We start from the raw sequence: 55504 nt of genomic DNA on the forward strand, positions 1-55504 counted from the left end.
TTGTCAAGCATCTGTCTTACCTTTTGACATTTAGCGCATAAAAATAAATGCAGCTCATTTTAAGCCATATTGGTAAGGTACCTTTAAAAGCATCCTTCTTTTTACTGTAACCCAGCTTTAATCATGACTGTCAATTTGTGGCATGTATTTTATTTAAAATTACTGGGATGGTTTTTGTTTTCTCTAGAAAAGATGGCAATTGTAGCATAGTAGTGCATCTCTCTCTCTCTCTCTCTCTCTCTCACTCTCTCACACACACACACACACGGTTTTATGTGTGTGTGTATGTATAAAAAAATAAAGGAACACGAACATATAATTATGGGAAATGATTTTTTTTTTTAAAGGCTCAAAGTCTGTAAGTTTTTCCCAGTCACTTAACTTTCCAGGATTGTTCTGTTTATTCTCCTGGTGGTGATATCATTGTCCATGTGGTATGCTGAAATTGTGAACTCCATTCAAGCTTACGCATTTGGTAATATGAGTCTACCATTGTTGAAGCAGGGAGTCCTGGTAACCTTGCCAGTGTTTCATTAAACACTGCCATAGCTGGGTTACAGTACCTGGTCTCAAACAGAAGCCCTGCACAGTTGAGTAATCTTTCAAGACCAAGGGTCAAAGAGTTACATATGTACCAACACGCTTCATGTTCGGTTCCAGTTTGCCCTTTATTACCTTATTATCTTAAGGGGTTTGTCCTGGGTACTATTCAATATTTTCATTCAGGGCTTGGACAATGAAGTGGAGAATATGCTTTATAAAATTTGCAGATGACACCAAGCTGGGAGGGGTTGCAAGCACTTTGGAGGACAGGTTTAGAATTCAAAACTGCCTTGACAAATCGGAGAATTGGTCTAAAATCAACACGATGGAATTCAACTATGACAAGTGCAAAGGTGCAAAGTACTACAGTTGGGAAGGAAAAATCAAATGCACAAACACAAAATGGGGAATAACTGGCTAGGCAGTAGTACCGCTGAAAGGAGCTGGGGGTTGTTATGGAGCACAGGTTGAATATGAGCCCCACGTTGTGATGCAGTTGCAAAAAAGACTCTCATCATTCTGGCATGTGTTAAAGGAGGGCCCTGTGTAAGACAGGGGAGGTTGCTGTCCCCCTCTCCTTGGCACAGGTGAGCCTTAGCTGGAGGGCCGTGTCCAGTTGTGTGTGCACACTTTAGGAAAGATGTGGACAAACTGGACAGAGCCCAGAGGAGAGCAACAAAAACGATACAAAGTTTAGAAAACCTGACCGGGGAGGAGATTTAAAAAAACGGGCATGTTTAGTCTTGAGAAAAGAAGACTGAAGCAGGACCCAATAACAGGCTTCATATATGTTAAGGGCTGATATAAAGAAAACAGGGATCAATTGTTCTCCACATCCACTGAAGGTAGGACAAGAAGTGATGGGCTTAATCTGCAGCAAGCAAGATTTAAATGAGATATTACGAAAATCTTTCTAACTGTAAGGATAGTTATGCTCTGGAATAGGCTTCCAAGGGAGCTCACGGCACCCCGTCATCAGCGATTTTTAAGAACAGGTTGGACAAACAAGTGTCAGGAATGATCTAGGTTTATGTGGTCCTGCCTCAGCGCATGGGTCTGGACTAGATGACCTCTTGAGGTCCCTTCACACTCTACATTTCTATGATATCTGGGCCTTGTGACATCTCCACATTATATAGATTAGCTCAGCTTCTGGTCTTTCACAGTTCTAACAGGCTTTCTCCCATTTGACTACTCTGACCCACAATTTTCAGAAATAAATTTTAATACCTTTACTAACAGAATAATCAGTCTGAAGTATGTAACACTGCAGTAGTGCGATTCATTCCACACATAAGTGGGGACTCGCCCATTACCCTGGTATGCGCTGAAGAATCATCAAGCTGAGTTGAGCTACTCTGTCACCTTATAATGCTCCCAACATGAAGAGAGAGAAGGTGAGACACAACGCTCATCAGCATTCCCTGAACTGATCACAAGTTGGGACAGATCCATCCTTCATCAGCCGTGGCCTGCTCCTGAATGGAAGATACTTCATTATTATTCAATAATATTTATCTTCCTGCAACACCCAGAGACTCCAATAGAATCAGGTCCCCAATGCACTAAGGGAAACAAACCCTGTGAAGTGTTCCAGAAGGGTAGCCGTGTTAGTCTGTACACAGCAAAAACAACGAGAGTTCTGTGGCACTTTAAAGACTGACCAATTTAATTTCAGCAGGCAGAAGCTTTCATAAGCCTCAGCTCACTTCCTCAGATGCAGTAGGTAGAAATGATATAGCAAATGGGTAACATAGAGGAGGCATCATATACATATACAAGTGCATAGAGAACAATGGGGTAGGTGGATAAAAGCCGGGTACTTGAGGTCTAATGACAGCCATTGAGTAGGAGGTGAGAATGGGTGAGCAAAGCAATTACTTCTTGTAATGAGAGAGCCATTCCAAATCTCTGTTTAAACCCAGTTTAAATGTGTCAAGTTTGCAGATAATTTCTAACTCAGCAGTTCCTCTTTGAAGTCTGTTTTTGGAGGTTTCTTTTGGAGAAGTACAGCAACCCTGTGAAAACAGTCAAAGACGTGGTTCCTGCTCCAAACTGCTTACACTCTAAAAGCTTAATTTCTTCCTCACTGCCATTGTTTGATCAATTTACAGCCTGAAGCATGAAGAGGAATGGCCTTCATAATTTTATTCTCCTTAGTTTAAAATACAGGTGCTATTATGCACCTGTATATCTAGCCAGAGTACAGAGCTCTGGAGGTTATTTATTTATTTATTTATTTTCCACCCTTTAATAGACGTTTCCCATTGCTGCCTCAAAATAATTTTTTGTGTCCCCATCTGGTCCTTCGAAACTGAACTCAACATTGCAGGTGAGGGCCTAAGCTCCATTTTATCATCTCCTATGACTGCAGAAGACATCACACTTAGAAGTTAAAAGAAAAGAAAAACCAAGATTTCTTGGTCTATGGTTTGCTTTATTGGGACTGCTGCAATCTGTGATGGAAGTTGTTTGTTTATAAACTACTGATGTCCTTGTTTCAATTATTAAAATATTTTTGCTGGGTGTGATGGATTATTGAAAACTGATAACAACTGAAACAGCTGAACTTTGTCAAAGTTGAGACCAAGAACTTAGCAAGACTCAGAATGGAACTGGACATTCATGGGACTGCACATTCATGCAGATAACAAGAATATCCAGCGCTAACAAAGATTCTGAAAGGGATATTAATCTTTGTTCTTAAACCAATCTCTAAGAGATTAGGCTGAGATCTATGTGGGGGTCTGATTATCCCACATCTGCTACTGCAGGGTTCTTACGCCTTCCTCTGAAGCATCAGGGGTTGGCCACTGTCAGAGAGACAGGATTCTGGATGAGATGGCCCTTGGGTCTGATCCAGTGTGGCAATTCCTATGCTCCCATGCTGTAAGCACCTGAAAAATAAAGGTATGATGGAAAGTGTTGGATAACCATAACTCTAGGCATTAACCCACCTATGATATCCGTGCAGGGTTGACGTGCCATGTATATCACATGACCTGCATCACGTCTCCTTGCCTCCCTGTTCCAATGTCCTACATCTAGCTGGGCTGCAGGGAGGCAAGCCTCAGGAGAGGCCTGCACTTCCTCCCAGCCGGCACGTGCTGCTGTCATGTGTGGAATCAGACAACCAGGTGGCTTCTCAGCTTTCCCCTCTGTGCTCCGGGCTGGCATGAGGCTGCCTTGCAGTCCCAGGCCCAGCAGCGGGGAGGGCAGGTGGCAGCTGCTAGGGGGCTGGAGGGAGCAGTGGGAGGGCAGGAGGTGGGGCAGAATGGAGCGGGAGTGTGACCAGATGTCCCGGTTTTATAGGGACAGTCCTGATATTTGGGCCTTTTTCTTATATAGGCGCCTATTACCACACTGAGCCCCTGTCCCAGTTTTTCACACTTGCTAGCTGGTCACCCTAGGGAGGGGATGTGCTGCAGGGGCAGAAGAGGCTGGAGTGGGGGACATGGGACAAAATGGGGGCAGATGCTGAAGGACAGAGCAGAATTGGGGAAAGAGGCAGCACAAGGGAGACAGACCCAAACTCTTGCTGCCTCACCTATCTCACCCCAGGGTGATGCCCCCGGCTCTACCTCCCATCAGTGCCCTGCTGTCCCAGCACTCTGGCCTCTCCTGATTCCAGCTTGCTCCCACTTATTTCTGGGGATGGGGTGGAAGGAAAGGCTCCTGCCCCTTGCCTTCAGTTTGGCTGCAGGGGAAGACATGGGTGACTTTTTCGCTGCTGAGAAATGTCATGCATGGAGCTGAGCCGAGCCTGGCCCCTTGGTTTATGTGGTTACCTCTCGCTGTGTGCTGAGTGTGCTGCTTATGCGTGTGTTGTGGCACCTACACACACGTGACAAGAAGGTGCTGCTCTTTGGTGCATTCAGGGTATCACAGAACATTGCATGTATTTTAAAACAATGCACTGAGCTAACACATGAAATGCAGGGTGAGCGTTCAGTTTGCTGTGTTGTATTGCAGCTAGTCCCAGGGCATCAGAGAGAGGCCGAGTCGGTCAGGTCATATATTTTATTGGCCCAGCTCCTGTTGGCAAAGGAGAGAGGCTTTTGCGTTTACACAGAGCTTTTCTTCAGGACCTGCTCCAAAGCTTTGCTGTCTTAGTAACAGAAGCTGGGTCAGTGAAAGATACTCATCCCCCTCCACATGCTCTGGTGAATACACAAATGGAACAGTGATAGATAATAAGGGCTGTAGCAGCCCTTGCTTCAGAGCTCCCTGGTGGTCTAGTGGTTAGGATTCGGCGCTCTCACCGCCGCGGCCCGGGTTCGATTCCCGGTCAGGGAACACAATTTTGTTTTAGAAGGTCTCCTTCCCCCCTCCAGCCTTCCTAATTAGAACACCCGCTAATTAGTGCTGGGGAGGGGGCCGGAAAAACACTGATTTGCCGCCTTTCACAATGCAGCTTTATCCTGCCCGGTGCAGAGCATCAGAGAAGCGGCTCCTGCCTGTATTACCAAGTGGGGATGATGCTCCCGCCCCCCCCTTCCCCCCCGGCAGCAGTGGCAGGGGCCGGAGGCCCAGTGACTGTTCCGTGACGACCCACGGCCTGGATGCCGCTGGGGATGAGCGGGGCGCACGCCGCTCTCCAGCACAGGGGGCGGCTAGGCGAGCTGCAGCCGGGGCGATGCAGCCTTGTGAACATCCCCCCCCCCCCCGCCCCGATGCAAACCCGCCCAGCAGCAATCGCAGCCCGGCTGCGCGAAGCGGAGGGTGTAGGCGCCTGCCCCCCCTTTTATCACGGCTAGGCCAGGTCTGATGCACGCCCCTCCCCTCCCCCCCCAGCTGGTCCATGCCCAGCTGCGTTCCCCGGCCCCAGCCCGCAGTGACGCGCGCGCGCCGCCCGCCTGGCAGACCCGAGACCGCCCCTTTCCCGGGAGGGAGGGTGACAGGCAGCGCGCGCGCGCACGGGAGGGGAGGGGAAGCTCCTGCGCGCCCCGCCCCCTTCCTTCGGACTCAGGCGCGCGCTCGCCCGCGGCCGCCACAGGGCGGGCTCGTCCCCGCGGCGGAACTGGGGCGGGGCGGGTGAGCGCGCACGCAGCCTCCCTCTGCGCGGCTGCGTCCTCCCCCCTCCCCCTCCCCTCCCCGCTCCGTGTCGCCGACGCTGCCGGCCGGGTCCGTCTCGCTCGCCGTGTCGTTGAGCTGTGCGCGCGCGCGTGTGTGTGCGGCGGTTGCTGCTGAGGAGACGCCGCCGCCGGATTGAGCCCGGGCCGGCCTGTGAGGAGGAGCCGCCCCCCCCCCTCATCCCGCTGCCAGGCAGAGTCGAGCGCCGACCCCCCCCACCCCCCACCTCCGGCGCCACCCCTTCCCTGGCGCTGCCCGCCGCGGAGGGAGCCAGGTGAGTGCCGCGAACTGGGGGGGGGGTCAGTCCGTTCCTCCCCCCTCCCGGGGTCTGTGGCGCCCTGGAGCCTCGTACGCGCCCAGGGCCGGCTGGACGGCGGGAGGCCAGGATGCAGCGGCGGCTGCTGAGGGGGAGGGTCTGACGCTGCAGCACAGCCGGGCGGGGGCGGGGGGGGGGGCGAGAGTCGGGGATCCCCTTAGGAAGTGGATTCTTCCTCGTCCCGTCCCCCCCCCCCCCGGCTTCCCGCCCCCCCGCTTTGGCTCATGAAACAGAGACTATTGGAGCATTAGCTGCTGTCTGGGGGGGGGGGGCATGAGCTGTTGGGGGGCTGTGTGTGGGGGGGGGGGCGCTCAGTTGGTCCCATATTGCCCGGCACTGCAGAGCCTGTTCGCAATAACGTGTTTAAAAATCACAGACCGTGTGTTTTCCCTGGCCAGCCTCTACCCCCCAGCTTCCCCTTCCCTCCTCTGCCACTTGCAGACCTGCTGCCAGGGGGCACCTAGGGTGGTTTTTGTTCCCTCTCCTCTGTCTTTGGACTTCAAGAGAGCAATAAAAAAAAAAAAAGAAATCCTCCAAGACGATATAAATAACAGCTTTGCATTTGGGGCTGGTGTTAACTATGATTCATAATGACAGCGTCGGGGGGAAGGGGGGGGTTCGGATGTTTTCTCCCCCCGTGTTGCAGCATGGGATTTTTATAGTTAGTGGCTGCTCAGACTATTACATGCTGGAGTTTGTTAAATGATGCGTTAAGAACGAAAGGGGAATCCTTGTCTTTGAAACAGGAATTGGGAGGAAAAGGAGAAATGATTTATTTTGTGCTGTTTTGTTGTGGTGATGCTTGAATGAAGAATATTTGTCGTATTAATTGATTCCAGTGGTATTCTGTCTGGATGTAGTGATGTGGATGAATTGGACAGGATAGTGAGTTTACTAACATACTTCCATTGTTTTGAATATGCTTTATCTGGATCTCACAATTGTATGCGCACTAACACAAGGCAGTTGACTTATTATTGGAGGATATTACACTGTTGAAGCCATTTCTCCCTCAGAGAAAGGTGAAAGCCATCCATGCCTGATGCTGGCGCTGTGTGACACAGAAGGAGATTTTTAGCTTTTGTATCTTGCTTGTATTTAGTTCAGTGTAGCATCAATTTGCAGTTAAAGTGTGTGGAAGGCCATTTCTGTGGGTTTGTCTGTATGTATTTAATGCTGTCTCTTAGGCTGCAAGCTGTGTAATAAAATGCGTATGCAAGGGTGAATGACAAATTCAGTAGATCTTCTTGGACAAGTATAAAGATGAACCTGAATTTACAGTAGATGTCTGTCTCTTCAGTCCATGGTGTTTTATTACTACAGTTTCTCTTGGGGAGATGAAAAACTGAAATTATATGGTATCTGACATTATTTTAATCTGCTACCATTGAAACAAAAACTTATAGGTTAGAGCCAATTTAATTGTTGGTTTTGGCAACTTTTTAGCCGTCTCATTGGGTATATTAAGCTATAATAGGCAATTAGGCATGCAAATCTAAAAAGAGCCAAGGATTTTTTATTTCATGTGAGGTGCACTGAGACAGGTCAAATTGTCAGTTGTTCATAAGAAACATTTGTTTTAGATTTGTTAAGTAATGAAGAAATTCAGTTAAATTAGAACAATGCTCAAGTTTTAAGGTATCCAGTATTCAAATTGCCCAGGGTCATTGTGTACATATTTTTTGTTGTTAGAAGTGGAATGGTCTTAGTCTGAGTAGTTAGTGGTGTGGGATAGATACCAAGCTAATTTAATGCTGATGAGTGGGCTCTGTAATACTTCTAACTGCTGTTTTTTGTTAATGCAAAGCTGGATCTGGGAAGAAACTTATCTAATACCCAGAAAGCAGAATTAAAAACTTTAAATTCCCCCTGAGGAATAGGGAATTTAAAGAAAGCAGTGGAGGGGAAACTTGTTATCTGTGTCCATGCTGTACCTGTTCTATGGGTAAATAGATGTTTGGGTTCCAAGATTGTTGATCTAGCACTTTTCTATAAGCACTAAGTAAATAAATATCCTGCCATTCCTTGCATATTTCATCTTACTTAATGTTTAATGTAATGTAAGTACAATCTGAGCAAAAGACTGTTTATGGTAGTGTGGATGAAGAGAAAACTACATGTCGTAGGTGTCATTTTAGTCTGACACCATTTATTTTCTGCTATGTGTTTTTGATACATCATATTGGTAAGTCATAGATAGTAGTTCTAAGTACCTTGATACACCCACAGAGATGTGACCTAAATGCATGGTGTAGGTGCACTCTGTTGTTTAATAAATGTATTTTATCAATATGTGTCTGAAAGAAACAGCAAGAGACAAAACACACTTTGTCATTAACACATGCCTTGGCTGTGCAGGTGTCGGAAGACCTTTCAAAAGAGTATGACTAATCAGTGCATCTCCTGCAGTCTTTCATAGTTAAAACACCAAGAAACCTATATTTTGATAAGTTAATGTACTTGAGCTACAAAAATAAAGTACAATAATTGAGGTAATTTCACTGAGTTTGTAAATGAAATGGTGAGACTGTGTCATACCAGAGCTGTCACTGGGGATTCATCACCACTTATGAAGTCACCCAAAGATGATTAGCAGCCAGTCAGATACTTGCTTTGGACAACTGATAATTAGAGCCACAATGAAATAACGTTGGCCCTGTTCAATAAGTTTTCTTCCTGCATCTGTGTGTAAGGCATCTGTAAAGTCATCAGTGGGAACTGTTGGGTGCTCAGTCTTTTGGAAAATCAGGCAGGTACCAAAAATATGGTTTTGGGAATTCTATCTTTAGATTTCTAGTTTTGAAAATTTTGACCTAGTTGAATTATTGCAGTTTAACCTGTTGGGCAGATAGTATTTTTGCTTACTGATGATTGTACCACTGGTCATCATTCTTGCTTTCTTTGTAAGCTTCCAACATAGTTAACAAAAACCATAGCATCATAGTAACGTAGGGCTGGAAGGGACCTTGAGAGGTCATCTAGTCCAGACCTGTGTGCTGAGGCGGACCAAATAAACCTAGACCATCCCTGACAGTTGTTTGTCCAACATTTTCTTAAAACCCTCCAGTGATAAGGAATCCACAACCTCCCTTGCACGCCTATTCCAGTGCACAACTGTCCTTATAGTTAGAAAATGTTTCCTGATATCTAACTTAAATCTCCCTTACTGTGTATTAAGCCATTACTTCTTGTCCTAACTTCAGTGGACATGGGGACCATTTGAACCCTGTTCTCTTTATAGCATCCCTTAACATATCTGAAGACTTAACAGGTTCTCCCTCATAAGAACGACCATATTTGGTCAGACCAATGGTCCATCTAGCACAGTATCCTGTTTTGCAACAGAGGCCAATGCCAGGTTCTTCAGAGGGAATGAATAGAATAGATAATCATCAAGTTATCCATCCCATTACCTGTTTCCACCTTCTCCTCAGTCATCTTTTATCAAGATTGAACATGCCCAATTTTTTAAAATTTTCCTCATAGGTCAGGTTTTGTAAACTTTTATCATTTTTGTTTCTCTTCTGGATTTTCCAGTTTGTTCACATCTTTCCAAAAGAGTGGCACCCAGAAAGGGACACAGTACTCCAGCTGAGGCTTCACCTATGCTGAATTGAGTGGGACAGTTATCTCCTTGTCTTACATACTGCACCCTGGTTAATAAACCCCAGGATGATGTTAACTTTTTTTGCAACTGCGTGACATGACTCATGTTTGATTTGTGATCCAGTATAACTCCCATATCCTTTTCACCAATACTACTGCCTAGCTAGTTATTCCCCATTTTATATTTGTGTATTTGATTTTTCCTGTCTGAATGTTGTACTTTGCACTTTTCTTGATTGAATTTCATCTTGTTAATTTTAGACCAATTCCCCAATTTGTCAAGGTAGTTTTGAATTCTAATCCTGTCCTCCAAAGTGCTTGTGACCCCTCCCAGCTTGGTGTCATTTTGCAAATTTTGTAAGCATACTCTTCACTCCATTGTCCAAGCCATTAATGAAAATATTGAATAGTACTGGACCCCTGTAGGATCCCACTAGATATATCCTTGATTTGACAGTGAACCATTGATAACTTCTCTTTGAGTATGATGGTCTTTCAACCAGTTATGCACCCATTTTATAGTGATTTCATCTAGGCCACATTTCTCAAGTTTGCTTTTGAGAAAGTAACGTGAGATTGTGTCAAAAGCCATACTAAATCAAGAACTATCATGTTTACAGCTCCCTTCCCTTCCACCCCCCACTAGCTGGTAACCATAACAAAGAAGGAAATTAGGTGGTTTGGCGAGATTTGTTCTTGATAAGTTATGTTGGATATTCCTTATAACTCTAGATACTTAAAAATTGTAAAAAAAAAACAAAAAACACTTGGATATTTTATTAAACTGATATTTTTGTGTTTTGTGTTTACAGTAAGTATTAATATGTGATTCTAAGTAGATTTTAATCAGCAAATTATGCTGCAGGTTAAGTGTAAAACTTGCAAATAGTCATTATGAATTTAGAAGACAGAGAATTTTCTATAGAAAACCAGGTATAATTTAGGAACAGTAAATGGTGGAGTAAAAATTTCCTTTGTTTTGTTTAACCATTAATACTTTACAGGGTTGCACCATTATGTTTTTGGGGTCAGTATAAAGGCAGGTGCAGATAAGGCTAAAGGATCATACGTCTATCCAGAAACTGAAACACATGGACCTCTCTATGTTAGTCAGTGTTCCTCTGGGAGCTGTCCAACACAGAATAATGAAAGAACAGTTGGGTTTCTTTTCCTAGATCCCCACTGAAGTTTAGTACATACTTACTGGGAAATTTGGCGGCAGTCGATGGGAGTTATGCAAGCTTACATAGAATAGCTTGTGTAATTCACATCGACTTACTAAATCTTCTGCTATGTGCCGTCTCCACTATGCTGCGCTGATGGGAAATGCGTTCCCATCAAAGCAGTACTACGTCTTTTGCGGAGGTGGTTTAATTGAATCGGCTTCCAGATCGATTGAGCAGGTCTTCACTGCTGCTCAAGTGATCCAGATAGATCGATCTGACGGTGGCAAATTTGCTGCCATCAGTGTGTACATACTCTAATTGTCTTCATCCTCTCCACCTTCATCTGTCTCCTCTGCAGCTGGCTGAATAGGTGGGTGAGTAGCATTAGGAAGGGGTATCTATTTGTAGGGGACAGTTGCTACTGTCTCCCTCCTGGGTGCTCTAGCTTTGCTGGTCTGAGGAATGAAGGTTTCAAAAACCGGTTGAGTCTTTTGTTTGGCAAGATGTTTTCACTAACTGAACCCAAACATATAAACTTTAACAGAAAGAAGGCTCAAAGGATCAAGGTTCATCAGTATTGATCTTGTATAGTCACAGGAGATAGCTATATATCTACCTGTGCCTAACACTAGACTGGTCATGTTAGTAATGTGTAGGTGGTTGGATGAGAACCTGCTCAGTGCTGATGAGGAAGATGAAGTTCTTCATTCCTGCCAACGTACTCTGGTGGAAGAATGCCTTTCTCACCCCAAATGTGTCAATGGACTTAACTATGAACATTTTAAAAAGAATCACCGTAATTAATATTGCTTATTTCTTAATTCTCCAAATGAAGTGTTTTAGTTGTCTGGCCACCTGCAGTGGCTATTAAAAATCTCTTATAAATAAACTGTCTGAGTACCTTGTTCTGGTGAGATGCAGAAAGCTTATATGGGATATCTATCTGCAAAATGAAACATTTTGAGAACAAAGCAGGCTAGGAGGGATGTGGTCTTTCAGAGGGTCTCTACTTCATTGATTCACAGCATAGAGAAGGTTGATGAATCTTTGTGGTAAGGGTCAGGATTTTAGGAATTTAATTTGCAATTTGATCTAGCATTCGAACTAGTAAGAATAGCAATGAATGATAGTAGGTAGCCAATAACATAAACACTAGACATATTGTATTGCTTTTTTTATTTTACCAAACTTCAGAGTAGATGACCAGCATGGTATGAGATGGTCACCAATATCACTCTTCTTTCCAGAGCAATGTAATAATTCTTGCTAATTTATTCAGTGTATTTTTCTGCTGATGTTTTGCTACTGCTTTGTTACAAAAATATGAAAATCAGACTTGGACTTGGCCAACCAACATGTTTTCCTTTATCTTAGCTGGTGGCAAGGGATTTGAGTCTGACTATACTTTGAGATTGTTGGGTTACTATGTTTAATTTAGGAATTCTCTTTGGTTTTTGAGACTTCCATAAAATATGTGAAGAGCTCTGATTAGAAGGGATATTCTTTTCATTACCTTGTGAGATATTTTATACTTCATTTGCATGAAGGAAAACTAGATAAACTGCTGTACCCTGGGTGTAGCTACATCCCAAATAAATACCAGGGATTGATTGTGTGCTTTTAATGAAGTGATGATAGTAATTTCCATTACTATTTTTGGCACTATGTCTAGAATCTTTGAAAATTTAATATAATTTTTTTTTTTGTGAGCTGTCCATTTTTCTCACTTCAGTATCTCTGAATCAGCTTTTCTCTTGGATTAGAGTGAATGAGGCTGCTTGTGAATGTTTAAATTTCCCATAGTGGCAAGTCCTCCTGGTCAGTTACTGCTAATTGTACTTACCAAAAATAAATTTTAAATTAAAATGCACATTTCTGAAGCCCCTGCTGGTTTCTACAATAATACTGAAACATCTGTGTTTCCAGTATGGTGGATTGTCCAATATCTCATTATAGTTCTGTTTTCTTTTAGGTTTCATGCTTGGAAGAAACAATTTTAAACATTATGTATTCTGAATTAGTGTTAAGTGTGTGCTGGAAAGTGTGAATATACAGAATGCTTGCTATCAAAATGCCTATATTGAGTCGTGTAAAGAAAATTTGCAGGTTAATTGTCATTTCAATCCGTTGCCCCATCAGTTGTTGGAATCTGGTCAAGATAGAATGTGGAAAACCTCATAATTCAATGTTCCCTGGATATGACCATGTATTTCAAAGCGTTTAGAAGTGCTGAAAATATTTTCTGTTCACTAAGTATGTGAAAGTAGTAAATTGTAATAAAGTTGCATTGAAGAACTGCTTTGATAACATATTGCAGATAATTTCACTTCCTGTTTACTGTGATCATTACAAACTAGCATTCAACCTGATCTCTAATGCGTCTGTTTTAAGAACAATAAGACTAATTGTATTTCCCACAATGTATATAGTATGTTTTGCTCTTGAAGCTGATCTTAAGCCTTCATCTTAAAGGATCCCTAACAACTTGAAAACCTAGTCATTTCAAAAGTGTATAGTAATTTCAGGTAGTACTCGTGTGTGAGTTTCCCTGCTAACTTTTATTTAGAGTTACACTTCTCAATTGTCTCAAAATGGTGTTTTCTCATTTTTTTTAAAAATAAAAATCCCACACAAACGGGGGAAGTGATATAGGCCCATAGCAAGTAAAGAACTTAAGCAAAATGCTGTATTTGAAGCAAGTGAGAAGTCACATTGAGGTCAATTGGACTACTTGCACACTTTAACTGCAAATTTATATGCTTTACTGGATTGGAGCGATAGTGAAACACTGCAAAGTGATATCCAATGCACAAAGGAAACAAATTTTAAAAAAGTGTGTTTTGCTTCTTTCATTTATAATATCCTTAAATAATTTATTTAGCAGTAATAGGTAATTTTCAGACCATAGTTCGATTTTGAGTAGTGTCTTTTAAAATATTTCTTGCTATGAACAAAATTCCATGTGGCATAGCTTCAGTACTTAATTGTAGATACTCACTATGGCAGCAGGAGAGGTTCTCCCATTGGTGTAGTTAATCCATCTCCCCAAGAGACAGAAGATAGGTAAGTGGAAGAATTCTTCTGTTGACCTAATGTGTCTACACCAGGAGTTAAGTTGTCTTAACTGTGTTGCTTAGGAGTGTGGATTTTTCACAACCCTGAGCGGGGTAGCTGGGTCTACTTAACTGCTGAGTGTAGACCTGACCTAAGTGTTGTTCTTTTAATAATCCAAGATGGCAGCACAAGAGGAACAGATATCTGTAAATTTTGCTTTTACTTTGATGATGATCTGTTGATACCTGAGTGGAACCTGTATTTTTGGTGAGCTTTTGAGATTAAAAAGTCAACTACTGAGAGCTGGTTGACATTGAAAATTTACATTGGTATAACTGCCTCACTCAGGGAGTGAAAAATCCACACCCTGAGAGAGATAGCTATGCCACCCTAATCCCTGGTGTAGACAGTGCTAGGTGAGTGGCAGAATTCTTCCAATGATTCAGCTGTCACTTCTTGGGGAAGTGATGGGAGAACCTCTCCCATTGCTGAAGTGAGTGTTTGCACTGAAAAGTTACCGTGGTGCAGCTGCAGTGTTTTAAGTATAGTTCTAACTTGAGTCTGTATGCCTGGGTGGGTCTAATACAAAGACTTGCCATGTATAATTTCCTCAAATGGGATTAGGAAGACATCGATAGGAAAATGTCTGAGTTTCTTGGTTTTCAGTTGCCCAAGCCTCACTTTGAAAAGCTAGGTGCCACTCCCTGTGTAGGGCCATTATGTCAAATCTTCACTGGATGAGTGAGCTACCTATATGATTTAGTTCTGGTACTTTTTAAAGTTTATTGCATATTACAGAAACAAAACCCCTAGGTTTCCTCTCGGTGCTTCAAAATATTAAACTGTACTACTTTATTTTATTTTGTCCTACCATAGGACACTGCAAGCATGAATCAGATATGAATGGAATTGAAAGAGATTATCAGATGTAAGAATGAGCATTCTGAGATGTGTTTTGCACCTATCATAGGAAAATATACAGAAAACAAAAGTCCAAGGGCAAGTCTACAAGTTTTAAGTGTAGACTTAAAACTTACCTTGGCACAGCTATATTGGTACAGCTGTGGCACTGTAAAAGCACTTGTGTAGCCACGTTATGTTGACGGAAGAGAACTCTCCCGCCGATATAATAAAATTGCTTAAATGAGTGGCGGAGCTATGTTGGCGGGAGAGTGTTTCCTGCTGACAGAATGCTGTCCACACAAGTGCTTATGCTGGCAAAACTTATGTCGCTCGGGCTGTTTTTTTTTTTTTACACTCTTGAGCAACAAAAATTTTGCTGGCATAAGTGCTAGTGTCGACAAAGCCTAAATAAACTTCACAGTAAAAATAAAATTTATGATGAAGTGCATATTATTTGCAAGATGTTTGGGTTTTTTTGTATAATCACTAACAAAAGCATAGTCTATTTTATTTTTTTTAAAAGTCTTTAATTTTTGCTGTATTTGCAATAAAATATTCCACTTTACTCTCCATCTCTGGTATTTTAACATGAAGCCAAATGCTATTTTCTGTCTTAACAGGATTTTCTTTCACTGTTAATTAATATTTTGTAACAATATTTCTCCAGGCTTTGAAATATTAAACTTTTGACCCATCATCTGTAATATATTTGAGCTTTTGTGCAGATTGGAACACTCATCAAACACTTTTTTGCTTTCAGATCAGCTAATAATGGCATAAGAAGGAATTGGGGATGCTTCTTGTAAAACTAAGCTCTAGGTAAAAATAAAAAGTTGATGTGCATTTTTGCTTTTTAGCATTGAATCAGCTGTTTGCAGGAAAAAATGCTGAAATACAAAAATTGCCAAGCGCAGTAAATAGAGAGAAGAATGTATGTAACTATCTAGAAATGTGCCAGGTACAGGATATTCATACCTCTAGTACTTAATAGCCTCAAATGCTTACAGTGAGATGCTTATAAATAAAAATCACAGCTATCATTACTTCATAGATTCCAAGGCTAAAAGTATCCATTGTGATCATCTTGTCTGACTCCCTGCATAAAATAGGCCAAAGAATTTCCCCAAAATAATTCTTATCTTTCCAAAAAAAATCATATTACTTAAGGTACTGTGAAGACTTAAAGCAAATCTTTATAAGGCTATGAAAAAAAGCAAGTTAGAGAATTTTAGTCCCCCATAGTTAGGGAGTCAGTGTAATTTTGATTGTAATTTTCACAGTTCTGATGGCAACATGGAAGAAGTGCAGTCAGCGGACAAATTGAAACGTAATATTTTGCTCACATATTGTATTGGAGAGAGACAATCTAATTCCTGTATGGTAGGCATATGGTAATCAAGGGATCTGAGAGGAAAACAAAAATAGCTAAATGTTCATGTGTCTGCAAAAGGCTTTTGTGGTCAATGTAAAATCATTATCAACATTGCCTTCAGGCATCCTTGCCCTTTGCAAATTGTAAGAAAACATCCCCTCCCTAAATACTAACAAACTAGATATCTGATTTCACTTCCTTATACCTGACCTGTCTTTAATGTACATCTTGTGTTGTCATAGGCATTGAGTTATTTTGGTGCTTAATCTGGCCTTGTTAAAACAGATCTTTGGTAAACTGCACTTGGTGATAGCTTCTGTTTGAAAAGACTCATTTTATTTTCATCAGTTTATGTCAGAAACTACCAGTTAGCCAGTGGTTCTTTTAATTACTTTATTAAAATTAACACCAGGTAACAAGTATACAGCTTTTATTTAAAAAAAAGAGAACTTTAACCATTTTCTTCAGCCCAAAGTAGTCCATTTGACCTACTTTGCTTTATTCCCTCTGTTTTACCCCATAGAGATCCTGATTTCCATCCTCTTGTGGGGAAGAGCTCCTGTTATATTTGTAAGTACCATTTTACTACAACACTTAGTTCATGGTTTTAACATACAAAACCTGAGTAGGCAGGTGGATTTTTGTTAACCGTTGTTTGAAGATTAATATATTTACCATTGTAAAATCATAAACTATAGTTGCATTGAGGGAGTCCAGTAACAACATAAACTGTGAGCAAAGTTAACTTGTTTTGTTCCTGTCACCATATCTCTGAGAGAGAATTGTAACATTAATTTGTGTAAATTTGAAATGACAAAAATCCAACTTCTCCCCATCCCTTAATCTCTTATAGCCATCTTCTCATGTGCACCACCCTAACCCAGCTTCCTGTGTCCTCTCTTATTTTAAACCACATTCCTGTCTTTATGTTCTTATCTTGGCACCCTTTACTATAGTACCTAAGTTGTCCCTTTTGAGTGTTTTTTTTTAACAATCCTACGACCGATTTCACTCTTACTTCTTTGCTGTCATGCGGCAGAATTTGGTTTTTTTTAATAAAAAAGTAAAGGTGTGTAAAGATACTATTGTAAGAGGGGAAGTGGGGGAAAGTGGGTTGTGCATGGCATTTTTCCCTCAATATGTCTGGTCTGTCTCATTTTCCCTCTTTCCCTGGTTTGACAGTTTTAAGGGTAGAAACTTCCTCATCTCAAATTAGGCAGGCAGAAGCATGTGAAATGTTTGTAGACTTATATACTGTGTTTTTTTTTTTATTAAAGTGTTTCTCTTCTCTTTCTGCTCTGCTCTTTTTTTTAGACTATTTCTTTCTCTTTTCCTTCTCTTTTTCATCCTATTTTTTCTTTTCTTCCTTCTTTGCTTCCTTTTTTTAAAATCCCTTTTAGGAGGAATATGAGCCAAATAAAGTCAGTCAACTTTTTTTCCTTATTTGTCCCCTTTGTCCCTCTCAGGCTCTAATGGCTTTTCTCTCATGTCAGGCTTTAACCTCACAGAAAGCACTGATGGACTCCTAGTCGGTGCCTTGAAGAGTATACTGCCTCTTGGAATTGTAATTCCCAGCTTAGGTGGATGTACATGCACTAGTTCTGAGCTGTCATGCTAAAAATAGTAGTGTGGTTGTGGCACAGGCTAGATGCCCAAGTACATCTCAGATTGGATTGTACTTGAGCTGCGTTACTGCAGCTATACTGCTGTTTGCTATCTGTTCGAGTTAGCATAGGTATGTCTACGTGAGCTGGGAATTACACCTCCCTGCTGTAGTACAGACATTCTGTAGGCAAGAATCTGAGCTTGGCATAGGTTCAGGCACTTCTTCAACATCTTTGAAGTGAAAGGATTCTCCTGATTAGGAATGAAACTCAAGAATGTTTGTCAAATTTCCTAACTCTTGATGATTAAATAGGTTTGAAATTAGACCAAACGAGTTTCCTAGCCCTAATTTAGAGACATAAGAAATGTAGAAGGTCTGATCATAATATAAACTGTTTCTCAACTATAGTGTTGCCACCATCTTGCCATAGTACTAATGATGTTTGTTCAAAAGTTAATGGTTTTTTTACGCAGTCTTATGAATATTGGACATTGGCATTGCAGAGTGTAAATTGCAGACTTTTACACAGATACTGTGCTATTTCGTTTTAGCTTCCCTATCTGTTATTTCTACTGACATGAATTAATGCTGGCCACTTGTCTGGTTGATGTCATGTGTCTTAGATTGGAACTGGTAGCATCTGGTACTCTGCAATACATGGTACCAACTAAAGCTGGGGCCAGATTTTTCCAGCGAAACGTTTTTTGACAAAACATGCGGATTTGGCAACCCTGAAACATTTCATGAATTTGTGTTGATTTTGCCAAATTGTTTTGGTTAAAAAAAACAACCCCAAAACCAAAAACCTAAACAAATCTGAAAAAAATCAAAATGTTTATATCTTTTAATTCAAAACAGCTTCCTTTAACTACTAAAAACATAAAAAAAGCTCTAACTAAAAGAAATGTTGTGCATTTTGGGTTAAATGAAGTGTTTTGTTTGACCTAAACTGAATTTTTTTCCATTTTTTAATGCTCCAAAAATTTTGAATATTGTCTTTGGTATGGCTTGAAATTATTTTTTTCTCAATGTTTTTTCTGGATTGCCAACAAAGTGTAAATATTATTTGCTCACCTTTAATCCCAACACTTCTCTTACAGTCATGGCAGTTTCTGTAGACTGTAAGGTTTCATTTGAAGCAAAAGTTCACGGCCCTTATGATTACAAACCCCTTCAGAGTGTGATAATGCTGTGCAGTCTCACCAGATAGCTCTGTGGTGTGAATTGACCTGTTCAATCAATAGATGTTAATTTTGAAGCATAATGACAATTAAGGGGAGACTTTCAAGGCACCCACTAAGATTGACCTCCATTGGGAATTAGGCACCTAATTGCCCTTTGTACCTTTGAAAATCTTTCCCTTAAATGTCAACATTAATAGCTTCATTGATAAATTTTAACAAAAACATCCTGCTATTCCTGGATTGTGGGTGGGTTTTGAGTGGAGTACCACCACTTTTTAGAATCCGACTCCTGATTGCATGAGGAGGAAAGGTAGTGTTTATGGCTTCATAGGAAGAAAGGGTGTGTTCTTAACTTGAGATAAAATTGAGGGGAAGAAAGGTCAGGCTAGCAGGTCAATGACTAGACTCCCGCATCCTTAGTGGTTGTCTTGTCAGGTGGCTGATGTGTCTGGTTATATGCAGAATTCTTTCATATGGATAACTGATGTCACAGAATTCTGTGGAACACCCTCTCATCAGCTATGTTATGCGCAGTAGGTAACCTGTTGGGGCATTTGTTCCTTGTGGCTGTTGTGAATCTGTGCCTGAGAAGTTCCCTTTGAGTGGCTAGGACTACTACTAATATAGTTTCCAAGCTCTGCTTTAGTTCCATGTTTGTAATCTGGTGATCCTAACAGCTGGAGAGAGCATTAGGCAGCTTTTTGTGAGCAGGCATGCTTAAATTACACACGAGATCATACCATTCAGCTGATGTTGGAAATGTCAGGCATCCATCTACTTTCAGTTTTTAAATTAAACAATTCTTTTAATGTCTGCTGTAGGTGATGTAATCAGATCTAAAACATTTTTGAAGATCACCTAAGCTACAGCAATTTGGCTAAATTTGACAGACATACTATGCAAATATTTTTCAGTAGTCAATATTTTTTCAGTTTCCTTGAAAGCAGTTATTTTTGGAAGGATATGAGAAATATACTCAAATTTTAAATCCTCTTGTACAATATTGATGGATCTATCTTATCATGTTCTTTTCAGCAAGGAAAAGAGCATCTGAATGACATCTGTGCCTGTGATGCTTGACTAGCAGAAAATGGCAATAATTGGCACCCTTACCAGAGACTTGTGATCTGGAGTTGCTTTCTCTCTGCTTCCCTAGGTACTTGCACAGAGCAACTGTCTATCCTCAATAGATAGAACACATATTGTGTTCCTTAGATCTGTTATCCTCATGGCACTTAAATGTAACCTGAAAAGGGGGGCAGGGGGGAAAGGTTGTGCTTTTTTGCTTGTTTATTACATATAAATAAGTCTTTAAATATATTTAGTCTTTATTTTCTGGTTTGTTTTTCTTTACATAAGAAATTCAAGTCCTGTCTTTCCTGGAATTCTCTGTAGTGTGTAGAGATATAATGAAACTGTGATACATAAAGAACTGGGAGAGTGGCAGTTGAGAGGAGGAAGGGTTTTTAGACATACTGCTCATAACTTAGTTTTTTGGTGTTGTTTAACACTGGTTAAGTTGAGCAGCTATAATTTTGGAGAAAGGAAGTCTTCAACATTCCTATCCCTTCTGTTAAGGTGTGAGCATTAAATATCCATCCTCTGAGACCCTTGGGAAGGTGAGAGTTGATTTACCAGATAGTTCTGAAATAAAAGAAAGTGTGTGTGTGAAGGGGGGGGGGCGGGAACCAGACAAAAACAAAAAACCCCACACTTTTAATCCCCCCTATTAATGCAAAACAGAACGTAAGCAATATTTTAAAATAATCCTTTGCAGACCATCTTTAAGATGGTTGAAAATGCAACAGTTGTTCAGAAAAATTAACCGAATCCTAAAGTCCAAGAATCATTTTTGACCGTTGGCTTTTTACAACACAAACCGTTTATTAGTAGTTATGAAATAGGAAGTGGGTGAGTAGTGTGTGTGCGCGCGTGTGGGGGGGAGGTGAAACAAACTCGTGCTCTGTGCATGAATAGTTGTTGTAGATTCTTGGTGACTTCTTAAAGACACTTAAGCTATTCTGTTTCTAGAGCTGGTTTCTATGTGAGGGACCAAATTACCAGATGGAGAGGGATTGGATGGTGAGTAGCTTTTCCTGAGTCTAAGGGTTGTCTCCCTCTTTGATCTTGCCGTATGAAGAGAGGGTCACTACAGTCTTTGAGGGGAGACTTCTTGAGGGTGGGAGACCTCATCTAGGCTGCTATTAGGGGATGGGGAAGTAATCGCTTGCATTTCTTACACTGCTTATGCTTAAAATTGGCTTTGTTCTGAACATAACATCAGAATGGGCATATTGGGTCAGACCAATGGTCCATCTAGTCCAGTACCCTGTTTTCTGACTGTGGTCAGAACTAGATCCTTCAGAGGGAGTGAACAGAATAGGGAAATTTATCAGGTGATTGATCCCCTGTCGTTTAGTCCCAGCTTCTTTCAGTCAGATCATAGGGTTGTGTCCTAGACCATCTTAGCTAATAGCCATTGATGGACCTTTCCTCCATGAACTTACTTAATTCTTTTTTGAACCTAGTTATGCTTTTGGTCTTCACAACATCTCCTCACAGAGAATTCCACAGGTTGATTATGCATTGTGTGAAGAAATACTTCCTTATGTTTGTTTTAAACCTGCTGCCTATGAATTTTATTAGGTGACCCCTGGTTCATGTGTTATGTGAAGAGGTAAATAACACTTCCTTATTCACTTTCTCCACACCATTCATGATTTTATAGACCTCTATCGCATACCCCTTTATTGTGTCTTTTCCAAACTGAACAGTTCTAGTCTTTCTAATCTCTTCTCATATGAAAGCTGTTCTATACTCTTAATCATTTTTATTGCCCTTCTGTGTACTTTTTCCAATTCTAATATCTTTTCTTGAGATGGGGTAACGAAAACTGCACGCAGCATTCTCTGATATGTTGAACTGCCCAAGATGGGATACTGATATCCCAAAGGGTTCTGATAGATCTTTTTCTTCCTTTCTCATGATGGGTCTGTTTTGATATTTGAGAAAGCATGTGTGTTCACATGGCTGACAGAGAAGGGAAGCACAGAACTGAATGTTAAAGACAAGAAATTGACCACGAACAAAGTTAATTCTTCAGTCTTTTTTTTTTTATTAAATGATCATGATCCTGACTAACCTCCTTATATCTGTTACCAATAAGATGTTAGGTAGATACATCTGAGAATTTTAATATTTGTACTTTTACTGCTTTGTATGTTTTAATTTCTTTCTTTCCTCTCAGCTTGATTATGAAAATAATCTAGTCAGCTTTGCATTTAGGTTCTCTTGCACTAGTCCTGCAATGGTCAGATTGCAAATGGTGCAAGGAAATGTTTGTGGGGGAAAAAAAACCAAATCTGTTACCATTGGAATTAGTAACTAAATCATGGAAACATTTCTTTTGGTCTTTAGCTTTGTAAAAAGAAGCTGTTACATAAAAATCTAAACTATGGGCCAAATGTGAATTGAGGAGGATCCCTTTGTTTTATGTTTATAAAGGACATTTAGCATTGTTTGGTTTTCTTTGTAAATCCATTTTTTCAGTAATTCTCAGTTATTTTATAGTACCTGCAATGATTATTTATGAAGGCAACAATTATTTATGAAGGCAGATAAAATCTGTCTCCTTTTTTTGTTCTTCACTACTGCAGAGGTAGATAGGGAGTGGAATTTGCAGTAAATCTGCGCCTTTTCTAGTGAAGTAATTGCTTTTACTTGGCAGACCAACTTTATTAATATCCTGGAATATTATGACAACAATATTCTTTCATAGTCCACTTTGGTGGTGGTCTTTCTTTAGATATTCTCTACAAAATTAATTTTAATTTGCTTATCACTTATTTGTAATTATTTTTAAAACTACTCAAAACTGGCTGTGGGGAGGGAAGCTTGTTGGACCAACCTTTCTCCTTCCCAGATAACTCAGTTAATCCAATATTGCGCATAATTCAACACACACAGTTTGTTAAATGGAAGGATCCAGAAGCTTACACAGTCTGTTTTTCTTCTAGATTTTTATATGGCACCTTCCATTGACGCATGTGAGCATGTCCCAAAACTATCAAAGGTGGATAAATTGGTCTCCTCCAGTCAATGGAGAGTGGGCTTTTTTGGGTCTGGTGATGGTGTGGGAAGGCTAGGTTGGAATTGGTTTTGCATTTGCTTTTTTATATATTGGATATTGAATTCCATCTAGCTTCATTTGTTTCAATATATAGAAATGCCATCCTAAATTGCTGTAAGTGGCAGAAGAATTGGAGAGGGAGTACTTTCAAGGTCTCCATATGCTTTGATGACTTTCAGTATAATTTGCTCACTTTTTCATAGGAAAAGTAAAATTGGCCCATTCTTTTCTCAGTAGATGTTTCCTATTGCATCTTTTGACGCATTTCATCACCCCATATTCAGCCATTTTACCCCTCTGATAGTTGACCTGAATTTAAATCTTGCTGTTGCTTGAAAAAAACTGTCCTTGTATTCTCAGGCCTGTCTAACTACAACGTTTTATGACTTTAGATATATCAGGATACTGATGTCAGAAGTTTGACTTCTTATTGAAATATTTATACTAGTATAACCCATCCTAGTGTGAATACAGTTAAACCAGTATAAATGTGCCTTATACAGCATATCTTATTTCCCTTCTCGCACAGGAATAAACTATACCAATATAACTGTATTTGCACTACAGGGATTGTACTGGTCTAATTGTTTTGGCCTCCCCAGAAAAAAATCACACCTGTGACCAAAATAGTTGTACTGGAACGAAAACTGTGCAGACGAGCATAGGGAAACTCTAAGGGGGATTTTAGCAAACCAAAATCTTAACACAAAAAACAACTTATTTTGCGGTTTTCCATGCACCCCCAGCTATTGTTGGTGTATGTGTTTTTCCCGAAACAAGAGCTTTCTTCTCCATTTTAATTGACTTTGCTGCAGGATCCAATCTGTGCCACCATTATGTTGCTGTAGAAATTACAGTAACATCATAAATAATAATTTCACTTCCCTGCAGGATTAAATAGGAGGAATGGGATTTTAAACAATGAATGCAAGTTTAAACAAAGATTTTGTATTTTTCGTTTAATTGGGAAAAAGGTGAACGTCAGGATGAAGCACCTAACTGGGAAGTTGATCTATGTTTTAGTTATTTCTTGCCTCCTGATGTTAAAGTCTTTCTTTAGTAGATTTGAATCTTACTCTTTATAGTGTACAAGGTCACAAGTCTTTATAACAAGTTGGTCAATCAGTCTTAAATGGCTAAATTTTAATCCACTAAGCTTATTATGGAGATGACATTTGTGTCGCTGTAGTTAAGTTTCAACATCACCCCTGTTTTATGAGTTAATAAAGTCTATAAAAATCAATCCAGACTTTAAATTTAGCAAAGGAGCTGTGTTTATCCTGGGCCTAATTTTTTTTTTTTTTTTAAACTAAAAACAATTTAGTAGTTTGCATTGCTTTTTTGAATATTTTTGTAACTCATACTACTTTAGAGAAGTGTCTCAGTATTTTAGAGCAGTAGTCTTTCACCATTGAATAGACCTAAATTCTATTCCAAATGAAAATGAGGCTAATCTCACCATGGTCCCTCTATTTTCATCACAAAATTTGACACAGTGAGTTTGTGTTGAGAAGTTCATGACCAGAATAGTAGGGTTGTTTTAGATCAGGATTTAAGTGGAGGATGTCTGTGACATTCCTGGCTCAAATCACTGGCAGTTATTTCTCACTTTCTGTATCACAAAAATAGTCTACACGTTAATTTTTAAAACACAAACTTCAATTCAGACTGAAACTTAGTAGGGCAAATAGTTAGTGGCTTGAAGCATAATGCGTCACGATACTAGTTTTTGTGGTTTGTTAAAAAGGAAAAGTGGTTCTCTACTAGGTGGCTTGGAGGGCTGGGTTGCCTAGTCGTTGGAGCTCTTGGCTTTCAGCTCCCTGCTTGGTTGAAGCGCCTGAGTTTTTAAGGTGAGGTATGTAGGAGGACCTAGGCCCTCCCTCTCCACTGGCTCCCAGCCCATGGCCCTGTGTGCATTAACCCGGAACCTGGGGGGCCCTCCCAGCAGGGAGTCTAAATCCACTGCCCTAGGCTACTTCCTACCACTGTGTCTTCAGTTTGCAGCATGGCTCCTCTAGTTCAATTTGCTGGGTGGCTTGCCTCCCATAGCACTCTCTTGTAGATCTTGGGCAGTGTCCTGCTGCGATCCCAAGCTCCTTCGGGCAAGGCAGCCGTAAGTTGGTGTGGCTGAATCCCGCAATGTCTCTGGACTTCGCTCACTCAGTTACCTCAGGTGCCAGAGGCTCTGAGATCTCCTCTCCTCCTTTGGCTGGGGAGACAGTAGTTACTTCTAGGTGGCTGCCTTGGCTGGAAGGCTAGAGACTCTTAGGTAGGGAGTCTCTTCAGCCAGCCAGCCCTGAACTGAGACAGGTTCTTTCCTTTTCTCCCACCTCCAGACCTGGCATTGGCTGCAGTTATAGCAGGGCAGGGCTAGCTGGGCACAAAGGCTCTCTTTAACCCATGCGGTGCTGGCGGGCAGTTTATCTGCTTCATCACAGCTTCCTCTGATGTATATAATTGTTTTAAGATCTAGCCTCTCTAATGCACAGGAACATAGGACTTAGAGCTGGAAGAACCTAATAGAGGTTGCTTCCTCCTGCAAGGGCAGCATATATTTCTTGATAAAGGTCATATCGGATAGCAAACTGACCACTAGATCTTAGCCAAAAGGCTTTGTATTGTGATTTGGGAAAGGACTCTGCTATAGGAAGTTATAAGTGGCAATGCAGAAGAGAATGTAGAAGTACTGCATTTTGAAGTTGCAATGAACCAAGCCATCTTCTCAGTGTTTATCAATATACTTGCAGTTATTATTTTAAGGTAGGTAAAACAGTCCATATCTAAAGTGTTTTAACAATAAACCTCTGTGTACAGTTGTTAACTCTTAGCAATTTGTTTCATCTGTAGTCTTTTTATTTTATTCTTTGGATAATATTGATTCTTTTTACATTTCATTAGTCAAACTTTTTCATCTTTTCATCAGACTTTTGACATTTGCAGGTGTCACCTCACAACAATATCTAGTTAATAGTTTTATCTAATCAAACTTGTGAGCATATCATGCTTGCTGGGTATAGACTGATCATCAGTGCAGTGTTATGTGAAAAGTTTTCCCCCCCAGAGTCCATGGAATTATGGTTGGGAGTTTCCCTGTCTTGACAACTGTTAGAATTATTTGAATAGTGAATACAGTTGCCTTATTTGCACTGATTCTTTGAATCCATGTGAACTAATCTTTTTTCACTGTGCTGATGTATCACATCACCGGGTAAGGTATTTTTAATATATATATAATATATAACAAAAAGTGAGGATCCTGGTTTGGACTCAGATTGAAAACAGCATTTTATTGAAAGAGGAGAAATTGCTTAAAAACTCCCTTCTTCTTGTGTGTGGAGGAGAATGGGGCAAGTGTTAGAAATAGGCGTAATTTTGCTATCACAAGGAAGTGGATATACTAAAGAGAATCAGGAATGTGACAGGAAAGCTGATGGACTCAAGAACCTGTAGAAAAATTGGGAACATGTGGCTTGATTGGTTCTAGAGAGAAGAGATGCTAAAAATCCTAATTAGGGGCAAAACATATAGGGGAAGCAGAGAAAGCTATCTTTTAATATGTGATAGGTCTCATGGATTCAAAGAATTAGGGCAAATTAGGCAGACAAAATTTTTTTAGATAAATAATACAAACAGCTGACAAGACAGAGATACTCCCCAACCAAAGTTTTATGTGGACTTTGAAAAACTTTTTACATTCATATTATGGAATTCTGCTTTGCTTTTTTGTACTCTTGCTTGTGGTTGCAATCTGCTTGGATCTGGCATTCTTTAATCTTTTTGTTTGACTTTTATACCTGTTCATACATTACATGTCTTTCAAGCACTTGTTCATTCTCACTGGCCTTTCTTACTCCTCCTTTGTCTTTAAATGGGACAGGCAACCCTGGAGCATATGTTGATTTTATCTTTGAACATTTTCCATTTCCTTTCTAGTTCTTTCCTTCTGTTTCAGCTCGATTTGTTTTTATTCTGAACACAATGTGATAATGAGGGAAGGTATTTACAAGTAATTACAGGCTGGGTATTATGTAGATCTCTGGGTCAGTGGATCTGGCCTGTTGAATAATGAGATTGGACATGTGGATCAAAACGTTCCTGAGTCACTAACTTAGAGTTGCCAGTTGCAACAGAAACCAAGCGAGTAAAATCCCAGAAATCTGTACTGCAGATGGTCACTGAGCTGAACAGTGAATGCTGTGTGTTAGTGAGAATGTAGATATGCTTTCTGGAAAGAGATGATTGTAAGGAATATCTGGGACAGGGATTGTTCATATGTTCATATTTTACCAGAATTAAATCTGTTAGTAATTTACTTTGTTGGTTTTGATCAGTAGTTTCCAGCTGCAAATAATTTTTTCTGCTGCTAAAGAATTTTTCTTAGTATAGATAGAATCGATGGTAACAATCAAGCTCCATGATTCATTCCTGAAGAAAAGACTATACAACTTTTTTTTCCTCTTTCACATATGCTCTTTGTTTTTTCCTCAGAGAACTTTTTTGGTATGTCTTATTTCAGAAAAAGTTTTCTTCTTGCCAGGATGTGGGCAGGTCTGTGCTGGTATCTTTCACTGCCTGGAACTCTTCTCCACATGTCATTGGCAGTCAAACACTGCATGCACTCTCTTTGGAAGCCAAAGTCTAACTCTTGTGTGGTGAAACTTTTGTCAAAGACAGGAGAATGAAAACAGCCCTTATAAACATCAGTTGTTCTCAAGCTCATTCAGTCTTCGCTTTCTTGCTGTTTGTCAATAAGAATTTTGCTTTTGAATGATAACTATGATGTATACTGTTGCCTGTTGGAAGTTGGACTGAGACCCCCACCTTCCAGTCAACTATGATGTATACTGTTGCCTGTTGGAAGTTGGACTGAGACCCCCACCTTCCAGTCATTTAACAAAAGCTACTGTACAGTTTTCAGATGGCAGTTTTCTGTGACTATTGATTTGGAATAGATTTGCCTCTAGGCCACTTATTCAAAAAAGCTCTGTATCCCATGTTCATTTTCCTGAGTCATTGTCACATTATGTAGCACTCTGCAGCTTCTCACATCCGTTCACTATAGTTGGTGCTTGACATTTCTCTTCCTTATGACTTATATGTGTAACCCGTGAACAGCAGCAATCTTTGCACTTTTCCTAGGACACTGAAAGGGAAGTAGCTTATGTTGCTGAATCATGGTTTTTCCCCTTGTATACTAAAGCATGAGTTACTGAGAGCTTGTCTACACTTACAGTATTACAGAGGCACAGCTGCAGAACTTAGTGAATATGCTGCTTACCCTGATGGTAGAGCTGCTTCTGTCGTCCTAGGTACTCTACGTTCCCGAGAGGCGGTAGCTATGACGATGGGAGAAGCCCTCCCATTGACATAGCACTGTTTGCCCTTGGGGTACTTAGGTCGGTATAACTACGTCACTTGGGGTTGTAGAAGGTCCACACTCCTGAGTGACATAGTTATACCAACGCAAGTTTGTAGTGTGGACAGGGCTGAGACGGCTTCATTTTTCACTATGTGTAATCTGCTTCAGGAATGGTGTGAATAGAAGCCCTATCTACATGAAGGAAATTTGCACTGGCATAACTACATCATTATGGAGTCAATGTGGGTCCCAGCATGAAGCTACAAGCTGCTTGTAAAATGGCATTAAAATTGGCATATTGAAATTCAATCACTTTCGCAAATGCATGTAGGTCCCTTTAATTTCAGTCAGACAATGTTGTACATAAGCTGACGAAAAAAGGGATACCTCAAGTAAAATATTGCTTTTATTATGGATAGAATTTAAAAGCTAAAGTTCATTTATTTCTAACGTCATGAATTTTTTTTGCATTTTTTAAAACAAATTTCTGTATCTGTATTTATAACAACATTTCAGATTATTAAAAAGGAATCATCAACTTAAAAATCACGCTACTATTAGGTTTTTAACTACTGGTGTTACAGATGACACCTACAATGACAGTTATTGAAAGATTAGAAAAAATGATTTTTAAAAAATGTTCTTTGACTTTGTGCACTCCACAACATTTTGTCTAGTCAGTTTTATTGTTAGTTTCTGTGTGTGTGTGTGTGTCTGTGTGCAGGCTTTTCACATAGCAACTAGGCAGAAAAAACATTTTTTAAAAAATTACGATTTTTAAAACTACAAATATTGACGGGACTGAGTTAAAGGTATTTACAGATACATGTCTCTGACTTTTTAGAAAGTTAAGTGTTTCTTTAAAATGTGTGTTTAATTTTATTTCACCATTTTCTGTCATACACTTGCACTTCAGTAAGCTTGGACAAGGAAAATAAATTCATCTGTTCACTTTTCTTTTTTATAGACCGCCACAGTGAGGCAGTATTTAGATCAAAGCATAATGAGAATGTTTAAATGCAGACCAATTCACCTGAATAAACTTGCAGATATCTTGGGCCTTGTAAACCATTTTTCCCATTAAAACCTGCATTTGTGTTTAAATGTTCTGACAGTGTCCCTTTAATCAAGAGCTCAGACACTTACTTGCTGCTGTCTTTAGGCAGTTGTACATCCAGTAAGCATATGCCAAGATAGTCATTGATCTAAATAGTTATCCTAGTTAAACAAGCAAAGTGAAAATATTTTTTTTAAAGTGTAAATTCTCATGCCATTTCACTTAAATCCATTTTCTCTAGTATAGCACAAAGGGTAACTGTAGCAAGGTGACTGAGATACTTTTATTAAAGGTTTCAGGGATTAAAATAAAAACAAACCACAGGAGCAGCATGCTAATACACAAATGGTTTGCTTGTTGTTCTGCCCTTAGGAGGATTTAGTTTGATTTCTGTGGAAACTGGCATTAGACACCTGGGATCTAGTTTGACTGTTTCATTAAGGTAAGTAATGCCTTTTTGACTTCTTGCAGAGTTTGCAAATCTCATTTAATTGGCAAATACTGCTGAAGGAACAGAAGGATCAAATATAGTGGGTAGAGAAATTTCCCAACATGTTCATGGGGGCGGATGGAGAAAACCAAAGTTTAGAACTCTTTCCAAACATCATAAATCATGCTACAGTCTGCTACATGTGGGTTTTTCCTTTAGAAAATATACACGAATTTAGTTCCTTAGGAAGATGCCAGATTGTGATAACTACTCTTAATTAGCATAAAGCAGATGGACTGGATGTGAAGGCCAGTAGTGGTATTTATAAATCAATATTTACTGATGTGTCTGCTGATGGTTTTGGGTTTTATGCAGCCTTTTACCAGTAAGTATTGGTTTGAACAAAACACTTAGTTTAAAACTAACACTTTCAGTTACATGGTCTGCTGCACTGGAAAATTTGAGCTTTCACTTTCTTTTTCATTTGGAAAGGACCTTTTTTAATATGTGATGGACATTTAGATTTTTCGAGGAAAGAGGCAGTCAGCTGCCAGGAATGACTTGTGTGATTTTAAAAAAAAAAAAAAACCTTCTCCAAAAATCTAGAAGAGCATCACCAAATTATATAGCAAAAGCACCCTCTGGAGATACTGATTGTAACAGCTAGCTAAACTCAAGCCCCAGATCAGTCTTCATGCTCGTCTGCTAAAGCAGCCATGCAAGATAGTGTATCTGGGGTAGCTTCTTCATTTTCATGATGATCATTATAAAGTATTGGCAAATAGATTATTTTTGTGAGGGCTGATACTTTCATGACAATTTTGCAAGCTGTGTTAAAGATTTCCATAGGATAGCATTCTTTTACTTTACTCTTTGTTGTTGTGATGATTTTAAGTGGAGGAAAATATAAGAATTCTAGGACTCCCTTTTAGAAGATGGATAGCTGATTTTGATGCTGAGATGCTAGACATATAAAAGACTGAGGATGTTTAATTTTCAATCTCTTCTCTGTTTTGAGTAGTTAAAACTCTCTCCTGGTTTTACTACAAAATGAGTATGCCCCTCTCCAGACAAACTCATGGAAGGAAGGCAAGAACTCTTACGAACTCTTTCTCTAGCCTTGTGTTAAATTATGTTCTTTCTGCTGTCAGAGCTCAATAAATATTCTCCAGAGTAGTTGTATTGCCATTTTTACAAGAACTAGCTAGGTTCCTCCTTCATGGTTCGACCGCAAATCCACCTGAGCAGCAGCTGGGTGGTAAGACGCTCCTTGCAGCATTTGTGTCTGAACTCTCCCGCAACTGATGAAGACTTCAGCACCTGTAAATGACTGCTTATCTCTTCTCCTCTGGTGGTTTGTTTGGTGTCCAGATCCTCTTCCTGTACTTCTGGAAGCAATTGTGTGGAGGTTCTTCACTGTGAGAAGTGAAGCTGTCATGCTTGAGTCCATGGTTCGGCAAAGGGAGGAACCTTATCTGACAGGGGAAGTGCTGTAAAAGAAAGGAGATGTATCCAACGTGCTATTTTGATAGAGCCTTTCTTTATTCCTTTCCCTGCTTCTCAGTGATAATCAGCTGCAGAGAGCATAGTCTTATAAAGGCTAGGATGAGAAGCTCATTTTAAAAATAAAAAATTCCCTAACTTCATTGACTTTTTTTTTCCTGAAGGTGAGAGAGAGAAGTTATTAAAGGACACCCTCTTTCCACAGTAATTTTGAGGATCTGAGCAATTCACTTACCTAGTACCATGAAAAATGTAGTTAGGACAAAATAGGAATGCCTCTGTAAAGCCTGTCAACAATAAGCAATGAGTTCCAGAGGATTTCTGAGAAATGTTGTTGTTTCCAGCTTCCTATACTGGATAGGTTGTTTATCCACCCTCACCAAGGATATATTTTCCTCCAAGAGACTTGTTTTTCTCAAAGACCCTTTCAGGTTTTTTGTATTTAGGTTCTGTTGAAATTGGAAGGAACTGAGCTGGTTAGGTGAAAGGGCCTTTTTACCTTAGTCTCTGAGCCTTTTGGAACTGAGATGCATGGATTCAATGAGTTTTTACTTCTGTCCGTGGTTCAGTTGCTTGCATGGTATGCTACCCCTACAGTGTGGATCCGTGGAGGTACAAATTCTTAACTCCTAGTTTCTGGTATGTAACTATCCTTTACAAGATTTTTTTTTTCATTTCTCACAACTCTTTTATCTGGAATTGCACAAGCTTCAAACAGAATCCAACAAACCTACAACCCAGCATAGACTTTTTAGGCTTTAGAATAGTTTATGTATCTTAAATACCTTACCATATGATGGTATTAGACAACTGTGATGACTTCCCCCATATGTTACTCATTTTTTTCAGTAATGGGATCCGGGTGTGTGATCATTGCAGAGAACAGTAGAGGGCGGATGGGCCTTCCCCCGCCACACGTATGCAGACAATGGACCAGACCCCTTTGCCCTCCTGGGTCAACCAGCTGCAACAGGTTGTGGCAGGCAGAGACCAGGAGGAGTGGCCACCTTGCCCAGGAGGGAGACAAAGGATTGAGGAGGGGCAAGGGGACAGGTCTGGGGATGGCTAGGTGGAAGGACAGTCCCCCCCATAAGGGGGCTTGGGAGCAGAGCTCGAGAATGGGCTCTGAGGCTCCCTAGTTGGTTGCTGCGACTTTTAATGAATGTGTTAACAAAGTCTTTCTACGCTGTGATCCTGAGAACTAATAAACCCTTCTGATTTCCATGCTGGCTGTGAATCACTTGTGGCTGCAAGGCAGGGTACATGGCCCTTTGGCAGTGTGTAGGAGGGGGACTCACAGGGAGCTCAGGCGGAGCAGGGGTGCTGAACACCCAAGCCAGATTCAGGAGGCGGCTGCACAGGTATGTGAAGACTGTGGGGACAGACTCCAAAGCCCTAGAGTCCTAACTGGCTTCGTCCCGAGTGGTTCCAGAGCACTGTTTCTGGTGGACTCCATCACAGCAACATATCTGTAGCCTCGCTGAAAAACCAGTGGCACCAGAAATACTCCAGTGTTCAAGGAAGACATCCACAGAAAGTTGCTTGAAAATGTCAGCTTGATCCAAACAATGTACATTAAAATGGTTCTTAATACCAAGGAAGATTGGTTAAGCAAAACAGTCTGACTGTGGGAAAAGGTCCCTTCAGGCAGACTTAATTGTGAAAAACAGTTGTGTACTTGTGATAGATATTTTTGTGATCCAGATCAAGGAAGTTGAACAACTAAATCCTTATTCGAGGTCTCCTCGTCGAAAGCTTATGCTAACTGCTATTCTTCCTGTTGGAACCCTTATCTGAGATGTTTCTGCAGAGCTATGGGAGAGTCTGATTGCCCCCCTAGCATTTGATGATAGGTGAGATGTGTTTCAGTCCCACAAGAGGCATGTGTCTGCAAATGTGAGTTATCCTGCATATTCATCCTTAGCCCACTTCCCTTTTTGATTTATTCAGTGATGCCAGTCCAGTGTTTATGACATCACAGTTCTTCTTTGAAATGATTCTGAATTTCTGTACTCAGCAAATCATGAAGGAGGAGCAGATTGATCGGAAAGGAGAGAGCTTCAATTTACATAAGTATCACAATTGGCCATGTTAGGAAAAGATGTATAAGCTAAGTGGGGTGTTCCCATGTAATTTGTATGCCTAGAAAATTACTCCTAAAATACCTTATCACTAAAAGTACATTACCATTTTTATTTGCAAAAACTGTACAGTATGAAATAAGGCCAAAATTTTCAAATTTGGGTGCTAGAAGTTTGGCATCTAAATTGAACAACCAAATTTTCAAAGTTGCTGAGCATCCACAGCTCTATTTAACTCTCTTTGAATGTACTATAAAGTGGTCTCTCATCTGGGAAATTGGACTAAAGTAATCAATCCATTGGTTATTCTGGTCTGTGCCCTTGCTACTTTAACTATGAAAAGTAATACAAAATTAATTTGAAGCATGTAAAGTGGTAGTAGAACAAATTTGTGCTCTCCAATTTGCAAATGTTTCACTAATAAATATTTAATGCCTAAATCTAGAAGCTAAAGGAAAAGCTACCATTGTCAGAATGTGCCTTCAAGTCTAAGGGTCTAGTGGCACATGGACAGTGCTGTCCATTGAGTTAGTGGTGAACTGATGCAGAACTACAAGGCTGTTTGTTTCTAGCTGTGATCTGGCTCTTGAGTCAGATATTGTTAAATGTATGTATTCTAAAATGCTGTGTAACTAGAATGTGCAAAAACGTCACTGTGAAAATGAGTGTTTCCCCCTGGCTGACTGCTTCAGCTCTGAGGAGGGAGTTCTTGATTCCTTTTAGCTTAGAATGACAAGGTAAGTTTCAGCTGAGACTGATAGCATTTGAATGCTACCAAAGAGCATAGCTAAATTGGTCTGAGCATATGTCAGCAAGGTCTTTATACTGAAGATTTCAAGCATAATGATTGCTATTTGCATTACCCACACTACATGGCATACAGTGTTCTTGTGGGTTTGTAACAACAATAATAATGTTGCCAATAGCTCTTCCACAAATAAAATTGTCAAGCTTCTCTTTCCCAATAGGAATTGTCTGATTTGATTTTGTAGCAATTCTAGTCTTTCACAGTTTTTGAAATTGAAACTATTACTTGGAGCTTGTCCACAACTTGCATAGCCTCTTCCAGGTACAACATCACTTCTCAGGCCCTTGACACTTACGGTCAAGTGTGAGTAATTCTTGAGGATAATGTTTCCAGCATTTCCTTTTATAGAGCATGCAATATTTTGTATTTAATTGAATAATTTAGTACTGTGTGACTACTTCACAAAGCTGTCATTCTCTGTGGCCTTCAAAACAAAATGTCACTTGATACAGAACAGGATGGTAGCTTTGGTGTTTCCTGAGAAGCTGGAATCTTTGATCTGAAGTTCTGGTCACAAAATTTACAGATGCTGTTTAAAATGAACTACCTGCAGAAATTCAGGTTTTAACAAAAAATCAAGGTGCATGCGCACACAACCACTTTTAATTATTTATTACTTATTTGTATTACTAGAGTGCCTAGGAGTCCTAATCGAGTACCACTGTACCCATTGTTCTATTTTGTATAGCATCTGGCACAAAGACAGTCTCTGCCATAAAGAGCTTACAATCTACATGCATCTCTCTAGAAGATTGCAACCTTTAGTTTCTGATGTGAACCTTGCTGCCGTAATTCACACATTTGTTAGCTCAAGACTAGGCTATTGTAATGCACTCCCCACCTTAGTTCAATTTGGAAGCTAAAGCTAGTGCAAAATGTAGCAGTTTGCTTGGTAAGTGAGATGAACATATTCAATCAGTGCCTCATGTTCTGAACTGGCTACTTGTGCCTTTTTGGGTTGAGAATAAGGCCTTGGTATTAGCCTGTAAAACCCGAAGTGGCTTAGGACCTTTCTGTCTAGAAAACTGCTCCACCTCTGAGTTGCTGCTAGGTGCCCATATGCAGATGAGATCTGCAGTGATGCTTGAGATCTGCATGAAAGACCGAGAGAGACAGAACTATTAACAAGATGTTCCTGTAAGGGCCTCATTCCTTTGGACTATGCTTTCCAACTTGGGGCCAAAATAGCTCTAATCATTTTACCTTCTGGGTACATCTTTTTAAAAGGACTGCTGAAGAAGCAAATATTGTTGAGGTGACACATGGGTGGTGTCTAAGGCGTATTCATCTTTGTAGGCTCATCTGAACAATAACTGCAAAATGCTATTCTACTCCAATATCTTGTCATGGTCCGATTCTATTAGAGTGAATGTGTAGGGACACTTAATATTGGCTAGCAGCATATGAATGGTGTTCTTCTGATAAATGAGTAATTGAAATACTCATGAAATTTTGTTGATTGACTGGTTTAAGCTAGCTAGAATACACAGTACAATGGAATAGAGATGACAAATGTTACTGAGAGAGATGAAAAAGCTGTAGGGACAGGTTTTAGGTGGTGTGTGCCTCGGGTATCCACGCTTATGAGGTCCTTCACCACCACCTGGTATAAGGAAACCATGTTCTGTGCCTGCTGTCGATCAATTCCCTGAAACCACCAGCCTCTATAACACAAAACACTACTTTCCAGGACTCGACTCACCATCTCTGTACAGGTTACATGACACACATGCACCCACACACTCCTTACCCAAAACAATACTCAGCGAAAGCACTCTACTCATGCAGTCCAAACTCCTGAGCAGGTTCACAATCTCTTTTGTTTTAGGTGGGGGCTTCTGATGAACTCATCCTGACAATTATGTTAATTTGTGATTCAAGCAATACTCAGTATTTCCCAGCATAGTAGTGTCATCACTGTTTTGAACAGTTCTATCCTGACTACTTATGAATTCTGTGCTGTTTAATCCTGACTCGCTTCAGCAGACTGAGAGTGAAATTGTAGTAGCAAGTGAATTTTCAGTTGGATTACATATGGTATATAAACTGGACCTGAAAACAGATATATATTTCTGAAAGCCTGGCCAGTGAGACATTATATGAAGAATCCCGCACATGGTATGTGGAAGATTTGCAAGGTATACAGCTCTTGTTCGACTATATTCTTGTTTGCTTTTGCAGAAGCTACCATAACTTTTTGGAATCCTAGGTAGTGTTGGAGGAGAACTTTTTTTTTATTTTCATAAACAATAAAAAGTATAAAAAGGTAAATGACTTAGAACCTGTATTTATTTCTAAAAACTACATGCTTCCAGGATTGTCAATAGTTATGCAATTAAAAAATTTTACATCTTGTCAAAACTACAAGAAGTCATACATAGACCTGGAACCCTGATACATATTCTAAGGGACTATCCATCCGTCAGGCAGCTGTGGAAAGAGGTGGACACCAGAACTCTCTACATTATTGCTGCTTTGTAACAGACTTACTGTGGTAATAGCATGGCCACGCACCAAAAGAATTCATAGTAAGGACCATTTACATTCTTCAGTAATCCACTATCTGTCAAGGAAAGGTTTGATTTGCATTAATATGGTGGTTGTTGAAGATGTTCATACATTCACAATTTTATTACACACTTTTCACTTTTGGCTGAGCAACTTATTCTCATGCATGCTATAGGAGAGATTCTAATACAAACAAAGTATTCCCAAGTTACTGGACTTCAAAGAGGTGATCAAAGGTACCAAGATGTGGTATGCAAAGGGTAAAACTCAATTTGGTAATGCAGATTCCAACTCTAGAGTTGGATATGTTAAAAAGGTATTGATGGATTAACTGTGTTAATGAGATTATGCTTTTTAAGATTTGACAGTTGTCTAAATGTGTAACTGGCCTATTGATTTGTGTGTGAATTGTAAAAGTAGAACTATTATAAGTGCAAAAACTTACCTTGCAGCAACATTAGAGCTGATTCTGGATTCTGCACAAGAGGTAGTGACTTTGTAAATTGCTTACTTAGCACTTTAGGGAATGAATTCTGACAGAACTGATTTGTTACTGCTTACATTTTAAATATCTAAATACAGTGAGAAACTTGATTTGCTTAACTTTCTCCTCCGTTCCCTTATCTGCTATATTGTGTGGGTCTTCTGGTGTGGGAGTGGGCTTTAACAAGAAAGAACAGATGTTCTGATGGTCCTTTGCTTTAAAAGAGAATATTTGAGTCCCTGTAGGGATCCAGCTAATCATCAAGGCATCGGTGAAATCGCTGTTTAGATAAATTTATCTGAAATAATGCACTTTAAAATCAAATTAATATAAACATAAAGAATTTTTAAATTTAACAAACCCTCAACCAGTATGTGTTTAGCACAGCAAAAATACATAGGCACACTTTTCAGTAGAGCTGACTCATACACAATGTTCTTGGTATCTGGTGCACAGATGGTCAAAAGTGATGCTGTTTAATCCAGAGGATTACCTTTCTTCATAGCCTTTTAAAGGAAACCTCTTCAGGGAATCATGCCTGGTTAGAGTATGTAGCAGATGGCTGGTGAGAGTGTTGGATGCACACTTTTTAAAGATACCGAGCATCTCTTAATATTGTTAATCAGAACTACTTGAGAGGGAAGATTCAGTAGAACAAACAATATCCTGGTGCATTCAATTTTACAGTGTACTGTAAACTACACTTTGGGGACTTCAACCTTTAAAAAGTAAAACTTTTGCTGTGATGCCTGCAGAAGTCTTGACAACAGTTAGGCTGCAAGTAAAAAAGTTTAAACAATGCAAGAAATTACTTTATTGTACTTAATTTATTCTTATACTGATGTGTGTGGATTATGATTTCAGTTATATTTGTCTGTTTAATTGAAGCTCACAAAGTTTGTGTTTCACCAATTTTATCTTCTTAATTAACTCTAAGTAGCCATCTGAATAAAGAGCCCGTTGTTTGTAACCAGGACATGTTGCACCCCGGTAAATAATTTTATAATTACAGTAATCGATCAGGCTACACTTTATCACTGACTTTACTAATACATCACCTGTAGGCCTGTGAGTTAATTGCATCTCAATTTTGAAAAATAAGTACAAACAGCAGTCATTTACTCCAGGCTCTGAACTTTGTTAATATTCAGATGCTTTAATTTTCAATGCCAAACTTTTAAAGATGATAAACTATCATTCTACTTATACCCCCATATTTTTCTTTATTCTTAAAACAAGGCTATAAATAAACATGCATAAGCCAGATTCAGTTTTGTTTAAACTTAACCCTATCTCTAACAATGAAGCTGTTACTAAGTGTGATCTAGGTCAGTATACATTTGTGATCTACTCTGGTGTGGGACCAGCTGTATAGATCTATTCACATCTGCTACTGATGAGTCCCACCGCACATCTGGCCACTGATGCCACAACAGATAACAGATTTCTTAGGCAAAGGAATGCATGCATCTAATTTACCTAGATTTCAGTCAGGCATTTGATATGGTTCCACATGGGGAATTATTAGTTACATTAGAAAAGATGGGGATTAATATGAAAATTGAAAGGTGGATAAGGAACTGGTTAAAGGGGAGACTACAATGGGTCATATTGAAAAGTTTCACCACTCGGATTATAAATGAATGTGTTTAAGTGGTGCCTGAGTATGTTTTAGCATAATGTTTATGTTGAGCACCAGCTTCTAATTTTTCCCAGTTCCAGAAAGGTTTAGTGGTTTTGAATTGCTTAGATTTATCCTGATAGTTTGTTGTTTGCACTGACAGCACAAAGCTGTAAAGATCTATGAAAGCAAGGTAAACAGCTTTGTTTGGAATTTTTACCATCTCTTCAAAGCCCACATAACTTTTAAAAGAAAAAAATAAAGTTTATATAAAAACTCTACTTAGATTGGTGGTTGATTGTTTAATGAAGTCAGAGGTCTGGACTTTTTTCGATTATAAGCATCTTTGTTTTAGATGGGATTTTCAATAGCTCTGCCCTAATGCGTCGGTTTTTTTCCACTCAGGTTAGTTCAAGATGACAGACCAGAGGCAACGTTCGCTGTCTACCTCCGGAGAATCATTGTATCATGTCCTAGGACTGGACAAGAATGCCACTTCTGATGATATAAAAAAGTCATACAGGTAAAGGTTCAAAAGTCTGGTCCCTGACACTTCACAGAGCATGTTTGCTAACTTTTTCAGGTAGTCAAAATGTCATGTTCAGTGTGTTATGTAGTCTGTGCTTATATTTATCAATACTCCTTATAAGAAAAGTTCTCTGCACTGAAAAAATCTAGTTTCATCTTATGTCAACGGGGGTGAGAAAAAATATATAATGTAGTACTTCACATAAACTGTTAGCAAATTTTGAAAATTCAGATATTGCAATTGAACTGCTCACTTTTTGAGAATTGAATTCTTATAGATCATTTATTTCAGTATTTAATTTGAACGTGTTAACAAATATTTAGGAAAGTGTTAAGAGTTAAACTCTTAGCTTAGAAGTTCGGTAGTTTCTTGCCAGCCCAACAAGAAGCATAAGTATGTAATGCTTCTTCTGAGACCAATCATGTCTAGTCCCCTGAGCAAAGGAACATGCCCTGAAGATACAAATGATGTACCTTAACTTGTATCAGCAATGTAATTTAGTATCTGTAAAAATTAGTTCACATTTTTTCACGTTAAACTTGAAATACTGGGTTTTTTTTTTAAATCCAGGTTTGACTTTTAACCTAAAAAAAACCAAACCTGAAACTTTTTAAAACTTTTTTTTTGGGGGTGGCAGGGAGAATCACAATACTCTTCATATGTATCATTGCTACTCATAAATACTGTGCTACAGTTCAGCATGGTTATAGTTGGCAAATGACAGTGGTTTCAACATTACACTAGGGGTCAGTAGTAATCTTTGCTTGTGGATGTTCTTTAAAGAAAAGTGTTTCTTTTAATTTTGTCTTTTTTTTTTCAGAAGGGCAAAATTAATTCATTATCTTTATAATGCTAATAATATTTACATGAAAGTAAAAGATGATCCACAAATATCCAAAGATTATATAAAATGTTGTCAGAATTAATTGAAATTTGAGGCACTAAAAGCTATTAGTCTAAAACATGAAACAAGTTTTAACTTATTGGGAAAATGGCAAACAGTTTTTCTTTAAAATGATCATCCGGTTAGATTCTCTAAGGAAAATGCAGCTCTTGTGTACTTGGTTTTACTGCCTTTCAGTGACCACATGCTTCCTTTGCTGTTCATGTTTATAAAGCTGGGACTTATTCCCTCATTTCATTTCTCTAGAAAAGCAAACCTCTTCCCCAGCCCCACTACACAATGATTGTTTCACAGGAATGATCGTGCTGTAGTCTGTATTAAACTACAAAACACTGCATAGTGGAGCCATCATCTTCAAACTCCTTCACTGTCTTATGGGCTTCTTACAGAATTTATGTATACAAAATGGGAAACATTAGCTTTATGTAGCATAAAGATGCAGGAGTAAGCCTGTTTTATAGAGTGTTGGGAATCTGTGATGTTCTACGCTAAATATAAAATCTGTGTCTTCACTGGGACCATTGCATTCCTGGTGGCACTGGGAAATATCCCACCAGGCAACATTTCCATTTCTAGGGTCAAAGTTTCTAGTGCAGGCCCTTCTTAGATGTGCAAACACTCTGATATGTGCTCATTCATGTCATGATTGGTGTACACACATGTGCTAACTGTCATTTTTCATATGTCCATCAAGATATTTCCATGCCAAACTCGAGCACATGCAAATATGTATACAGACTTTTCCATGCATATTTCTGAAAATTTGGCCACTAATTTAAAGTCCTGTGTGGAACATTTCTGTAACAGGTTAAACAACCATTTCCTGCACCACAAAAAAATGCCAAATATAATTTGGTGACGTTAGTCTAATTTTTTGTCCGAGAATCACAATGGATCCAATGAGATTTGTAAGACAGGTTTCACTTTTCATATCTATGAATAGGGTATTTTACCAGCTTTTTTTCAGAGATTCTTTTTATCATCCTCTGAGTGTCTGAATTTTCAAATTTAAACAGCACCCAAAGTTCAAAAGAATCTTTTGTTCTGAGTTCTGTGACCTCAACAGACTCTATAAACTTCCAGATCCATTGTAGCCACATTGCTGAAAAATTTATGGAGTCTGTAATGATTTTCTGATATCTGGTAACTGTGACAGTTAATTCCACCACATGTACATCTTGAATTGAACATTAGTCTGTTTCTGCACCATGATGCTTGCATCGACCCCAGATAATTCTGTTATATTTTTGGTTTACTAGATTTGCAGGTTAGATGTGGCCTTCAGAACACTGTCCTAGATTTGTTGCGTTTTCTATACTGTTATGTATATCCCCTTCAGATGGAGCATTCCTACTCAGAATTTAACAGTACAAATTGCAGGTTCAGATGAGCAGAAAAGAAAACTTCCTCTATCTTTGAACTGGATTTTTTAGATTTGAATCCAGCAATCTGAAACTCACCCTATGAGCTCAGGTAGGTTAGTGAGATAGAACATGTAGAAAGGTTAATCTTTTGTTACCATCTAAAGGAGAGTCAACAGGACAATGGAAAGGTAGAGATGAAGTAAATCAACTCTTTTTAAATATTTTTGCCTGAGACTGGGAGCCTGTCTGAGTTGATGAAGGAAATATCAGTCTACCCATTGTACTAGGATGAATTGCAAAAAAGCACCTGATAATTTTTTTTCCCACCCCACAGGAAACTTGCATTGAAATATCATCCTGATAAGAATCCAGATAATCCAGAGGCTGCAGATAAATTTAAAGAGATCAACAATGCACATGCAATATTGACTGATGCCACAAAACGAAACATATATGATAAGTATGGCTCCCTGGGCCTGTACGTAGCAGAACAGTTTGGAGAGGAGAATGTGAACACATATTTCGTCCTGTCCAGCTGGTGGGCAAAGGTAAATGAGATAAAGATTTCTTTGCACTTATTCTGAACAAATGCTTAGCCATTCAAGAGTACTACGCTATTATTGTTAATTGGATATTTGTTCTATTTCATTTATTTGTTATATCTGGCACTTATTCAGGGCTCTAGACAGATCCTGACATTTAAAACACCATTAGAAAATCTGTTTTCATACAATATCTTGATTAATCAAATTTCCAGTTACAAGTTTCCAGGTAAGAGACTCTCTCACAAAAAACTGCACACCATAGCTAGTCATTTAATAGAATCATACCTCAGTCATCCTCTATTTTCCTTTGCCTGTGAACCTTCAACCTGTCTAAATGATTAAGAGAAAAGATAAGAAACGCAGTGTGCCTGGGAAGATGAACAAATCTGGGCTCTCGTAGACCAATGAGGGAAGTAAATTTCAGAGCTGGGGATCCCCTCATGGAGAATACCATCCCGTTTGTGTTGAGGGCTCTAGATTAGGCATCCTCATTGATCTTAACTGGGACAACATGGTCAAGGAGAGAGAGGTGGTCCTTTAAGCGGCCAGGTTCCAAAATATTTTAAGGCTTAATAGATTAAAACAGGCACTTTGATAACTTCCCAGAAGGGTATTGTTCATCAGTATAGTTCTGAGTATTGGTGGTGTGTGCTTCCTGAGTGTTGCACAACAGCTGGACAATAGCATTCTGCACTATCTTGATCTTCCACGTGGTCTCAATGTGCTACCACACACAGTGCGTATCACCGTAATCTGTTGTTAAGTGAAACAGGCACAAATAACAGTAGCAAGCTCTGCATCATAGTGAGATGCAGATGGAAGCAATGTTTGGGTTTTTTATTTTTATTTTTTTAGCAACAACTGCCTCTAGATTTTACAAAAGCACCCCTACACCTAATAAATTCCAAGATTGCAAACCTGAGCCTCAAATCACACACACTCCCTCAAACAGGCAAGCTCACTACATAGTCCCATCTCCTCCAACACCCTTCATTGCTTCAGCCAGCTTGCCCTGATCCAGTTTCATAGATGCTGGAACCAGCAGCTAGTGTCCACCCTGTGACAGAGCCATTTCCTCCTCCCCCAGTGGCATAACAGCCTTGGACATCTCCAAATGAATACTCTCAATGAGTTGCTCATGCTTCTCAGCCTAGCCACCTCCTCCTGTATCTCTCCCATTTGCTTCCTGAGAGATTCCACCAGCAGTCACCTTTCACTCTGGACGGTCCCCTCAGCGTGACTTTTATGCACATTGAACTGGAGATGTAATAGATGTTATGTGGAGAGTCTATGAATAAACATTGCCAGTACCCAGGAATCATTGTGTTTTACTTGATTCATGTTTATATTGCTGCACTCAGATGCATGCAGACCCTGAAATGGAATTGTGAGAGCTTAACACCCCTCCTCTCCCCCCGCCCCCCCAAAGGAATGTAGGGAGTTTTAAAGAAAATCTGCGATGTGAGTTATGTATAATCTATAAATTGTTCTCTTTTTGGAGGGGGGGGGGAAGCATGATATTTGTCATATGCAAATCTATCATGAGTAATTACATTCTTTAGGAGTCACACCGATTCTTAGTATGAAATCTGAACTCCTCTAGCTCACTGTGCTTTAGTTACAGTGACATTACTTACATGGTTAATTTAAGACTGTTTTCCAATCTTGATGATTAAGGCATTGGTATGTTTTCCTGCATCGTTGCAAACACCTTCATCTCCTGATTCCTTTGGGGTGAGAAAATAGTTATATCACTGGTGGATCAGTGACTGGATAATTGGCTGAAATAAAATAAACTTCCAAGGTAGCAGTGCAAAAAGAGTTGCATTTTAACATCAGTAAGTGCCACTGTGAACACAACAGGCACCTTCTGAGGGGCAAGACAAGACGAACTCCTATTAATACTGTGTGGGTGATTCTTAGCCTATATACACTTAAGGATGCAGCTGAAACAGTAGCTCATTATAACTTCTCCTGCTGTAGCAAGAGGTGTAGTTTAGGTAACAGGAGTGATCCACTTTCATTAGAAGATGCAGCTTATGTGTTGTGTCCATTCTCTTTCTCTTCTTTGCAGGCCCTGTTTGTATTCTGTGGACTCATCACAGGCTGCTACTGCTGTTGCTGTCTGTGTTGCTGCTGTAACTGTTGCTGTGGAAAGTGTAAACCTAAACCTCCTGAAGGTGCCGAGCAAGAATACTATGTCTCTCCAGAGGACTTGGAGGCACAGTTACAGTCGGATGAAAGGGGTAAGTCTCATTAACAGCAGGTGAAATAGCTACAGAGATTTCTAGAATGACCGATGTCACTGAAGTCTCTGACACGGCTTATTAAATAGCAATGCATTGAACGATGTGTTAAGTTCTTAGAGACCACCATAAGCCATTAGTTTTGGCAGATGAGAGGAGTTACTGTGTCATAAACTGATTATGCTTGAGATGCTGAGTGTAGATAACATCACCAAAAATTAACTTGAAATCATAGTGGTTTTCATATTGAACACTGCAGAAGTCAACTTCAAGGAAAAAAGTGAACCTGAGTGAACGTGGAGCAGAAGCATGATTAGGAGTAGGTCATTAGAGCTGGGGTAACTGAAGTAATACACCAACCAGATTCTTGTGCTTACGTATAGTGGCCCTTTGCACCAAAAGCATGTTAAGAGAAATGTCAGAGCAGCTTTGCAAACTGCTTCAGACATGTCGAAAGAAGATGCTTCCCCAGGTAAATATGTCCAGTAGGATCAATTAATACAGAATCAGAGCTTTCATTTAAAAATTGTTGCTAGCAGAGTAAACCCTGTGTTCTGCTCATGTTTTTAACTGATATCTCAGCTACTGGATGGTATGCCACTTTCTTCCCGAAGTATGGGCAGAGTGAGCAAAAGAAGGAGCAGCTTTAACATTCCCTGTTGAATCCCTGAGGCTCCTAACTCCTCTAGACCCTCACTACTATGGAGTGATAGGGAGGTGGAGTGAAGTAGCTCCTTCTTTTCTGCTGCTTTGCAGCCTCCTTCCCTGGTTGGCCCTAGACTCTTCTCCTACTCAGGTCCCACAGACATATCGCCTCTAGGCCCAGAAAGGAGAATACAAAATACCCAGTTACTTTTCTTCCCGGGATAGGCTAAAGATCTTAGCAACTGTTAACAAGTGAAAATATTCTCTTTCAGTCTTGATATAGCTCCATGCATTGATCAGCTAAACTTATTTCTTTGAGGCAAGAAAATGATTTTGAGTTAAAAGGAAATAGCCTGAGTTGGATATTTTGATTTAGTTCACTTAATCTGGAATTAATGCTTTTAAGAGGGAAAGGTGTATTGGCTGTTTTATGCATGCATGGATCTTGATAGGTAAATTAAAACACCCTTCCTTCAAATAAAATACCTAGCATGCAGGTGTTCTCATTTGATTTGAACTCCAACTGAAGAAAAATTAAGACAGCATGTCAGAAGAGGTGGTGTGGCAGTGTATTGTTGATACTGTCACTGGGAAGTGGTGTTGCCTGCTGCTCACCAAAAATGCATGTAAACTATTTTCTCCAATGCAATAAAACACTGCTTTCACTTTTCAGAGGCCACAGACACACCTATTGTGATACAGCCAGCATCAGCCACAGAGACGACCCAACTTACAGCCGACTCTCACCCCAGCTACCACACTGATGGATTTAACTAAGTTAAGGAAACACTTATTTAGAATGGATAAATAAATACATGGCCAACTCAACACTAGAATCATGAACATTAGAAATAGCGAATGGGGAGGGGAAAAAGTTTTGCCACAGTAAGAAGGCAGTCTCCAACCTGCCGAGAATATTTTGTAATCCCTTCAGCCTTTTGTCACCTTCAGTGTCGTATCTTGATGATACATGAAGTGCTGTAGCATGCAGTATTTAAAGCAGTTTAGCTATGGTCTTATTTGTTGTTTTTCCTTTTTTTATAGCATGTATGGAGTTATGTTAAATGTCTGTTTGTGTTATGTATTGAGGAGTTATCACACTAAGAGTATAATGGAGACATTCTGCATTCTAAGCAGTGGTACGAGCCTAAGCAAGATTCTTTTAAAAGTGAGTAAAATCAGTCACACACCAGCTGCTCTGTTTCTATACAGTTGAACTGTCAAGACCTTAGAGTTCATTATTTTATGTGAGTGCAACAAAGATCTTAAGGTCTTTGGTTTTAGCCCTTCTCGTCTCTCCCTGCACCTCCATCTTAGCAAGTTTACAATGCAAAGAACCAAAAAATGCCAAAATTGTAGGGCAGGAATTCCTTAATGGTGGTTTTCAGCCTAAACAAAACTACCTTGGACATGCCTCCCTCTTTTTTTTTTTTTTTTTAACTTTTCAGGCATTAAATTGATGGACATCTCCTAATTCATAATGGGGAATTCTCTGATAGCATAGGCCCAAAATGCAGGTTATGACAAAAACCAAATATTGTTAGAATTATTTTTAGGGACTTTTTGTGTTTCCAGCAGAAACTGTGTTGAGTTTTAAGCATTCCCCTGCAATGTTTATAACCAGCTATTGCAGCCTTTTATTAGTGCATGAGAATCTTAAAGTGAAACTGATTAATCTGTTTTCATTGTCCAAGTGAGGAAAACGCAGAAAGTAAACAAATAGCATAAATAGTGGAAAGCAAATTAGATTTTTAAAATACTCTTTTAATAATCTAAAATGCTATTAGTAAGACTGTTAGGGATGCTTTTTTTTAATGCTTTTAACCTGAAATGCCCCTTTAACTTTGTCATGAACAACTTTTTGGAATATGTAAATGGCTATTTAAGAACAAAACACCTCACTTTGTGTTTATATCATATAATAGTTTGCACATAGTGTTCTGTTGAGATTTATTTACTTCAGCATTATATTTTTCTTCACATAAATTATGATGGAAACTATTGAATGGTTTCCTATGCTGTCTTGAAAGCAAATCATGTCTGAAAGATGTTTAAAACTATGGTTTACTGTGTGAATTTTAGATTTGCTCAGCTGTCACAAGAAGCATTTACTTTGCAGGTATATTTTGCTTTTAACAAATTTCTCTTTAGAAAATGTTGAATTGGGATTTAGGGAAACAACTAGTAAACTTATACCCAGGAAACCTTTGGTGGTTAGTTACTACCTCTTCTGCTTTGATCTTTTATGTATATTTCACTTCTCCCCCTTCCCTTTACATCTGTTTCTTCACATCACACGCACCCACGGTGCTTTTATTCAGGCCCTGCAAGGTGACTGACATTCTTCCAGCCAACAGTCGCTTTTGGGACTTTTCCATGCCACCCTTTCACAAGGCAGAAGGGTCACTTTGGAGAAAGTGCTTAGCGCTGTTCACGAATCTGCCATAGAAGTGTCCCTGCTATAGAAGAAGAGGCAAGGAACTGAAAGAAGGTCTCTTGCCATCTCAGGACAAGGCACTACCATTGGGCTAACCTAGCCTAATTTCTTTGTTATGGAAGGTTGTCTCTTGTGCCTGGTCCAGATGTGCAAAAATGTCCAATGGAATATCTTTCACTGTAACCTTGCACACAGGGAAAGTGAAAGAAGATTAGTTAACATCTCTGGCTCGAAATCCTGCCAAACATATTAGGCAAACAATTTTTCAACTCTCTCCATGCTGAATCAGAGGTTATTCTAAAAGCTGTCTTACTCCGTCATAAGTGCTGGTGCATGAACACAATTGCATGCATGTAAGTCTGGTGCAGGCAAAAGTGTGATTTTGATTATTTGAATCATGGTGTGGCATCAAAAGGGTATCTGTAATACTACTTAACTAAACAGATTTTAGATAACATAGTTTTTTATGAGCCATTTTCCCCCTGTAGCATATGATTAAAGTTGATAGTCCTACAAACTTGAAGTTGCCTGGACCCAATAACCAGCATATCTTGGGCAACCAGTGATTTACTGCTCTGCTATTTGTTTAGTATTTAGCATCAGGAAAACAACAGTTACAATCCCAAGAGATCAGTCACAATCTGATCTTAGGTCTTTAAGTGAAGACTTTATTTAGCCCCTTTGGATGGGGAATAAATTTCCAGCTCAAAATTTCCAGCTCATAATGGCCTTGCATAGACTCTACCTAAACCTATTTAGTGCTTATTTAGTCTTTTTAGTGTTATGTACTACTCTGGAGTACGTTGGGATATATATGCAAACTTAATTCCCTAGAAGCTTACTGGCCAAAGTTGCTTTTGTGATCTGTACAAGTCTGCGAATGCTACTGAGTAAAAGTTAACTGTACATTTAGCGGATGTTCTAAAATAGCATAGCTGACAAAAGTGGCGCTGGTAGAATGATGGAAAGGCTGTTTCAGCATGTATTAATTACACTTTAGAATATTCTTCCTTCCCCAGTTATTGAGCTGGAACTGCTGATGCAAAACATCAATTCATTTGGATTGTCACTTAATGTGAAGAAGTTGTGACTCCTTGTATCAGGGGTCCAAGTTAGTTTTGATGTTTAGTTTTGAAATTGCAGATACTATTTCTTAGTTTCTCTAGCACTTCAGTTACATTAATAAAGTCATCAGGATGTTTCAGTGTGCAATGTAAGAATTAAATGCGGGATGAGGCTTCTTAATTCTAGCTTCAGACCCCACTGATGTCAATTATAAGAACTTACTGCATTCTTTGTAACCAATGTCATAGTGAAGGAGCCCTAGCTACTTTTAAATACAAACTAATCTTAAAACTGTGAAATTGATTAAGATCAGAAAATCGAAGTTGAAGATGACTCTTCAATTCATGTTCTACATTGTTTGGAAAAAGAGCCATGGGAGGATGAATTTAAAAGTGCACCACAACGGTGTTAGGAAAAGAACAAGATTCAGACTAAGAAGACATTTGTGTACTTGATTATCCACTATGAGTCCATAGTTTCCTCCTTTTTAATTATCTAGGAAGACCCAAATTCAAAAAGTGATAGTTTCCTTTCAACAGTTCATGTGTCCACATCCATCTACAGTAAATTAACAGATCATGCATCATTATATGTGGTTATGTTGTAAGGGAAATGCCAGAACTCTGATCTCAGGACTTGGTGCCCTTCCCCCCTTACTTTTTAACACCTTAAATCTTTTTCAGCATAAGATTTGTTGTGGGAGTGTTATCCCTTTGTTTTTCCTGACTTCTCAGTTTTATATGAAACCCACAGTTATTTTAAATGTAGTTTATTTCAATAAAGGATGTTTAATGGTATTATGTAACCAGAAGACTTAAAGGTTATCCATTCTCCTTTTCATCATTTTTTTTTAAACAGCCCTGCCAGTGAATAACTTGCCATATTTATTTTTAATTGACATACATATTATATACAAATATCCCAAACCCTAAAACTACTACTTGCACTTTTATAATTGCAAAATGGCCAACAGTGTACGTACACACACACACACGTACACACACACACACGTACACACACACACACAGAGTGAGTACAAAATGTGGTGGTAAATAGTGGTTCCTTGGCTAAATTCTTACATGCTGAGGAGCAGCAAGCATTTCCAAACTTTATGGGGCTGCAGTGTCCTTATCAGAATTGGAATAGCAGCTTCACTTGGAGGCTACAACAGGCACCAAAGCCTGGGAAATAAAAAGGGAAGTGAACTTAAAGGCCATTGTTGCCGGCTTAGATGCAGAATGTTTCCTTCCAAAACACTTAACATAAACAGCATTATTTCATGTTAAATGTGTTGCCAGAGTTAAACTTGAACTTCAGTTTTTTTAAAAGTTACATTATAAGACAAATTTTCTACAAGTTTTCGGAGGTCTTTGTTTAGGTTGTTTAGTCATTCCGATCTAGCTCATAAAATCTATTCAGAACACTAGCTCCCTCAGCAGATAGAAACATGACCCCTTGGTAACCAGGATTTCTGAGGCAGCCTAGTCTGGAGAGTACTCTAATGACTGATAGTAAGGACCACTGACTTTACTTCCACGTTCTGTTGTGACTCCTAGACAGGATATGTTTTAAAAAAAAAAAAAAAAGCCGCTGCTTCAGTATCAATGAATACTTAAATACTATCCATTTTTGATAATGGCAGATCTGCCATTGAAGTAGCTGGTGGTGGATTTATTGTGCCCCATTCTTCCTCTGGATATGGAAATCCCCAAACTTCGTCTAGTGCAACAAATGACAAGTCAAAAACTTCATTTGAAGTGAATGAAGGGGCACTGTGCCTATTAAATGCCAGTTTAATTTCATTGGTAATGTATGTAGGAAGTTAACTATTTATCTGTATATGAAGTTATGTAAAAGTCTTAATGGCATCTGATGGTACGTAGATTTCTGCTAATTCCATGCCGTGACATTTGAGAGCCATCTCTTGAGTCTTATTTTTAGATTTGTAACATTTTAAACTGCTTTAGATATTAGTGCTCAGTGTTTAAAATATATGATGCTCTTTGAAATGTATATGTGCAGAACCTGTTCAGAAGGAAGGTGTTGATGTGGTACTAGAAGGAGGTTCTAAGTCTTGCAACAATGCTTTGGTAGAGGGACTGCCCATCATGTCAGAGCCTGTTTACCCTACAAATATAACTAAGTTAGGGAGCTGGTTGAAGTGTGTTCCCGATCCACTTTATTGTAGGGTTATATTATGTACGGTGATGGGACCTGTGTATGCTGTTACAGGGCTAGACTTTGATTATTTGTAGTGTACGCAGGCCCTGAGAGAGGTGCCCTGTTTCCTTAATTAGTCTGTGCCCTTAGAATCTGTCTGATCCCCTTCAGTGTTCTTGACGTTTCCAAATAATTTAGGAAATGTGTTTGTGCTGCAGTTTTCCCTGCCCAGTGCAACTGGATATTGGCTCTGTTTTACAAGGGATCCTTGCTAGATAGACTGATAGGCCTCTGCTGCTTTGCAGTTTCTCCATCTTACTGCCCGCTCTGGTTGCTGTTCAGCCTGCATTAATCCTTGGACTAGACTGAACCCCAGCACCTGTACAGATGTTTATAGTGCGATGTTAGTATGAACTGAACATGCAGAACAGTTTGAACGCCGCCGCTCTCTTCTGTGGAGGGAGGGAACCTGCTAGTTTGTAGTGTCATTGCTTTGAGAACAGCTTATACACCTGGAAATAAACTTTCCCAGCTATCAGTGGTGTTTATAACTTTGTTGGCTATACTGGGAAGGGAAAAGGCAAGAAATCTTGTTCGTGTTCAAGTCCTGTGAAAATTGATAGTGTGCTTCACAAACTGTATTTGGACTTAAATGCTATCTAAATGAGAGACTACAAGCCCGAAGTCCCTCTTTCATTCCAGGAAGGTGCTTTCTTCAAAGGCTAAGCTAATTAGGGCAGCTGTTTGTCTCTTGCCTGCAAGGTTAAACTCTGTAATTCTGGGGGAGACATTTTCATTTGAAAGTAAAATGCCAATGTTATAGGCGCAGTTGTATTTGTTGTTAGACAGAAATGCTGGGTGTTGGTAGGTTACATACTGATATAACACTAATAGGTTTCTCAAGAATGAATGCCTATCTTCTTCCCTACTACATTTTCACAACCAACAACGAATGTTCCTTGTAGTTTGTGAATGGTTGCTGATCGTATTTTCTGTGTAGCACTGGCTTCCGAAAGATTTAAAGACGTATTTGAATCCTGTCAACTGCCATTTGATCCTGTCCCGTGAGACTGGGTGAAGCTGGTATGAACCTGTTCCTGCTCTTCTTTTTAAATGAAGAAAATAAAAAAGCCAACAATAGCAGGGAGGGTAATGGCAATCCTTGGAATGACTTTGACTTGTGTGGGCTGCTGTGAAGGGATATCTTAAATATTATTAGTATGATAATAACTGGAGTTGTAATAAAATACATTGATGTTTCTTGATTCCTGTGCTAGTTTTAGCTACCCTGTACCCTATGCAGCAGGCGGTTCAATGTAGTTTGCAAATCAAGGAGGTCCAAACCTTGTGCTGTAAATATGGGATTGCAGTATCATGTGTGTATGTATGTATATATGCACATATGTATCTATTTGTACAACAGCTGTGCACCTAGTACTTGCTGCTGTCTTTGGTAGTGAAACATGAAATTTGGCTCCCGCTACTATTCTTATGAACTCTCAGCCAGACAAGCCGAAGAAGTTAGTTTTGTGTGCCCAGAATCACAAGTTCTCCTTTCAGCTGCATGAAAAAGAACTAGATCTGCCAGTGAATTAACAGGTGAAGAAAACAATGAAAGCATCCTGTTGTACACATAGAATTAAGTAAAGTGTTTGAGTAAGAATGTCATGCCATATGTAATGGGGAGGGGGGAGAAATCCTCTCCGCTTCTGTGTCCACAAAGTCTTCCCTGTGTGCTAGAATGACTGTATCTTGAATAATAAGATGCCTTTGCACTGTCTAGTTCAGTTACCCCCATTTTTGTTGCTTACAAACAGACTGAGTTCAAAAGGGTGGCATGGAATTGATTACGAATTGTAAAGTAAAGCTAGCTGGTGACGTTTCAAAAGCCACAAAGATTGTGGCCAATGTTCGTTACCTCAAATTGCTTTTAGTCATGTTGGTTAGAGACGCCAGGTGGTCCTGCTTGGGCCCTCTGTCCCTAAAGGTGTTGCCTTTAGGCATGAACACAAAGTATATGCACAAATCACATTTGGTTTTTCTATTTGCTAATGGCAATCAGCACACGTGGAAATCTGTAGGGATCAAGGAGGGGTTCCTTTTACTACTTAAATGTTTGAAATGACATTTGTCCGTCAAAAAACTTTTGCTGTTGAGGTTTCCTTATTTGGTGCATGTGTGCCATGTAAGCCAAATGCTGTCATTCCATTCATTCCACCACCCCTCCTCCCACTCTTTGGGGTAGCGGAAGAGGGGCCATTGGTTTGTCTCATCACACATCCAGCAAGGTTTGTATTAGTTTTGCATGTGAGCAAGGCCCTGAGATAAGCAATTCACTATGGGTTTTGTCATGTTGGCCTCTTATGAAGCTTGTGGGAGCTGAAAATGCAATGAGAGAATGCATTCGCATTTGCTCTGTATTTCCACTCTGGTGGGGTGAGGGGAAAGCCCATGTTTAAAAAATGTTAGCAGTTGTAAAAACAATCAAGGGATAAAAGCATCTGAAAAGCAATTATATATGTATAGACATATATATATTTTGTTATGTAACTAAAGGACCATACTTTGAATTGTATGTAAGTAGATGTGGCTGTCTGAACTTCGTGGATTGTAACACTCGATACTACTGAGCTCCTGTACATACAGACGATTAAAGCAGAAGGAATTATTTTATGTCTTAGCATGGTAATTTGTGTAATGTATGTCTCAGTATAAACTAAAATAAAGATTGCTAAATTATCTGAAACCACTGTTGTAAAATAAATGTTTTCAATGCAGAAACATTTGTTTGGGTTTTTCATTTCCATCTTTAAAGCAGCCTTCTTTGATTATCAACAGCATCACTTTGTGACGTCAACCACAGCATAGAGGGTGAAGGAAGACTCCATATCTATGATCTTTGAATACCAAACTTTCAGGCCATTTACAACAGGGTTATGATTCTGTATTAGATCAATGCCATGCCTTTTCATTTCTGTACGCAGGTGTACCTCTTGCTTCACAAGTGTTATCCTAGCACCTTTGAACACTTGTCCGCATCATGAACATCACCATATGCTTGGTTGTTACTTAGAAGAGCTTGGAATAGTAGAGGTGTTGTACGTTGGCTTTCAGGTGAAGGGAGAGTTTTGCCTGTATTTGATTTCACTAAAGGTTTTCCTGTCACTTGAATGTTCACAGACCTGTTGGCTCTTGACTCATATGAGCATTTAAATCTTACTTGTAATAACCTGGTTTAGGGTTCCCGTTCACTGGTGTTTCTCAACTTTTCCTCACTTGTGACCCCCAAGTCACCCATGTTTTTCTCCGATAACGCTACATCCTAGAATCCATTGCTATTTCAGTTCAAAAGGCCTTTGTAACATTACATTTTAGTTTCTTGTGTCAGTCATGAAAAAGTAGGCAAATTTAAAATTCTGAACATGTAAAATCCGTGAAAACAACTTAAGTTTTCAAAAGGAAAAAGAATGCAAAACCTCTCATAAATGGCCAAGATGGTTGCATATACTTATAAAGCTTTACCACCAGATTGCTGGAATTCCAATAATTATATATGAAAACAAAACCCTTGACACACACTTTTTCTAATATGTTTGCTTTTATGAATTATATTTGTATGTACTCAGATGTTTTAAGATTTAGAATGCCCACTTACGAAGGATTACTCAGTTAATGGGAGAACAAGAGACCATTTGAATAAAATGGGAACTAGCATACCACATGTGAAGCCTATGAGCTACCACATCATATCTTTGCCTTGGTAGAGCTAAGAATCCACAGGGCGTGGCAAGAACTGTAAGTCTTATGTCTGTCAAGAACATATTGAAAAGGAGAGGTTTCCTCTTCTATCTTAGGTACATATATGGTCGCAGTCAGCATCGTATTTGAGCACTTTACAATCATTTAATGCATCTATCCTCACAACACCCCGGTGAAGTAGGGCAGTGCAATTGTCCCCTTTGTATAGGTGGGGTAACTGAGGCAGAGAGGATAAATGACTTTCCAAGGTCACTCAGGAGAGCTGTGGCAGAGCAGGGACGTGAGCCCCACTCTCCCAAGTCTTAGGCTAGTGCTCTAACCACTGGACACTCCTTCCTCACTTTGCAAGCTCCTATTTAAATCTTAGTAATAGGTGCTTTGCATGATCAAGATTTAACCTCCAGTTAGTCTATTAGTGCTGCTGTGGTAGGGGAAGTAGCCATTATGGAACCCTCTTAACACCCCATAATCAAGCTGCTGACCTTTTCTCCTTGCTATTCCTTTAACGGCTCTCAATCTCTCACTGTTTATATTGCAGCAGCTCCCAAAGGCCTCAGTCAGAGTTGAGGGCCTTCTTGCTCTAGGGAAACCCCTGTCCCAAAGAGTGTATGCATACTGTATCACTGCCTGGATGCATGCACCCTCACTGTGTGTAAATTAATTTAAAAGTGCGTGTCCTTTTTAGCTTCATCACCTACAGTGGATGGCTCTGTTGGGTAACATGCTGACACTGGGCTCTGGCGTCAGACTGAGTGAGCCTTCTTTCCCTCCAGAGATGAGCCAGGGCCTTAGTAACATGAGAGGGAAACTGCTTTAGCTCTCAAATTCCTGGAGTCTGAAAGTGGAGCTGAAGCAGAGCCCCAGAGACCAGCAGGCCAACAGCTGCATCCAGCACTTAATCTGTGTGGCAGGCTGCTTTCCCCTTCCATATCTTTCCATCTTCCTTCTCGGCACCACAATCGGCAACCGCACAGGACAAGTCACGCAGTGCGTCCCTCTTCTGGTTGCTTGAGGGCTGCTCAGTTTGGGGGTGTTTTCCTTGTCATG

General features: G+C 39.7%; 1 protein-coding gene and 1 non-coding gene across 4 annotated transcripts; both read left to right on the top strand.

Moving 5' to 3' along the window:
* The first annotated feature begins 4767 nt into the window (after positions 1–4767).
* TRNAE-CUC (transfer RNA glutamic acid (anticodon CUC)) lies at positions 4768–4839 on the top strand. Its single transcript has one exon. It is a non-coding gene; the product is annotated as a tRNA-Glu (tRNA).
* A 614-nt stretch (positions 4840–5453) lies between these two features.
* DNAJC5 (DnaJ heat shock protein family (Hsp40) member C5) lies at positions 5454–53479 on the top strand. 3 transcript variants are annotated; one of them, XM_067554065.1, is made up of 7 exons: positions 5454–5890; positions 16557–16603; positions 29741–29810; positions 39209–39326; positions 41935–42148; positions 44220–44391; positions 45710–53479. In XM_067554065.1, the coding sequence occupies exons 4-7, from the start codon at positions 39220–39222 to the stop codon at positions 45811–45813; spliced, it is 597 nt and encodes a 198-aa protein (XP_067410166.1). In that variant the 5' UTR covers positions 5454–5890; positions 16557–16603; positions 29741–29810; positions 39209–39219; the 3' UTR covers positions 45814–53479. The 3 variants fall into 3 exon arrangements, with proteins under 3 accessions (XP_067410166.1, XP_067410167.1, XP_067410168.1); XM_067554066.1 differs by lacking the exon at positions 29741–29810; XM_067554067.1 differs by lacking the exons at positions 16557–16603; positions 29741–29810.
* The last annotated feature ends 2025 nt before the right edge of the window (positions 53480–55504 follow it).

Source organism: Emydura macquarii, unplaced genomic scaffold (assembly GCF_026122565.2).
Source record: "Emydura macquarii macquarii isolate MOO-44397 ecotype Brisbane River unplaced genomic scaffold, CSIRO-AGI_Emac_v2 contig_1483, whole genome shotgun sequence".
Taxonomy (NCBI): domain Eukaryota; kingdom Metazoa; phylum Chordata; order Testudines; family Chelidae; genus Emydura; species Emydura macquarii.

Bases quoted from the DNA above. Each gene is read 5' to 3' on its own strand.
- DNAJC5 (XM_067554065.1), top strand. From the start codon at position 39,220: ATGACAGACCAGAGGCAACGTTCGCTGTCTACCTCCGGAGAATCATTG. The intron at 39,327-41,934 runs GTAAAGGTTCAA...CCCACCCCACAG, and splicing joins GATATAAAAAAGTCATACAG to GAAACTTGCATTGAAATATC. The intron at 42,149-44,219 runs GTAAATGAGATA...TCTTCTTTGCAG, and splicing joins TGTCCAGCTGGTGGGCAAAG to GCCCTGTTTGTATTCTGTGG.